Raw genomic sequence first — 72,089 nt, forward strand, 5'->3', positions numbered from 1 at the left:
TATGGGACTTAACATCTGAGGTCATCAGTCACCTAGAACCTAGAACTACTTAAACCTAACTAACCTAAGGACATCACACACGTCCATGCCCGAGGTAGGATTCGAACCTGCGACCGTAGTGGTCACGCGATTCCAGACTGAAGCGTCTAGAACCGCTCGGCCAAAATGGCCGGCACGATGTTACTTTCCCCATACATCGAATAACATCGATCTCAGGACATAAGAAATCATTATAGAACGCTGATGGTAAACAACAGCATTATCATTGCATACTCTCAACGAAATGTATACAAACGAACGTTAATTATGTCATAAAAGTAATGAAAATTGCGTCCATAGCATAAAAACAAGCTAAAATACAGTGTACAGAAATGGAGTGATATTTCATCTAGCATTCATATGCATCTAACTTGCAGTAGTGAGCAATACCCGCTAAATATCGACTACATTGAGAGGAGGACATCATATTTAAATGAAGTTTAGTTATAATTCCTAATTAGAAACCTACTATACAAGTGAATCATGGACTGTGATGGGAAGCTAAAAGCTAAAGAATTGAAATGTTTCCAGCATTCATATACATCTTACTTGCAGTAGTGAACAATTCCCGCTAAATATCTACTACATTTAGAGGAGGACATCAAATGTAAATAAAGTTTAGTTATAATTCTTAATTAGAATCCTACTATACAAGTGAATCATGGATTGTGATGGGAAGCTAAAAACTAACGAATTGAAATGTTTAAGATGTGATGCTGCACAAAGATATTGAAAACTAAATGGACTGATAAAATGAGAAACAACGAGGTTCTTGCAGAATAGGCAACGATACAAATACAAGGAAAACATTGATCAAAGAAGGAACTGGATTCCAAGACTGTTAAGATGGTAGCTGTATAGTGTGGAAACTGTGGGGAAACACTGAAATTGGAGAATATTCAAGAAATAATGGAGGATGTTGGCTGCCAATGCTATTCTGAGTCGTCGAGGTTGGCACTGGAGAGGAATTCGTGGCGGGCCGTATCAAATCAGTCAGATGACTGATGCCCCCCCCCCCAAAAAAAAAGAAGTTTCGAGTATTTAATCAGCTCAATGTAGGTGCCGTGGGTTCAGGGTATCCTGGTGTGAGGAACGTGTTCCAAAACTCAAACAGTGTTTTACATCTGTGGGTGCGTCAAGAACAGGAAGAGCCGGATTCCACAGACTAAATTTCGGGGGCCGTTCAGGAATATTTCCTGAGTATTTTGGTATCTGGGACTCGTGGTCCCTGATGACTCGTTACACAATAATTGCTTTCCGTGTTTTTTTCTAACTCGCATTTATCTTCATATCTATATCGTATTGAAAATGTCTGTACAACACTGCAAAGACCGACGGACCATGCTGTGTGCCTTGTTTGGAATCGAAGTTGTTCCGTTTACTCAGGGCGAGTGCTGTTGGCAACAATAATACCCACTTTATCCTTCGTTCTCCAGCATTCGCTACACCTCGGCTCCATTTCGGGTTTGTTTTTCCAGCAGTGATAGAGTTGGTGTCACGAACGATGGCGATCGAGTTTAGGGTCGTTCTGCGCACCTACGTCACACATTCTCCGACAGCCAATGAGCGTACAGTAGTGCTCTGAGCGCTGGGCTGTGAATGTTGTGGGCAGTGCGACCATTTAACGTGATTGCAGCGAGTTATTTAGTTGTGAGTTGTCATGGCTGATGGTGGCAGTCAGCGACAAATTCTACACAAGCAAGTGAGAGACATAATTTGCAGGATACACGCTTAAATCAAGCTCAAAGTGCGCGTTTGCGCGTATAACAACTGTTGCATGAAACCAGAAACAATGCATTTCCCATCCTTGTCTCGACCTGTGCGAACCGCCATCGTTAGTGGATCCGACTATAGTTATGCATTAGCGATGGTAAACAGCAGTATGGATAGGTTTATTGATGATGAGTTGACCGATATGCACATCGTGTAGGGATTCAATAAAGGCAATTTTAAAAGCTGCAGAATGATTATGTTGAGCATTTCCTGCAATGTCGGCAGCCATCTGTCACAAGAGGATCATCAGACCTGTTAATCACAGATTTTGGTGAGTATTAGGTATGTCCTTGAAGGACTGTCATGAGTACCCACCTAGCAGTTTCTCATGCGACAGCCTCTAGTTTCTGAGAAAGTCGATGTTCAACTTTCATGCATACCTCCTATATTCTTAACGTTAGTCACATTTCGACCGAGCGAGGGTAGAGCAGTTCACTGCTACCACTCCCGCAGTTGGGGTTGAAACTCTGCCTGTGAATCCTTTTTTCCACAGTTTTGTCGTACAAAAAATTGAACATGTCATGGAAAATTATTCAAAAATAGTCATTTTCGCCATAGTTATTAGAGGTAGGGCTGTAAATGTGGAAGCGTGTGGGTAATGTGGAAACGTCTGGTATCTGGCCTGCAGAGCGCTTCACTCTAGCAGGGCAGCCAGAAATTGTTGGAATAGTTCCTATTTGTCACAGTAGAGGGTTAGCAGTCAGTTGAGCAACAGATGCCGTGGCAGTGATGCAATTTACGTTCGCGCATTTTCTAAACCTTTTTCGAGGTAAATTGTGGTATTATATTTATTTACATACTTTGTAGTTATCTTTCTTTACGTCTGATAGCTTATAAAGGGAGGTGCATAGTAGGTTTTAGCAGTCCTTTGTCAACCTTAAATGGATAGTTGCTTAATGTAATCTACCGAAATTTAAAATGGCCATTGTGTAGGTAATGTGGAAGCATACATATGATGGCATTGTGTAAACGTTTCCACAATACCAATATCAAATGCACTACTTCTAATACGTTTTGCGTCTGTTTCTAGATGCCATGAAAACTAACTGATCGGAAACCAAGAGCTATTGTGAAGAAGTGGGATGATGAAAACATGATTAAGGCTATAACAGCTTTTAGGGAAAAGCAGATGGGGTTAATAAGAGCAGTAAAAGCTTTCAGTGTACCTCAGACGACACTTCAAAGGTTTGTGCATAGTGATGTGTCACCTGAACAATGTGTTTCTTTGAGACTTGGACGTAAGCGTGTACTGCCTGATGCTACTGAAAAACAGTTGGTACAGTATCTCACTGAAATGGATAATCACTTCTATGGCCTTACCAGATTAGATGTCAAGAGAACTATTAACCATCCTTTTACTTCAAATGCTGCAGGTAGAGCTTGGTTTGATCTTTTTCTTACACGACACAGAAATAAACTCACAACCCACAAACCTCATTCTCGAGAGCAAACGGGTTAAACAAAGAAGCTGTAGGCAAGTTTTTTAACATTTTGGAAGCTGAGTACAGTAAACACTCCTATAGTGTTGATCGTGTGTACAATGTGGATGGGACTGGGCTCTCTGTCGCCCAGAGCAGAATACCACATGTAACTGGAGTGAAAGGTAAACGTCAGGTAGGTGCCCTCACATCAGCAGAGCGAGGATCCCTGGTGACTGTCATATGCTGTATGAGTGCTGGCGGTACTTTCATACCACCAATGATGATCATCCCCAGCAAGAACTGGACTGATACTCTACTGAAAGGAGCAGCCACCTGGAACAATTGGTAAATGCCATCCTTCAGGTTGGATTCAAACTAAGCTCTTTTCCGAGTGGTTTGACAACTTCATTTCTAAGGCACATCCCTCAAAAGAATCTACTGTGTTGTCAATTCTTGATGGGCATAACAGTCATGCCAGAAACCTTCAAGTTATAGAACGTGCAAGGGAGAACCATGTTACAATCGTGACCTTTCTGCCTCACACCTCTCATAAAGCTCAGCCACTTGATAAGACCTTCATGGGTACTCTAAAAACCAATTACGCTGAGAATGTTCGCCAATGGTTGCGGCCACAGCAGCCGGCCCTTAGGACCATGTGACATATCTGAGTTGTTTGGGAAAGCCTACCTAAAGAGCGAGACTCGCTCTACTGCTACAAAAGGATTTTTGGAGACTGGAATTTTCCCGTGTCACAGGACTGTATTTGCAGAAATCGACTTTGTAGCTGCCACGTCGGCTTTAGATGAGGCCAGAAGTCTGAGAGGAACTTATGAGAATCGAGCATCTCCAGGTGGAAGTAATGACCCCAGACAAGAAGATACTCAGAACGCATTTCGACCTGTGACAACTGACATCCCAAGTGAAGATGGCCAAAGCAGAAGGTCAACATCGTTGTCAAATACCTCATCAAACACGTTTGTGTCTCCACAAGATTCCATGCCAATCCCTCCACTAAACAGAGGTCGTAAGCCAGGTTCATCAGCTGTTTTGACATCTTCGCCTTATAAAACACGCCTTGAAGACTCCTTACTGAAAGGTAAACAGAAGCTTCCTAAGGCACCTGCCAAAAGCAAGAAAGAACGTGAAGCTCCTCCTAGAAAATCATGCAAAAAACAACTTGAGTTATCTGAGGATGCAGATGAAAAGCCCAATGCACCAACTGTCTCTTCAGGCGAGTCAGATTTGGATCTCCCAGTTGGGGAAGAAAAACCTACTGAAGAAGATGCCTTTTGTATTTTTTGTGGAGGCGCATTTTTCCAAAGACGTTTTGGGAGAATTGTAGATTAAGTGTGTGCCGGAAATGAAGGAGATATTTACACATGCGATTTTTGGAAGTGAATTTCGCTTATGAAGCATTTTTGTATTACAGCTGCGTAAAAAATATTTTTGTGTAATTTAAATTTAATATAAAATAAAATAGTTTCTAACGTTGTTAATAGTTTTCGTTTGAAGTAGTCAGTTTCCCACTATTTTAAGGCGTTTCCACATTACCCACACTTCTTGAAAAATTAAAGAATAGTTGTGCAAGCAGAAAATATTTTTTTAATTTTCAACATATTTATTTTTTGTGTTTCATAATATTATATTCATTGCTAAAACATTATGAATTAGCTTTGGCTAATTTTTGAAGCTGACAGAGAGGTAAACATTTCGTTTATACAGCAAAAACAAACTGGGTTTCCATATTTACACCCCTACCTTTACATAATAAATTAATCAGCACAGCAACTTTCTTCAAATCTGTATTATAAGGAGGTTGATGATAATTACACGAAATATTTTTCAGGGTATGTAAGCAGTGGGTCCTTGAGGTACAGGAATACGGGAGCACCTGGAAGTAAGTTTAAACATTTTATTAACAAAAGGCTGATTATAAAACACGCACGCTATGTGCAACAATCATCACTTCGTCTGACATCCTAACACCGGCTAGTTACGGTCGTATCGAAAGGCTGCATGGTGAGCTAAGAAAAGAGACAAATTGGCACCCGAGGCCGCGCTAGTTATACGGCGCGCTGCGGACGGCGGCCAGTGGCTTACTCTCCTGTGGCGCACTGCCACCGGACGCATGTCTGCTGACCAAGCAAATTGTCAGCATTCCAAGAGAGGTCGGGTGTAGAGCGCGTGTTACGTACTATATGGCTACGTACAAACACGTAGACCCTTACAGTATTCTGTTTCTGGTTCGTAGATAAAATTCCAAATATTTGGAGAGCTCCCAAGAGTTCCCAACGATGGACGAAGTCTTGGCAGTTGCGGGAGCTTTCCGGATACATACGAAAGCACACATCCATAATTCTGACCTCGATTATATAATGATTATCAATCAAACCGGCTGCCAGTACCAGTCGATATACAAGGAGCAAAAACCGATATGAATAATATTACTCATTCGTTCACAGCACACTACATTTTTACTGCGTCAGGGAGGATAGTCCCTCAAGTTTCGTTACGTATGCGAGAAGCATTCGGGAAATTGGGTCGGACTGAGAGACTTCACGACTTCACTCTCAAATTAAAAAATGTAATTGTGATCTGGTCGATATCAGGGAAGTTCACGAGAGCGCTGCCAAAAAGTTTTTAAAATCTATCAGCCTTCAGTAGATCTTTGCGTATGAAAGGACAAGCATGCACCTGCACCGTAAAAATGATCTCACCCAAATGCATTCTACATTTCCATCCCCGTGACGTTTATTTTTATAGGCGGGTTAAAATTTTTACGAAGAAAATTCAAAATGCTCCCTAGTTGTCGAAGACTAGTTGAGAAATCGCTTCGATAAAAATTCGATTAAAATATATTCGTTAATTCTGCATCCATTTCGTGCAACTGCTTTCACAGGAATGATCGAATACCCGTGGCTTGCATCGGAACTGATCGAAGGAAGAACAATCTTTTTAAAAACAAGCGAACTGTGTTTTTCGGTACCGTTTCAGAAAAATCCATGCGCCTGCAATTCAGTAGCTTTCATTAAATGTGCATGATGCTCTACAAATTTGTGTTTCAGTTGCATCTGCGACAAATACTACCAGGAACTCAATTATAACGCAGCAACCGATGCAAGCGATAACGATTAAGACGGTTTTCTAATCTGTTTTCAACAAACGGAATACACATCTGAAGAAAGTTTGCCATTCTGATTGCTGTATTCTTGAAATCACTATGGCAAAAATGACTATTTTTGCATAATTTTATATGACATGTTCCACTTCATGATTTCTTGTACGATGAAATTGTGGGATAAAAAGTTCACATGCAGGCTTTGAACCCGAACCGCGTGCGCTGTAGCCGTGAACTACAATACGCTCGCTCGGTCAACCACGACTATCGTTACGAATGTAGGAGGTACGTATAAACCTTGATCATCGAGTTTCTCAGAATCTAGGGGCTGTCACAAGAAAAGATGCTAGTTAGGTGCGAGGGTCGTTCAGTAAGTAAGTAATGCCCCATATTCTTTTAAAGAGCCATTAATGTACATAGACAAACGTCCTTGCTGGTGCTTGACATTTGATGTTTGTTCTGTGCGCCGGTGACCGTTTCGAACCTCTCTGGCAGATGGCAGAGCCGTAGTACAGCGTCAAAATGACGTCTACATACGACTCACGTGACAAGCAGCGTGTTGTTATTGAATTCTTGTGTGCAGAACAAGAAACCGTAGTGAACATCCGTAAACGATTGTGTACAGTGTATCGCTATGCTGCAGTTGATAGGATTACAGTTGGGCGGTTGGGCAGCGGGCGTGAGAAAATGCAGAAACAGAGCTCCATGATCAGCCACGCTCGGGATGTCCTACCACAGCCACTGCTCCAGACATGCTGAATCGTGCGAATGCCATTATTCGTGCCGACCGGCGCCTCACAACTCGACAATTGGCTTTACAGTTGTCGGTTAGCATTGGAAGTGCGTCTGCAACGCTCGAGTCTCTCGGATATTGAAAGAATTGCCCACGAATGCTCATAAGTTACAAAGAATGGCCATTTCATCTGCATTGTTGGAGCGTTTTGAGGCCGACGGTGACGCCTTTCTGTAGCGGAAGCTGGGTGCCGGTAACAAAAAGCCAGTCCATGGAGTGGCATCATGCTCATTCACCACAAAAGAAGAAATTCAAAACAATCCCCTGTGCCGGAAAAGTCATGGTGACAGACTTCTGGGATTGTGATGGCGTCATTCTCGTGGATATGATGCGAGGAGGGTCAACCATCAATTCAGAGGCATACGTGAAGACTCTGAATAAACTCAAGAACCGTTTCCGACGTGTTCGATCGGTCAAGAATCCAGCAGAAATCTTGCTCCAACACGATAATGCATGCCCACACACAAGTCTGATAACCCGGGAACACATCGTCAAGTTGGATTGAACGTCATTGCCTCATCCACCCTACAGTCCAGACTTGGCAACCTCGGACTTCCATCTCTTTGGACCGCTTAAAGATTCTCTACGGGGAACACACTTTGAAGATGACTAGAATGTCAGTCATCCAGTGAAAACATGGGTACGCCTACAGGACAAGTTCTTTTACCAGCAGGGAGTACATGCTCTTCCACAAAAAACGTTGGCGTACGGCCATAAAACGTGATAAAGACTACGTGGAAATATAGGACAGGGACAAGACATGTTTGTTAACATATATTGTCACCAAATTTTGACTCTTAACAATAAATACGTTCTGAGAAAAAAAAAGTGGGGCATTACTTATTGAACGACCCTTGTACTTACGAGAGGCACCTCATGAACACACCTAATACTCACCAAAATCTGTGAGTAACAAGTCCGATGATTCCTTTGTCAATACTTTTACACTGCATACAGGCGCCTACGAGAAGTCGACTCCTCTTGTATGACATTAACCGTATATCACAAACGTTTCCACAGAGACAAAGATAACTGCGGTAAAAGGTCAAATACGTCATACTTACACTGTTACTAACGAGCCACTGAGGCCGATGGGTCCGTAATATCAAAATCCGCAAAAAGTTTCACTGAAAAACTATCACCAGAAATTTTGTCGGTGACGCCTGCTAGATGACGACGAAAGTCCTCAAATGCCAGGAAGAGAGAAAATATTAAGCAGATTATTGCGATGTTCTGTCATATGCATCCTCAAGTCACAGGCTGTAAAATATTTCTATGGTATGGTGAAAAGAAATGAGACGAGAATGAAAGAAGTGAGACGAGAGTCGTGTCGTAAACTAACTTGAACAGTGATGCGCATTGAAAATCAATATACGGAAACATATGTTCGGTAATGTTTGGGAAGAATGTTAAGAAATTAGTTTAACCACATCGTGGCCAGACAAAGATTTTGTAACGGAGTAAGATCTAAATTTAGAAACTATAGTCAGTATGTCTACATTCAAAATAGTCAGATCTTCGTATAATAAAATTAAATAAAAGACTACATTAAAAAGAAAGGATGCTACGTTAAAACAATGAGAGAAGTAACTCACTGGGCGGTGGGGGGTGGGGGGGTGGGGAGAACCATTTTGGAAGCATAGACTAAGTCTTGAATATACCGCTAATTTTGCCTTTGTCTTTCGTTTAAAAACTTTGTTACAAATTACGTACAATTTGTAAACTTTTCACGAAATAAGAACTCGTAGGTGTTTAATGTGACGACACGCGGATTAAATAATTGTGAAAGTAATTGGAATCAAAAATATTGTTAGAAGACGGTTTTAAAACATTTGAAACACTTTTAGCAGCGTACCGTGTAATGGGCTTGAAGCGGCTCAGCTGCACACCTAGATTCACATTGAGACGGTACCTGTTAATCTTAGTAGTACTCTCGTACGGTGCTTTAAGCAGGAGTGGTTAGACAACATATGCTAGGGGAAAGATAGCTACCACCTGCAGAAAAATTTAAGAGACCAGCTGTTTGAATATCAAGAGTCAAACAAAGAAGAGGAAGGAGTATATACGAGGCCTGTACAAGGGAAAAGAATTTGACGTCAATGTTATGGACCTTTTTTTTTTAATTTTTCATTCTCCACACTAAGAATAAGAGCGAACTTTTTTAGGTGAAGATCATTGTAGTGTCGCGGTTTTTTTAAGCTAGTTACCTGGAGCGCTGTGAGACGGAATTCAGGAATTCTAGTTGGGAATATGTGGCAGAAACTTACAAATTCCGACATTTACCTTACAAATAAGAATAACCTCTCACAAAATTTAGTCTGAACCGGATAACAGGAACTATTTTAAATTATTTCTGGTGCGATGTTCGCCATCGTCCACACAAAAATTAAAATTATGTGTGTTTGTGTTGTGTACGTATTTTGTATATGTGCATGTTTTTGATTGTAGCTATTGTTCGTGTACTGTATTATGGGAAGGGAAGATGAATTAGATTAAGATGAAACGGCAAATGTGAAACTGTGAAAACTTGACAGTGCACTGAAAGCTGTAAATCGAACCAGGTCGCTGGAGTAGATAACATTCTTTGTGAGTTACTGAGATCCTTTGGAGATCCGGCCACGACGAAACTATTCCAGCTGGTGTGCAAGATACATGATATTAGGGAATAACTGAGACTTCACTAGGAATTAATCATTCCAATTCTGAAGAGCGAAGTCGCCCCCAGTTATGAAAATTACTGATCAATCAGTTTATTAATAATGATTATACGGTAATGCCACGAATTATTTACAGAAGAAAGGAAATACTGTTGGAGGCTGATCTCGAGGAACATCAGTTTGGGTTCCGCATATAGGAACACACGAGACAAGTACTGATATGACGACTGATATTATACGATAAGTTGAAGAAAAGCCGAAACACGTTAAGAGCATTTGTCGATTTACAACAAAGCTTTTAACTATGCTGACTGAAATACACTTCTCGAAGTTCTGAAGGTAGCAGGGATAAAGTACAAGGAGCAAAAGGTTATCCATAATTTCTACAGAAAGCAGACTTTCGTTGTAAGTGTCGAAAAACATGAAAGCGAAACAGTAATTGAGAAGGGAACCCCCCCCCCTTCCGTATTGTTCAATCTGTACATTGTGCAAGCAGCAAAGGACGCCAAGGAGAAACTCGGAAGCAAAATTAAAGTTTAAGGAGAAGAAAAAAGAAACTCCGACGTTTCCTGACGACACTGCAACTCTTCCAAAGACGGCAAAGGGCTTGTAATATCAGCTGAACGGAATGGACAGTGTTTTGAAGAGGGATGAACATCAACAAAAGTAAAACAAGTGTAACGGAATGTAGAAGAAATAAATCAGGCAACGCTCTGACAAGTAGGTTAGGAAATGAAACACAAAAATAACAGATGAGTTTTACTGTTTTGGGCAGGAAAATAACTGATGATGACAGAATTAGAGAGGATATAAAACGCACCGTGGCAAAACAGTTCGCGAAAAAGAGAAATTTGTTGGCATAGAATATAAATTTAAATTATTTTGAGAAGATGATCATTCACAGGTCAAGAAATCTTTGAAAAATTATGGTTTGCACACTGCTGTATTGTCACAATAAAACAGTGTGCAAACTATGAAGATGAAATTTCATTTTTGACACTGCCAATGTCAATGTCATCATTTACTATGGTACTTTAAACGTAAGTTTAAGTATTATAGTACAGACAAATTAATCTTTACACCTGTCAGCCAACTTTAAACTATATATTCTGATGATACTATTGTTCATTTGGAGAGCGAAACTCGTCGATAAAAAATACGAAATGTGACTTGTGGCTGTTTTCTTAAACTTTCTAAACAGCAGATAATGCATGCTCCAGGTAAAATAAGGTGTGGTACAACTTGACTAGAAGAAGGGATAGGTATGTAGGTCATACACTAGACATCAACGAATCGTCAATATCGTGAATGAATAAAACGTGGTGGGTAAGAACTGTAGACGGTCTCCATTAAGCAGGTACAAATGGATGTAGGACGCCGTAGTTGCTCAGAGGTGAAAAGGCTCACACAGGGGAGGGGTGAGGGGGTGGGGGGGGGGGGGCGGTTGTTTGCAGCAGTAATGTCATTTTAGCACTCAAACCCACAAATAATAGGGTCAGCTAAAACTACTGAGATAAATTCGGATCACCGTGCGAGTTACTGTATAGTTTGTATGTGGGGTACATATTTAGTTTTAAGTTTGGTGCGTAATTTCGTAGCATTTTTGTTTTGCATGTTGGTATTCCAGTTGCTATGAGTTAATTAATCGATTGTCATTTTTTATTTATAGTTCGCTGTTGTTGTCTGAGTTTACATATTGCAATTTTGTCATTTGAAGATAGTGAGTGGAACCGTGGAGGCGAGAGAAAAGATCGCTAAGTGAAAAAATCCAAAGATTTCCGACCTATTCTTCTCTTTGAGTTCAATAGAGAGGTGACACCAACGGAGGCAGCCAGGACGTTTTGCATCATGTATGGGGATAATGCCACTTGATGGAGCACTGTGTAAAACCGGTTTTCTCGTTATAAGAAGAATTGTTTTGACATTAGCGACTCTCCACGTTCAGGGAGACCTTCGGGGTTCGACGAAGATCGTTTAAGCACTTCAGCCCACAATGATCCGCGTAGTCGAGAACTGGCAAATGTGATAAACTGTGACTATTCCATCATCGCGCCACACATGGGGAAGGTTCAAAAATCGGCTGAGGGTACCGCATGCTCTAAGAGAAACTCACAAAAGTCAAGAGGTGGCCATAGGTGCAGCTCCGCTTGCTGGTCATCAGTTGGGTCCTGAAGAAAACCGACCATGCCTAACTTGTTTCGTTACTGATGACGAGAATCGTGCCTTTTTGCTTTCATAGGAAAAGAAAGGAGTAGTTGAGCCCAAAGAAAGCAGCAACTCCCGCTACAATGATCTGCACGCACCCATAAAAGAAGAATGTTATACATCTGGTGGAACAGCGACGATATGATGTGCTGCGAATTGATTACCTGAGGTGTAATGATAACTGCCAGCATTTATTGTCAACAACTGGACGTTTTGCAGGCACAGCTCGAGAACAACGACCAGGAAGTCTGCTTGAAGTGATGCTACTCCACGATATCGGTCGCTCGCATTCAAAAACACTATACAGGTCACTGCGTCCTCAAACCTCCACCTTTTCCACTCTCCGTCGAACAACATTCAAGGAACTTCCTTTCTGTATGAAAATGCGCTCCGAACATTGCTCGACGAGTTCTTCGCCTCAGAACTACGTGATTTCTACAGTCGCGGAATCGAAAAGCTACCCCAGCGCTGGCATACCGTTATAAATTGTGAAGGAGAATATAATGTTGATGACTAAAAGTCTCTGTACCTGTTGTCTTTGTTAAAGTTATGGAGAAACGCTGCGAACTTATGTTCCAACCCAATATTACAGGGCTGGGGGCTAGGCGGCACTCAGACTGTTTGTGGAAGGTATCGCGGGTAAAACGTCTGGCGAGAGCTATTGTGGTGGCCAAAGCAGCGATACAGAAGCTCCGGACGCTATGGGAGAGAGCGTGGGCGGGCTGGACCACCCAACCTGAGGACGTCCCGCCGGCGCGAAACATCTCGCCTCAGAGCGCTTCATCAGCCCGGCGGCGAGTACAAAGGCCGCTTGCAGAGGTGGCTGCTTTGAGTCCCGCGTGCGTGCGGGTGTTGTCAGGGCAACTGGCGGCAAGACCCCCTGCTGACATGGCAACATGGCGCGGAGGCAGTACGTGCAGTCACGGCACAAAAAATAGTGATTAAGACGGCTTTACTATGAGAGCAGGACAACGTCATCACGTATCGGTCTAAATGAGGCTGAACGCCGAATCGCCGATCGAAAAATACAATAAGCATGGAATGATGGCAAAGGTTTGTTTGAAAACCCCTGTGCTTTACTGTGCTTGATCCCGTTGGAGATGATATGTCCTTGCCTTCCACGATCTTTCACCCGATTCACGCAGCCAGTTATAGAGGGACCCTATAATTGGCCAGACAATTACGCTACAAACCAACGAGACTACAGCACCGACCTACAGTGATCAGCCAAAATATTTCACAAGTCATTTCCAATCACCCAATTTGGAATGCAGTACACAAGCGGCGATTCTGTGTGACATGGATTTAATAAATCCTTGTCAAGTTTCTGAAGGTATTCTGTTCCACCGAGTTCAGATCAGAAGAATTCGAGGTCCAAAATAAATAGTTTACACTTGGGCTTTTCAAACCACTGGAGCACTATTCTGGCCTCTTGACACAGATTCTTATCACTCTAGAAGTGGCGCTCTTAGTTCTTTGAAGCATGAGTGCTACGCAGCAATGAGGTTGTCTTTGTTATTTATTTCTGCTGTAAGCTCCAAGGGCATCCACGGTGTATTGACACTCTTTTTTAGGGTGTCATTGGGTTAACTTCACTCACCATGCAGAGCTTTAGACGCGTCTGCTCTGCACTGCCATGTGTCACACGAAAAGCCAATTCAACTCGTTCTTAGAAATTGGTCCTATTGCAGTCTAATCGTCATTGAGTCGAATTTACTAAAACTTATTCGTGTATGTTGAATTCGGAATGCCCCGTGGAACGTAGTCTAAGAGAAGGAGAAATCCATACACATCAACATTTCAGGCTTTTTGAGCTCTTCTACTCAAGTCTCGTGTCGTAGTCTCGAGACTCAAAGAACGCATGGCCTACGACACAAGTTTTCGGAGTAATCATTCATCAGTTCCTCTTTTCGCAAGGTTGCTGGTTTTTCTGACCGTTTCTGATACTTGTCGTGGGCATATGGGCTTGAGTTAACCTTGGAACTAATGTAGTTAATGGATGCGTTTAATGTTTACCAATCTGTTTTGTAATCAGTGAATATGCTTCTAGAGTTCTCCAACTATTGACTATGCTGAGTGTCCCAAAAATGCGAAAAACTTCTAGAGGTGTACAGGGAGTCTTGAGGAACAAATGGAGGATGGGAATCCTTGTCTGGAAACATCATCCAACGACGCTACTGTAAAGTATGTATGTAGAACGGTAAACGGATCCTAGCCAAGGCTCGACATACGTTACGTACCAAGAATAATGGAGATGTAACCCCCGTGCGCAATTTACACCTCACAAGGACAATTATAAATTTAAAAATTACAGGGTCGCCACCAGCCCAAGCCCTTCCTAACAACTAAGAAAAGACCTAAATGGAAATTATCAGTTCAATTAAATTAAGAATTTAATTATAAGAATGCATTTTTTTAAAAAAAAGACACTATCAAGATGAACAGCATTGTATGTCGTATATCAATGAGCTTGTTTAATTAAATTGATTTTCCTCCCATTTTTGTTCATCAGAAGGAAGCAGATTAACTTTAAAAAAATCAGGGAATAGAAAATTAATTTGAAAACTGGCATCAATGAGAAATATAAAGGACGTAGAGTTTATCTTTTACGTAGCACATTTATTTCATTGCTGAATTTGATGCACATCCTGTGAATACAAATGACTAGTGCCTGAATGAAAATTTTAACTAAATGATTCGCCAAAAAATGGTAGAATAGCGTAATTAAAAAAGTAAAAACACATAAATGGGAAATGGAACGCAATAATTCAATCATTCCATCTACATACCCATGACAGAAATAGTTCAGAGCGATACCTATCACCATTATGCTCATGCACTGGCTTGGAAAGAGGTTTATCCGATTCATAAGGTTTGTATGGTACATATACGACGTGAAATCCGCGCCTGCCGCCTACGAACGGCCGAACTTCGGCACCTGGTAAACTTGATTACGAGTTAACTGCTGAGAAGTTAGACATTAAACCAGACACAAATATAAGAAATTTTAATGGTGCAAGCAGAATGATTTTGCCGTCATGAAATAAAATTAACTCGGCAAGGCAGAAACCCTACCAGAGGAGTAGGCTTCCGCCACCAACCTGACAGGCAAACCAACCTCAGAGTAAAAGGGGTAAACCTCTCTGTCCAGGTACTGGGATCCCAAGTTGGTCATCCTGTACTACCCTCCAGACGAGAAGCAAACATCACCTGCTCCTAGCAGACGACAACCAACTCAGCGTCCCCCACAAAAGAAACCCGAAACCACTCGTAAAAACACTCATTCAGTCACATTTGCACACACATAGGATAGGGTGAAGGGAAAAACGTAATAAATACAGGTCACGATTTCCTATGGAACACAAAAAAATCAGACATAATATCATTTAATAATCCTTACTTTCATAGCTCAGTCTTTCTGGGAGAGTTAATAAATCAAACCGCGATCAGGCGGTGGACAGAATAGGATGCACAGAATCCAGAGCCGGCCGAAGTGGCCGTGCGGTTAAAGGCGCTGCAGTCTGGAACCGCAAGACCGCTACGGTCGCAGGTTCGAATCCTGCCTCGGGCATGGGTGTGTGTGATGTCTTTAGGTTAGTTAGGTTTAACTAGTTCTAAGTTCTAGGGGACTAATGACCTCAGCAGTTGCGTCCCATAGTGCTCAGAGCCACTTGAACCATTTCGAACAGAATCCAGTGAGGCAAGCGTCTATGAACCGACTCCACAGAGATGTTTCACCACAGACCGCAGAACCTATTGGCACTGGCGCCTGCCTGAGGCCACCCCTTCGTCAGCAAACGTGACTCTGTACACTGACGGACGGTAAGTGGAACGTTTCGCAGTATGGTTCGTTATTCAATGATAGTCATTCAATTTCGGAAGCAAGGTTCCATCCGCAGTTTATTTGTTTCCTGGAACCCTCTAAAACCTCCACTCTTCTCGGGTGTACAGGAGAAAAATAAACTACACATGGAAACCCGTGTCCAAAACCGTCACCCACAAAAACAGCAAGGCATCGCATTCGTAGGAGCCAAGGCTTGTCTACGCAGCAGCTAGCTCCATCTTTTCCACTGGCGATCGTGGCAGTCAGTCGCGTTCACTGACTAGGAAAACCAACATTGTGAAACGTTCCACCTATGGTCCGTCATCTGTCAGCACACAAAGATACGTTTGCTGCCGAAGGAATGGCCTAGTGGCAGGCACCGGCACCTTTAATATCGACGCTCTGTAGCGTTGTTGGATGTCTTTTCTGGACACGAGTTCCCGTCCTTGCTTTGTTCCTCAAGACACGCTATACAACCACCCAAGTTTGCCGCAACATTTTTGGAACACCCAATATGTAAAGATAGCTCTCCATCTTGGCCACGTGGGATAAGGCAAGCATAGCAAAGGTAAGCAAGTGGTTGAAGCTATTATAGTGCAAAGGCGGATAATGGCGACACAAGAAAAAACAACTAACTGCAAGTGAACGTTTTTCAAATTGTGAAGTAGAGCACACATTATTATTAGTGCAAGTGAACATTTTTCAGACTTTGAAGTACAATACCTACTAAAATTATTCCAAGAGAATGTGTTAATGGCATTCGTTTCCAGCATTACTCCCAATGAAATACAAAAAATTGCACGTCGGAGCAGTCCATATCAACACTAATGGCTCCAAAACCACTGAGCCCGCTGGAAACAAGTTCTACAGTTCAAATTGGCGAAAGACTGGTTAATCGAAATTATAAAGACAAAGAGGCATGATGACTGTGGTGTCGTAACCACACTGGAACCACAGTGTTTAAGCTCGCTCATGACAACTTCTTGGTGACTGATAGTATGAAAACTTGAGTGCGCAGAATACATAGCTTGGACTGAAACCACAAGTAGGGATTGTGCACAACAGAAGACTTGCGACGAGAATGGGAACAAACAAGAAGTCAAAGCAGGAACTGTGCAGTAATTCCCCCGACATTTACTCTCTCCAGGTCGTCTCATACAGACTAAAATTTAAGCACGACTGTTTTCGCGATTATCTGTACAAGCAGTACATCACGGAGATTGACACGATCTTTTGCAGCCTTGCCATCCGTTGGCAATCTATAGTGGTAGGTCCACAGCAAACGCGAAGAACGAACCAAGGTGTGCATTATGGCACAGCTAAAAGCGACCCACTTGTACCTTGATAATGGAGTCCCAATAACGATATAAGAGGGTTGTCCCGAAAGTAAGTTCCGATCGGTCGCTAGATGGAAACCACAGTGAAATTCAGAAACATTTTATTTCCAAGAGTTAGCTACACTTTCAAGATACTTCTCTACATAGTCGCCACTCCGACTTAGACGTTTGTCAGAGCGTTATACCAAATTTACAACGCCATCGTCATAGAAGGCAGCCGCCTGTGCTTTCCGATAATTCTCTACGCTGGTCTATAGTGCACAGCCTGCACACAAGTGATATCTTCGTATCCAGCGTTTCATGTGAACAGAGATGATGCTCAGGACGTGCCAATTAGGGCTGCGTTGTGGGTGATCGAAAGCTTCCCATCGAAAGGCTGCAGCAGCGTCTTCACTGCCCCTGCAGAATACGGCTGAGAAATTTCATGAAGAACGAAGTGCGGAGCAGTTGTGTTAGGTGGGCTGCATTCATTAAGGCGAAGCCCCTCAGTGGGCCCTCCTACTTGGCGGAAGACATCGTTGTTCTAGGCACCTTCACTCGCTCACAGTGCGCTCACAACTGAAAAGAGCGTCTTGATGCGATCGACGGTCATACTAGATACACTACCCAACACATCTGTGCAAAGCTTCATCGGGTTTTCACTGTGGTGTCCATTTCGCGACGGATCAGAATTTACTTTCTGGACAACCCTCGTATAAGACCCAGTTTTCGTGGCATTATGAAGCATTCAATGGCCAGTAGAAATACAGCTAATGTGTTGGTTTGGAGGAAACTAATCTGCCGCTTGTTCTCACTAATAATCCCTTGAAGAGTGTTCATCCCACATAAGATCTGTTACATCTCACTCGTACTGTAAAATTGCGTCCTAGGCAGCAGTCAGTACTCTTTATTTTCGAAGTACGGCAAAAGTATAGATCGATAAAAATGAAATTTTGGAGTTCCCAATGCGAATGGAGCAGAGATGGCTGCGATGGACTGCATCTCGTAAGAATGAGGCTGTGAAATACCGCATGTCTGAACAAGGCAACAGCAAAAGACTGGTCTTGGTCCTGTCTCGTGATGGTAGAGAAGATTGGGAATTGGATGCAGTCAGACAGAGATGTTACAGAACAGCAATTTAAATAGAAGAGTAGGTCACAGAAGATTATGCACCGTCTGAAAATATATTGCTCTAGGTCTCTTCGTCATAACCCAAATAAGAGGATATAGTCATCTTGTTCTTCACGTCGTCCGTTCTACATGCTATGCTATTTGCGATCCATTGTCCGGCATGTTTCTTTTCATTTTCATGTCTTGGTTAGTGTCCCAACGGTTCTTCTTTGCAGTGCGAAGTTCTGCGGTTTCATCCATTCAGTACCCATTTTCTTAAATAAGTGAAACACAGTTTTGTAAAAAAAAATAAACCTCCAACAATGCGTGCAAACTGTTAGATGTCGTCTATAGCGCCTGCACACTACGGGCCAAAATAAATTCATTATTAATGGCCAAGATGAGTTGATACAGTTGGCCGGCCGCTGTGGCCGAGCGGTTCTAGGCGCTTCAGTCTGGAACCGCGCTGCTGCTACAGCCGCAGGTTCGAATTCTATCTTGGGCATGGCTGTGTCTGATGTCCTTAGGTTAGATAGGTTTACGTAGTTCTCAGTCTAGGGAACTGATGACCTCATGTGTTAAGTCCCATAGTGCTTACAGCCATTTGAACCATTTTATACACTTGAACTCACGTAATACACTTGAAATTATGTAATATAATTTTTTGTTATAAAGCTCATCATAATTTATTTTATACAGTAGATATGTAAAAATATAATGATATATTTAACCACATTATCATAAATTTTAATGTTAAAATTTAATTTTTATTTTTGAGCATTTTGCTCCGCTCTTCACAATACGGTTTTTCATTGGTGATATTTCATCCTGTTCATATACATCTGCATAGCCGAATAGTAAACTACATTTTTCGAAAAGGAGTATAAATTTATCCACCTTCAGCTAACTAATTACATAAAAAATCATGATGGAAATTTTCTTTAAGTTCGATTTTTTGCACTAAGTCTACCCGATGTCTAATTCATTCCATTTATAAATTTCTTTTCGCATTATACACATCAGTGTCCATCAAAAAAAGAGGTACAATGAAGGTACATGTTTGTTTTAGAAGCCGCAAACTTAGTGTTAAATTGTTGCAAGTCTCTGAGTTTTTACCTAATAAATTATAAGGGATACTGTTATGAACTGAGAGTACAATAAAATCCTGCACTCTGCATGCCAACAATCCAAGTTGGCTACAAAGGCCAATGACGAATCCACTAGCTTCAAATACCAGTAGTCCTTGTTCATTTTTATCAGATTCATATTATATTTATTGAACGTTTTGGTAAAAGTTTTATCGAATACTAAGTCACACGCATTGATATAAACTTTTGCATGGCTAATACGCTTTCCTCTTAGGCCTACAAAATAACCCTGTTAAAACTTCAACTCACTTCACAAAAATCAGGCTCTTCTTCCAAGGCTTCCGAAGAATTTTAAAAGTACACCAAATGCTGGTAGAACGTCTCCAAGCGGCAACCGAATCAGGTTTTATTGAGTGTTTTGAGGGAGAAATTGATATTCGAACGGTGTTGCTTTAATAGTTCTTGGCATTTTGATATTTGTCAGCCGCATAATCGTTGGAGACGTTGTACTGCACTCATCTTGTACTGCATTTACTGGAACACAATGCTCATAAAAATCATCTGAATGGGAGATGCTGAACTAGAGCCGCAGACAGGATCATACAAGGTGATCGGCCCTCTTAGTGGAATTGCTATAGTGCACCCACCTCCCTTCTTTTCCCGTAAACCAACTTTTCTGCATTTTTTTTCTGTACACATTCAGCTAATTTCATAATTTCGTCTTAAGGTGTAATAAAAATGAAAAATCATTGAAAAATACTTCTTAACAGAAATAAATTGATGAAATATATTGCAAACAACATATTAAATGCATGATTGCAGTTGGTAAATTACAAATTTTCTATACCTTCTAAAAAGATGGAAAGTAAAATGAAATCTATATCTTATTGTGTATTCAAGTTACTGTACATTGGATTTAGTACGATGTACAGTCTTAGACATAAAAACTGACCGCCGGCCGGCCGCCACAGAGACTAAGTCTGAGTCGTTCACTTACGGTGGCCAATAAAACTGACCGCCCCTGACAACTCTAAGTCCGGCCATCTGCACAATCTGGCAACACTGTAAGATGGGGAAGTGTTAGGAGGAAGTGTTGTCTACTTCCGAGTTGATATGGATGGAGAGAGCCCGCGGTCTTGCGGTAACCTTAGTGCACTCTAAACCTAGAGACGCGTGTTCGCGTCCAACTGTTTTCTTTTTTTTTTTTTTTTTTTAATACACATTTCGGTCTAAAGTGATGAGTCTGATTGAACTTCGAAGACAATTCGCTTAACATTATACCCACCCGCAATAACAAGTATTCCAGAAACAACTCCGCAGGACAGCTCGTGGCTGCGTCGCGATCATAACAGCTTACGCTCGAGCGTTTCCTCGCGCTGCAGCGGCTACCGGCCACCGGGCAGACGCCACCCACCGCCTGAAATCCGGTGCCGCCCATGTGAAGACGGCGCCACGCTGTCAGTGTATGTATCAATGCCATTTTCGAATTTGAAGTTCTAGTTATCGTCTTGCAGTTAAGCATTGGATTTTGCATACTTGAAAATCATGAACTACAGTTAAGCATTGTAAAATTGAGTCGCAAGTGGAAAAAGGAGTAACATCTGCAACACAACGTTTACTTTTGGTACAACAGAGGGGTGAATGTAGAGGAGGCAGCTAGAAAGATCTGAACTGTGCGTGGAGCGAGTGGTTTTGGGAAAAATACGCCAGAAAAAGATATTCTTGTTTCAACAAAGATCGTTCTGGCATGAATGATTTTCCACACTAAGAAAGTCTCGACTACTGATATATGCGACAGATTACCATTTTACCGTCATGCGACATTTGCATTCAACAGGCAAAGTTCAGAAGTCTGGTGTAGGAGTACTGCATGCTCTAATTCGAAACAACAAAAATCAACGGAGTGACTATTATTGAACGTCATCAGGTCGCTCATTGAGCATTCCTATGCAGTACTGTTACTGGTGACGTGTTATGATGCCTTTATCGTTAACTTCCTAACAAGGGAAACTCCCCATCGCACCCCCCTCAGATTTAGTTGTCAGTTGGCACAGGGATAGGCCTTGAAAAACTGAACACAGATCACTCGAGAAAACAGGAAGAAGTTATGTGGAACTATGAAAAAAATAACCAAAATATACAAACTGAGTAGTCCATGTGGAACATAGGCAACATCAAGGACAAGGTGAGCACAGGATCGCCGTGGTCCCGCGGTTAGATTGAGCAGCTGTGGAACGAGAGGTACTAGGTTCGACTTTTCCCTCGAGTGAAAATTTTACTTTCTTTATTTTCGCAAACTTACTATCTGTCCATTCATTCATTGATGTCTCTGTTCACTGTAATAAGTTTAGTGTCTGTGTTTTGCGACCGCACTGCAAAACCGTGCGATTAGTAGACGAAAGGACGTGCCTCTCCAATAGGAACCGAAAACATTTGATCGCAAGGTCATAGGTCAAACGATTCCTCCACAGGAAAACACGTCTGATATATTGTATACGACACTGGTGACGGCATTTGCGTCACATGACAGAAATATGTTGTCGACCCATCTAACTTGCACACTTGGCGAATGGATAAAAAGATTCTTCTACCTTGCCCGATTTAGGTTTTCTTGTGGATGTGATAATCACTCCCAAAAAAGTGATGAAAACATAAGAGTTTGTCACATAAACTGCAACAAATGAATGAAACAGTTTCACAGTCGCACAGTTTTCCCTGTGCTCTGTCAAAACATATGTTTTTTACGTTTTCAAATGTTTCAGTGTGTAGACCGTCAAATGCTGTATATGTCCAAGCAAATCTGAACATGTCCTGGAATTTTGGAGAGCGAAGTTGATTATGTGTGAGTGCCTGAACTTTGATAATTGTCTGAAAGTAAAAAATTAAAATTTTCACTCGAGAGAAGATTTGAACCTAGGACCTCTCATTCCGCAGCTGCTCTTGCTAACCACGGGACCACGGCGCTCGTAAGCTTAAACGTTCCTTGATATTGCCTACCTTGCACATGGACTACTCAGTTTGTATATTTTGTTTATTTTTTTCATAGTTCCACACAACTTCTTCTTCTTTTCTCGATTGATCTGTGTTCAGTTTTTCAAGGCCTATCCCTGTGCCAACTTATAACTAAATCTGAGGGAGGTGCGATGGGGAGGTTCCCTTGTAAGAAGAAATGAAAGGCTGAGCCCAACCAAAACACGTAAACTAGAGTAAAGTGTAGTGTGAACATAATATTTTACATTTGATAGATCCATAAGCGTGTTTTGGACTACGAATTTTGCCCCAAGGGGCGTGTGCAACACAGCTGGAATTTGTTGTCAACAACTGAGACACCTTTCGGTCGCAGTGTAAGAAAGTCGAGGAACAAAACTGCATCACCCGTGCTACTGCATGATAACTCACTCTGTTGATTTGAGAAACAAAACTATCCAGGAGATTGATAGGAAAGTCGTCTCTCAGGCACTTGTCCCTCTCGTCATATATTCGTAAAATTTTACCTTACCCGCTCTTGATCGATCAACCGTCAAGGAAATTATGTTCTAGATGGAAATACTTTTAAAACTACACTGGTTTAATGACATCGTTAGAACCAGTGGGTTTCTACAGGCGTAGAATTTCCAAACAACTACTGCATAGTCAGATTGTTGTAGATATGGTGAAAGGAAATTCAGCTGCTGATTAATTTCTCTTTGATGATTAACGATGCGATTAGTAAATTAATGTAAAATATAATCAAAATATTCACTGTACTAATACAAATTAAATTCAGGTTACTACAGAAACATCACGATCGCAATCTATCTTATTAAAGCATTATGTGTCTGTAAGACGATTGAGCCTATTTTAACACGAATTAGTAGAATATTACCGACTTTTAACTCCGAAAAGATCTGTATTTACTTCATTTCCTGTATCATTCGCAAGTATTATGAAAATGTGGCATTTCATAGATAAAATTATGTATTCACAACAACAAAAAATATGTCGGCAGTAAACAAAAGCGGTAAGTAGCAGGCCGAATTTTGCTCGAACGTTATCTTACGATTCCCATATTGTGTTGTATCTGCCTGCTTGTAGCTCAGCTACAAAAGAATTAAAAATCTGGCTTTCAGCGAGTCTCGAAAGGCGAACAAAAGCAGCTTGCACCTGCTAGCCAAGCATGTTACCTGGGAACTGGTTTTTTCTAAAGTGGAAAGATATCCTTTTGTAGTTGAATTGTTGGCAAATGTCAGTCAGACGTGTGCCGTTGACCTAAGCGTTTCGGTATGTTGAATTTGTACCAATGATTTTTCTACAGGTTTTTTCTGTTGAAAATAGAGAGTTGAAGTCTCCCATTAGTACTTTCACGTCATCTTGGTGAATTTTGGTAATAGTATTTTCGAGTGTGTTCCAGAATTTTTCGACATTTTTGGTGCGGGCATGTGCATTGATGAGTGTATATTGTTTACTGGGGCTCTGAATGAGAAGTCGATTGTTGATGGCTGTGATTTCTTTGACAGACCTGATGATAGATCTGTGTTCGAGAAATGCCATGGCCAAGATTGGTACGCCTTTCGCTACCTTTTGTCGCATTTTGCTCTTGAAGATGCAATGGTTTCCGTAATGCAAGGTTTCATTGTCAGTTAGTCGTGGTTCATGAGGAGCAATGGTGAGAATTTTTTGTCGGTCGATTTATTATGTTAGATTATTTAGTTTTCGTTATTTGGATCAATGTATTGATATTTTGTTATAAAAAAAGGTCTTATGTGTGTGAAATCTTATGGGACTTAACTGATAAGGTCATGTCCCTAAGCTTACACACTGCTTAACTTAAATTATCCTAAGGACAAATACACACGCATCCATGCCCGAGGGAGGACTCGAACCTCCGCCGGGACCAGCCGAACAGTTCATGACTGCTGCGACCTCGACCGCTCGGCTAATCCCGCGCGGCGTGTAGTTTTCAAATGCATGTTTTCTGCTTGTAGGGAAAATTTACAAGAGATCTTCAATATTCACTGCCGTGCTAACCTGGCCTCCCCAGAATCCGAAATTCTAACTGCCGCCTGTCGACAGTTTGCACAGTTCATGTTTGCTTGTGTTTCATTGGTTTGGCCTGGGTGATTCCAGGACCGGACAGGACCAGAGGGTGTTCAAGCCTTAGGAAGCAAATATTTTCAGCCGAGCTCATTGAGCTATCAGACGGTGACCAGAGTAGCGGTGGTTTTCACTCAGACGTGCGTGGATTTTGAGTTCATCGGTTTGAGTAGTCGTTGAGGATTGTGTTAGTATTTGGTTCACCCCAAGTATTTGATTTCCTCGGTACCACCCATATGGGGGAGGGTTTCCCCTATCGGCCCCACGGGATTATTATTATTGTCATTACGTCATCAGCAAATCCGATATGGTGCATCTATCCACCACTGAAATAGATGTGCATTGTTCGACTCAGTATTTCCATCACATAAATATGGGTTATAATTACGTTACATTGCTGCTAGTAGACATATTTCTCACTTTTTCTTGTGCAGTTGCTACCTGTTACTCCATCATAGGAATTTATGTGCGCAGCATTGTTGCAATACAGGCGTTCAAATTATCCAATTTCTGTACTTTCATTTTGATACCAGATCGTTCTGATCGGATTCATCCAGTCAGGCTTAATGTGGATATCCGAAAACGACTCTCATCATTTGATGGACTGGGTAAATCACATTCTTAATTGGACGGTTGAAACTAGATCACTTATTTATGACAGGGCCTGAATTCTTAAACACTGTCAAAAATAATAATACAATGTGCTTATTACTAATATTTTATTTAAATATAAATATATGAACGAACGAGATAACAGTTTATTTACAGGAGCACAGCCCCATCCATCACAGCAGAGCAGTGCGAGATTGGTTTCAGGGCCAAGAGAGGATAAAGCTGTTGCCGTTTGTTCCACGATCACCGAAGATCAACCAGATAGAGGATATGTGGGCAGAGGTAACAAGGTCATTGCCATGTGGACCTACAAATGCAAGCGACCTTTGGACGAATACAGAAAACGTATGGTGGGAAGTAAACCATCACGCTACACTGTCGACGACTTAATGAAAACAATGCCCCTACGCCTTCGAGAACTCTTACGTAATGATCGTGGGTGGGTTGGTTACTAAAACTATACTCGTCTACTGTACCCACGTAAACAATTATCTGATAGTCGGTCAAGCTTTGCTTTGTCGCAGCTCTTTAGATACAAGTCCATTTACTTTCAGTCTCCTCCTTACAATTCTTGCAATGCAAGGTAATTGAAAAATCCCATCCACTCGACGCCAACTGAGGAATTGACTGGTGCATGCGTTGTTCAACACACAGTAGTGGTCACCCTCACTGGAATCAGTGACTGTTTGTGTGTGTGCGTTTTCGTGTTCACGCACAATCTGAATCAATACTATTAACATTAGAGAGACAACCAACAATAAATATTGCATCAAATATGACTATAAAGTATTTTAATGCGATGGGAAGTTACAAACTGAATTTTTATCCAACCCACGACCTGCATATTATGTTACGTTAAGTAAGATGTATTAACTCCATAGTATCGTTAGCAGAGACAGTGCGCTCTTGTTGTCGAGGTTCGCAACAAGTGCAGCGATTAGCAGTGCCCAATGCCGCCGCGATTTGTTTATGTTGGCTGAGCGTGGACACTGCAGCAGACGCTTCGCCATAAACAGAAAGAAATCACCTTGGCTCTGACTGCAGTGAGCGGATATCACTGCCTGCGTGTTCTTATAGTAACCAACGTGAGACTCTACTCACAGGTGCCATGGAGCAATTGCAACGGGTATCATGTCATTAGTCATCAGAATATTAACCAGTGATGAAATGTCCACTCTATTTGAATCCGAAGAAAATAGGAACTTTCTCACAAAGGAATTTGAGGTGATATCAAAATTTATCCAACACACAAAAATTAACTGCAGGGCTTTCATGTATGCAGTAGTAGCACACAAGGAAATATTATGTCTTGGAAGCATATATTTCATTTCCTCTTCTCATATTAACGCCCTTGTTTTAGTATGAAGTGAGAAAAAACCATGAAAAACTAAAGTTCCTGAGAAGCATATCAGTCATTTCCTCTTCTCAGATCATAACTTTTATTTTAGTATGAAGTAAAAAAGCAAACAGTTCAAGTTTGTGAAGCATAATATGACACAAGATTCTTATCGCAGGCGCTATCGGAAACGCAAAAAGCAGAGAGCTGTCCATTCTTTTGTCCAACAGTCTGTCTCCTTTCATGCATTACTCCCGCTGGGAGATTCTTATTTAAGGACTTGTGGGCATCAAGTTCTTCATCAGAACAAGCCTTATGTTATTGTGCTAATTACGGTATGGAGAAAATGCAACAAAGAGGATTTCCCCTAATATATTTGCAAAACTCTGTATTCAGCAATGACTGCCAGCTGCCATAACACTTGACAGAATCCATGCGATAGGCAACACAACTGTGCATGCACTTCAGACGTCATTCAGTAAGACGTCAGGAGATGGATGGAAACGTCAAATTAACGTCGCTTTCCGAGTCGTATTCAATCCAGAATGAGGTGTTATTGAGGTAGTTGAGCGTTCTAGCAATTACACTTTTATAATTCCAATATGAGTATTCCGATAGCCAAAAGAACCCGTTAGTGTGAAACTATCGGGAACTGCATTAATATCAAACTGTAAGAACTTGAGACAATACGTGGACTCTTCTCTTCGCTGGGTGACCTATTACTGTTATTCAGGATTCTCTCCGTCCTAGGCGTAATGCAAATGGAACTTCAGAGGCGCTTTCCGCTATTCTTGACAAACATCAGCAACTTGTAATCACTGCGAATTACAACTGCGTGATGATATGGCTCTGGTTGTCAGTAACTGTGGTGGTGTTATGCTGTCAAACTGCTTACAGTAACGTTAATGGTGGCACACATAATTTAGCGCTGACTACCTACTTAAGTAAAGATAGTGTTGTGGCGTCGTCGCTTCTCTTTATTTGGCCTCACCTTGGGTAATCCGATTTAACGAACATAGTACTCCATTCGCGGGCTGCTAATGATACAGTATGACTACAGAAATCAATGTGCGGGTATTACATTATTCTCCAATGAATTGCTTAGCAAATATTATCCTCAGCTATGCAGCTGGAATGACTCATTACATAGGTACTCTATGTTGCACTTGGTTAAGGGATCAGTTCGCTGCAATCCTGCTTCTACTGTTCGTAAATACTCATATACTTCATAAATGGTTCAAATGGCTCTGAGCACTATGGACTTAACTTCTGAGGTCATCAGTCCACTTGAACTTAGAACTAATTAAACCTAACTAACCTAATGACATCAGACACATCCATGCCCGAGACAGGATTCGAACCTGCGACCGTAGCGGTCGCGCGGTTCCAGACTGTAGCACCTAGAACAGTTCGGCCACACCGGACGGCATACTTATTACCCACCATTCGTTATTTGACTAAATATGAACTACAATCTGATTCGCATGTACACTCCTGGAAATTGAAATAAGAACACCGTGAATTCATTGTCCCAGGAAGGGGAAACTTTATTGACACATTCCTGGGGTCAGATACATCACATGATCACACTGACAGAACCACAGGCACATAGACACAGGCAACAGAGCATGCACAATGTCGGCACTAGTACAGTGTATATCCACCTTTCGCAGCAATGCAGGCTGCTATTCTCCCATGGAGACGATCGTAGAGATGCTGGATGTAGTCCTGTGGAACGGCTTGCCATGCCATTTCCACCTGGCGCCTCAGTTGGACCAGCGTTCGTGCTGGACGTGCAGACCACGTGAGACGACGCTTCATCCAGTCCCAAACATGCTCAATGGGGGACAGATCCGGAGATCTTGCTGGCCAGGGTAGTTGACTTACACCTTCTAGAGCACGTTGGGTGGCACGGGATACATGCGGACGTGCATTGTCCTGTTGGAACAGCAAGTTCCCTTGCCGACCTAGGAATGGTAGAACGATGGGTTCGATGACGGTTTGGATGTACCGTGCACTATTCAGTGTCCCCTCGTCGATCACCAGTGGTGTACGGCCAGTGTAGGAGATCGCTCCCCACACCATGATGCCGGGTGTTGGCCCTGTGTGCCTCGGTCGTATGCAGTCCTGATTGTGGCGCTCACCTGCACGGCGCCAAACACGCATACGACCATCATTGGCACCAAGGCAGAAGCGACTCTCATCGCTGAAGACGACACGTCTCCATTCGTCCCTCCATTCACGCCTGTCGCGACACCACTGGAGGCGGGCTGCACGATGTTGGGGCGTGAGCGGAAGACGGCCTAACGGTGTGCGGGACCGTAGCCCAGCTTCATGGAGACGGTTGCGAATGGTCCTCGCCGATATCCCAGGAGCAACAGTGTCCCTAATTTGCTGGGAAGTGGCGGTGCGGTCCCCTACGGCACTGCGTAGGATCCTACGGTCTTGGCGTGCATCCGTGCGTCGCTGCGGTCCGGTCCCAGGTCGACGGGCACGTGCACCTTCCGCCGACCACTGGCGACAACATCGATGTACTGTGGACACCTCACGCCCCACGTGTTGAGCAATTCGGCGGTACGTCCACCCGGCCTCCCGCATGCCCACTATACGCCCTCGCTCAAAGTCCGTCAACTGCACATACGGTTCACGTCCACGCTGTCGCGGCATGCTACCAGTGTTAAAGACTGCGATGGAGCTCCGTATGCCACGGCAAACTGGCTGACACTGACGGCGGCGGTGCACAAATGCTGCGCAGCTAGCGCCATTCGACGGCCAACACCGCGGTTCCTGGTGTGTCCGCTGTGCCGTGCGTGTGATCATTGCTTGTACAGCCCTCTCGCAGTGTCCGGAGCAAGTATGGTGGGTCTGACACACCGGTGTCAGTGTTCTTTTTTCCATTTCCAGGAGTGTATATGACATGGGTTAGCGCCGGCACAAACCAATGACTAAGGGTTGGATGCCGTTGAAGTCCCGTTACACTGATGGCAAGACTAATGTTCGGAAATCACCTCTATTGCCTCCAGAAACAATTGCATCTTAAATGTCGAAGGACCGACGTCCACACTGTCACAGCGCGTTGAAATACAGCTAAGACGGCAGATGAATATTTGTGACCGACTGGGCATCGAACCTGCACCTCCTGCTTACTAGACAGACATGCTGATCACTGCACAATTATTATTATTATTATTTTTTTTTTGAGTTTGAGTAGACTTTCAGCACCAGGTAGGCGGAGGCAAAGAGGGAAGGGGTCGAAGATCCGAGGCCTGCTGTCCATGCCTCCCCTATACCTGTCACTGAGCAGCTGCATTATTCCCATGTATTCCATGTTTGCACCCATATACACCTTTAAATTGCGGAAAAAATTGAAGTAGTAATTAAGATAAAATAAATTACAGATTGCCGCCTCCAGTGGTGTGCGTTCCTTGTAGAACATAACTTATAACAGTGTAAATGGTGACGGGAAAATACATAACAAACATTCATGCAGAAATATATTCACAATTTAAGTTATTATGCTCTTAACCACAATCCGAGTTGGAGTCTCTCTTCAGTGACATCTAACCGGTGCGCACCTATTGCACTATCGTAAGAACTTAGATGCAGTATTTTGGATTTAAAATTTTGTAAATTCGTTGTAAGAACTTTGAGACTAAGCTGCTGAGGTCATCGGTCCCTAAGCTTACGCACTACTTAATCTAACTTAAACTTACGCTATGGACAACACACACACCCATGTCGGAGGGAGGACTCGAACCTCCGACGGTAGGCACTGTCTGGACGCAGCAGCCAACCTCTTTTCAGCACCTATCTACACACGCTCCTCGTCAGACGCGAATTCCCATCTTTGCCGCATACAACATGCGCGGCTCTTTCAGGAATGTCCGAAAGGAAAGACACTACGAATCCGGGTTCGTACCTGATCAGGCACATATTTTCATCTGACGCCGTTGTTCTGTTTTAATCCTGGACATCTATCCTTCAATCTTTAACTGATTAACAAGGCTGTCTATTTCGATTCGTAGTGTCTGTTCTTTCGGACCACACACACACACACACACACACACACACACACATACACATTTTTATCTTAAGTGCTATTCGGAAAATGTTTGGCAACTCAGTGATAGTGCCGGACTGGAGCTGCATCAACCTACTCATTTCACAAAATATAGTTGTAATTTTCTGAACAATTCCTGTTTAATAAGTGACAGCGACAGTGTCTCTCGTCGTTTACTTTGTTGGAAACCTGCTTCTCTCTGCCCTAGCGTATACTATAGCAATGAGTGATCGCTCACATTCTTGATACCTCACTGGACGTGCTACTGTAACTGTAGCCAAAGATTCAAATCCTGCTGGAAAAGTATGTTTCAAGTCAGATGGTAGTGCTTCTCCCGTACTGTCATTGAAAACGATCACAACGAAATTAAGTATAGGTATCCTATGAAACCCTTGAGTTCAATTCATACTGTGGTGTTGTGAAGATGAAAAAAGTAGTTTTTCACAATTATCAGATGACAGATGGAATTTGTCAGATTCCACTAATTATGATTGCGTTATTAACTGTTGATTCACAGGCGCTTTACTGCCGCTTATTGTAACTGTTATTTGAATGTTAGAGCTGGAAGAATAGAAACATCAAATTTTCGCCATATGGAATGTTCGAATTCACCCTAAGTCTTCACGTTTCGAACAAAGGCGGAATATCCGTCAGGAAAGCTGACAACAATAAGCCAGGCCATGCCTGTCTTCATGTGGATGTGCCAATGATAAGTGATCTCAATAACAATATTCTACAGCAAATATACATTGCCAACTCAACCACTGGAGAAGTTCCAAAACTGTGAATCGCGTCTGATGAATACGCTTTCAAGGTTTCTGTCCGATTAAGTCAGTAAAACACAAATCATTGCCGCAGTTATTAATTTATGACATTTAGTTTGCATTCAGTGCATCGATGTATTACAAGTAATTGCACTCTAGTCCATAAACCTAGTTACAGAAATACAAGTAAGACTGATTGACATATAATGAGGATCTTACGGCCCTTGCAACCCGCAACTTTGAAACGAAGCTATAGTCACTTCCGAGGTCACTCACAGAACACATCAGCTGGTATCCTTCCTGGCGGTATAACTGAAACTTGACAACAACGCAGAATATGTTTGGCAACTCTGTGACCGACGAGTTACTTCCTTGATGGCACAGAACTATCCTGCTAAATTCACTTGATATTATCGTGTCATTTCAATTTAATACTGAGTGATTTTCGCTTGAGACGTGACATAAGGATATCAGTTAATCCTTCTGAGTCCACGAAAGTCGTTCCACATGGTGAATACAACTACTGTCGCCTCTTATGTTGCGGTTTATCTGCCACAGCGCTTACTGGGTCAATAAGTAAGTAGAAGACACCGCGCCTATTCGCTAGCTCGTAGGTAACGTGCTTGCCTGTCAGGTGCGTGCTGCCTCTGTTCGCCTTTCGAGCCTCGCCGAAAGCTAGGTTTTTAATTGTTTTGTAGCAGAGCTACAAGCACGCAGATACAAAATCAATGAAGGAATCGTAAGACAACGCTCTAGCAAAATTCGTCTTGTTTCTTTTAGTATCCCTTAGTGTCAAAGCGAAAACCTTGAGGTACTGCTAAATTCATAATGCCACGTTTTTGTTTCTGCCGACATATTTTTTGTTGTTGTGAACACATTATTTTATCTACGAACTGCCACATTTTCATAATACTTGCGAAGCAAATCATGTGAAGTAACACTTCACCAACTTGTTGGGAAGGTGGAAAAAGCACTACCCTTTCTGGGTGCTCTCTGTCTCTTCCTGGATGTCGAGCAATATGACCTTCGTGTAAATGGTTAGAGATGAAGAACCTAGTGGGGAATGAACACAGAGATGGGCTGAATGCCAGGGACTACTCTTGAAAAGAATAAGTAGACGATCTATTCACAGTAAGACTTAGGAAATTTGTTAGTACTGTTAAACCTATGTGCACTGGACATTGTGAAAAAATATTTAACGACGAGCCCCACGAAAACTGGTGTAGTATTATTTATGGGGAAGCAAGTCCAGCACACATACTGAAAAATTATGTTTCTCGATGAAACTTTAGAGAGGGTTGTAGTGTATCTAGAGCTAGCCCTGGATGGAAAACTATTATGAACACCTCACATAAAGAATATTTTCCACTGCGAAAGATAATCTTACAAGCACTAGAAGCTGCTGTAGGGTAAACTGGGGTCTCAACCCAGTACGTACTGGATATACATCCCTGCAAAAAGACTAATCATAATTTATTGGCCTATAATATGAACAAAGTCGAACAGAAGGTGGCTGCTAGGGAGTCTGGCAAAGTGCAGAGACTGGCCTGCTTTCACAAACAGATGGAATTAGCAGGATATCCACTCTTGCAATGGATATTATGCTAGATATGCCCGCCTTACACCTGTGGCTTAAAATGGAGGCAGCGGCAGGGACATAAAGGCTAAAAACTGGAAATAACTAGATATAGTTAGAATATACGGAATCCAAAATCAGTAAGGCGATGGCTGGGGAAATGCCGACTAACTACACAAAACTTCTAGCTGTTTCAATAAACTTTCCCATGTAACAGTTGGAAGCAGGGAGCAGTGGAAAAACGAACCAGAACACCGTGCAGGAGACATAATATAGTGGTTTACTGACGGGTCGAAAACAGATGAAAGTACCAGGTCTGGTGTACTGCCTAGAATCTCTTTAAGGAAGACGGCCACAGTATTACACGTTTTTTCTTCTGTCAGCATGTGCACGGAGGAAAATTAGAGTAGACCCTACAAAAATCGTAGCATCTACTTTTATTCAGACAGCCAAGCATCTCTGAAATCTGTATCAGCCCCTGCAACTAGATCGAAGGTCGTTACAGAATGCCATGAAGCATTTTCTTTCGGACATGTCCGAAAGAACAGACACCACACATATATCCATATACAGGGTGTTTCAGGAGGAATAGTACATATTTAAGCAGGTGGTAGTACAGACGAAAAAAATTCCATATAAATGCGTCCACTTTTTATTGAGTACAGAGATACAGCTGTTAGTACGTAACGCTAACAAACTCAAAGCAAAGGCAAATGAGGACATTCAAAGTTGATTCTCAAAAATTCACCAACCAACTTCAATGCACATTTGACTTCTCTTGATAACACCACATGTAGCCTTACTGAGGTCGTCTTTGCGTTCTTTTATGAGGGCTGCACTATTCATAAACCGAACGATCAAAACGGCTCTTGGGTTTACCTTTTATTTGTAGACTTCGCCTTTAACCATCCACGCAGACAAAAATCCAAAGAGATAAGGTCCGAGGAACTTGAAGGCCAAGAAAAGTGTCATATCTAATGATGCACCCTCCGGGAAATGTTAGGTTTGGATAATGTGTCACCTGACGACTAGAATGTGCAGGAGCCCCGTCGTGCTGGAGGAACATACCCATTCTTGTAGCCAAATGAACCTGCATCTCGGTTCAAATGGTTCAAATGGCTCTGGGCACTATGGGACTCAACTTCTGAGGTCATCAGTCCCCTAGAACTTAGAACTACTTAAACCTAACTAACCTAAGGACATCACACACATCCATGCCCGAGGCAGGATTCGAACCTGCGACCGTAGCGGTCTCGCGGCTCCAGACTGGAGCGCCTAGAACCGCACGACCACTTCGGCCGCCTGCATCTCGGTTCTTACAATAGTGCAACAGGTGCGCACTGGTTAGATGTAACTGAAGAGAGACTCCAACTCGGCTTGAGGTTAAGGGCGAATCCCAAGCGCATGGCCACGAACAATTGGGAGCGGAAACTTAATGTCATCGGAACTTTGTTGAAGGACCATGAAATGCGATTGTTAGACCGACTGCAGAAAGTTCACTTTATAAATACATACATACTTAGCAAAATATATCATGTCGCAGCAGTCTTACCGATACTGCAGGTCACTGCGCATAAAATATTAGCTGTAGCCTCTTGGTATGTGTGGAAACAAAATATCTTCAAAGTATCCCTCCACACGGCGACTTTGCAGAGGCAAAATGGAAGACTTGTAATTAAAGACGTGCTTTTAAACTAATACATGCCACTAAGACAAGCATCACGAAACTTCTGTTCCTCTTGTTAGATCCTGGAGATAGGAACGCTCCTGTTAATGTAGCATGCCAGCCTAGATTACGTCCCAAAGCAATATGGCGATTAGAGCTGTGTAAGACTTCCACCAGCACAAACCAACTCTAGAACCGTCTATGACTATATTACCACACATTGTCTTCACAAACCAATTCCGGTAAATTCACCTACAAAACTGGAGGAACGTCTGGAAAAATATCAACAATAAAATTCTACCAACTAGAGTCAGTGCCGTATGGTGCTACGTTGTAAACGAAACCATACACTCAGCGGAACGATTATGGAAAATCAAATTGAGACCATCTCCATACTGCGACAAATGTCGGCTTGTAGAAAGTGTAGAGCACATCTTCTTATGTGAAAATAGAATCAGAATTTGGAACCGGACTAGGAAGAAATTAGCACTATCAACAGAACAGCCGAAAGTCATATACCGATAACTGAAGCTTTACAACCCGACTGGAAATGTTACCCGTCCGCAAAGAATAACAGTTATTCGTGGCTTCTGTTCAAATGGTTCAATTGGCTCTGAGCACTATGGGAGTTAACTGCTGTGGTCATCAGTCCCCTAGAACTTAGAACTACTTAAACCTAACTAACGTAAGGACATCACACACATCCATGCCCGAGGCAGGATTCGAACCTGCGACCGTAGCGGTCGCGCGATTCCAGACTGTAGCGCCTAGAACCGCTCGGCCACTCCGGCCGACCGTGGCTTCTGTGACAGTTTGTGATTTACGTCGTAACAAACAGAACTTAGAAGAGTACATGTTTTATATTGCAGAAGAACATTTTACGCCGAAGAAGAATAACAAATATAAGGAATGGTTTCAAATTTTTTTATCTATTGCTTTATGTGGGCTACGAAGAGGTGGACAGTTTCTTTTATTAGAAGCAGAATACTATTCTTTCACTTTTTTTAATTCCTGGAATATTCTTTTACGTTGGTTCTAAAATCAGAACTGTTCTAATTTGGCAAAAACCCTCCGGCTCCGAAATTTTTATCATTTTTGGAAAAAATAAGGCTTCCTCACAGACCTCATATGCATCCAGTGCAATATAACTTAAATTGTGATTATATTTCTGAATGAATGTTTGTTATGTATTTTTCCGTCACCCTTTCATTGTTATAAGTTATGTTCTACAAGGAACGCACGCCATTGGAGGCGGCAATCTGTAATTTATTTTACTTAATTACTACTTCAATTTTTTCCGCAATTTAAAGGTGTATATGGGTGCAAACATGGAATACATGGGAATAATGCAGCTGCTCAGTGACAGGTATGGGGGAGGCATTGACAGCAGGCCTCGGATCTTCGACCCCTGCCCTCTTTGCCTCCGCCTACCTGGTGCTGAAAGTCTTCTCAAACTTAAAAAAAAAAAAATTGTGGAGTGATCAGCATGTCTGTCTAGTAAGCAGGGGGTGCAGGTTCGATGCCCAGTCGGTCACAAATATTCATCTGCCGTCTTAGCTGTATTTCAACGCGCTGTGACAGTGTGGATGTCGGTCCTTCGACATTTAAGATGCAATTGTTTCTTGAGGCAATAGAGGTGATTTCCGAACATTAGTCTTGCCATTAGTGTAACGGGACTTCAACGGCATCCAACCCTTAGTCATTGCTTTGTGCCGGCGCTAACCCATGTCATATATATGCGAATCAGATTGTAGTTCATATTTAGTCAAATAACGAATGGTGAGTAATAAGTATGCCGTCCGGTGTGGCCGAACTGTTCTAGGTGCTACAGTCTGGAACCGCGCGACTGCTGCGGTCGCAGGTTCGAATCCTGCCTCGGGCATGGATGTGACTGATGTCATTAGGTTAGTTAGGTTTAATTAGTTCTAAGTTCTAGTGGACTGATGACCTCAGAAGTTAAGTCCCATAGTGCTCAGAGCCATTTGAACCATTTATGAAGTATATGAGTATTTACGAACAGTAGAAGCAGAATTGCAGCGAACTGATCCCTTAACCAAGTGCAACATAGAGTACCTATGTAATGAGTCATTCCAGCTGCATAGCTGAGGATAATATTTGCTAAGCAATTCATTGGAGAATTAATGTAATACCCGCACAATGATTTCTGTAGTCATACTGTATCATTAGCAGACCGCGAATGGAGTACTATGTTCGTTAAACCGGATTACTCAAGGTGAGGCCAAATAAAGAGAAGCGACGACGCCACAACACTATCTTTACTTAAGTAGGTAGTCAGCGCTAAATTATGTGTGCCACCATTAACGTTACTGTAAGCAGTTTGACAGCATAACACCACCACAGTTACTGACAACCAGAGCCATATCATCACGCAGTTGTAATTCGCAGTGATTACAAGTTGCTGATGTTTGTCAAGAATAGCGGAAAGCGCCTCTGAAGTTCCATTTGCATTACGCCTAGGACGGAGAGAATCCTGAATAACAGTAATAGGTCACCCAGCGAAGAGAAGAGTCCACGTATTGTCTCAAGTTCTTACAGTTTGATATTAATGCAGTTCCCGATAGTTTCACACTAACGGGTTCTTTTGGCTATCGGAATACTCATATTGGAATTATAAAAGTGTAATTGCTAGAACGCTCAACTACCTTAATAACACCTCATTCTGGATTGAATACGACTCGGAAAGCGACGTTAATTTGACGTTTCCATCCATCTCCTGACGTCTTACTGAAAGACGTCTGAAGTGCACGCACAGTTGTGTTGCCTATCGCATGGATTCTGTCAAGTGTTATGGCATCTGGCAGTCATTGCTGAATACAGAGTTTTGCAAATATATTAGGGGAAATCCTCTTTGTTGCATTTTCTCCATACCGTAATTAGCACAATAACATAAGGCTTGTTCTGATGAAGAACTTGATGCCCACAAGTCCTTAAATAAGAATCTCCCAGCGGGAGTAATGCATGAAAGGAGACAGACTGTTGGACAAAAGAATGGACAGCTCTCTGCTTTTTGCGTTTCCGATAGCGCCTACGATAAGAATCTTGTGTCATATTATGCTTCACAAACTTGAACTGTTTGCTTTTTTACTTCATACTAAAATAAAAGCTATGATCTGAGAAGAGGAAATGACTGATATGCTTCTCAGGAACTTTAGTTTTTCATGGTTTTTTCTCACTTCATACTAAAACAAGGGCGTTAATATGAGAAGAGGAAATGAAATATATGCTTCCAAGACATAATATTTCCTTGTGTGCTACTACTGCATACATGAAAGCCCTGCAGTTAATTTTTGTGTGTTGGATAAATTTTGATATCACCTCAAATTCCTTTGTGAGAAAGTTCCTATTTTCTTCGGATTCAAATAGAGTGGACATTTCATCACTGGTTAATATTCTGATGACTAATGACATGATACCCGTTGCAATTGCTCCATGGCACCTGTGAGTAGAGTCTCACGTTTGTTACTATAAGAACACGCAGGCAGTGATATCCGCTCACTGCAGTCAGAGCCAAGGTGATTTCTTTCTGTTTATGGCGAAGCGTCTGCTGCAGTGTCCACGCTCAGCCAACATAAACAAATCGCGGCGGCATTGGGCACTGCTAATCGCTGCACTTGTTGCGAGCCTCGACAACAAGAGCGCACTGTCTCTGCTAACGATACTATGGAGTTAATACATCTTACTTAACGTAACATAATATGCAGGTCGTGGGTTGGATAAAAATTCAGTTTGTAACTTCCCATCGCATTAAAATACTTTAAAGTCATATTTGATGCAATATTTATTGTTGGTTGTCTCTCTAATGTTAATAGTATTGATTCAGATTGTGCATGAACACGAAAACGCACACACACAAACAGTCACTGATTCCAGTGAGAGTGACCACTACTGTGTGTTGAACAACGCATGCACCAGTCAATTCCTCAGTTGGCGTCGAGTGGATGAGATTTTTCAATTACCTTGCATTGCAAGAATTGTAAGGAGGAGACTGAAAGTAAATGGACTTGTATCTAAAGAGCTGCGACAAAGCAAAGCTTGACCGACTATCAGATAATTGTTTACGTGGGTACAGTGGACGAGTATAGTTTTAGTAACCAACCCACCCACGATCATTACGTAAGATTTCTCGAAGGCGTAGGGGCATTGTTTTCATTAAGTCGTCGACAGTGTAGCGTGATGGTTTACTTCCCACCATACGTTTTCTGTATTCGTCCAAAGGTCGCTTGCATTTGTAGGTCCACATGGCAATGACCTTGTTACCTCTGCCCAAATATCCTCTATCTGGTTGATCTTCGGTGATCGTGGAACAAACGGCAACAGCTTTATCCTCTCTTGGCCCTGAAACCAATCTCGCACTGCTCTGCTGTGATGGATGGGGCTGTGCTCCTGTAAATAAACTGTTATCTCGTTCGTTCATATATTTATATTTAAATAAAATATTAGTAATAAGCACATTGTATTATTATTTTTGACAGTGTTTAAGAATTCAGGCCCTGTCATAAATAAGTGATCTAGTTTCAACCGTCCAATTAATAATGTGGTTTACCAGGTCTATCAAATGATGAGAGTCGTATTCGGATATCCACTTTAAGCCTGCCTGGCTGAATCCGATTAGAACGATCTGGTATCGAAATGAAATTACAGAAATTGGATAATTTGAACGCCTGTATTGCAACAATGCTGCGCACATAAATTCCTATGATGGAGTAACAGGTAGCAACTGCACAAGAAAAAGTGAGAAATATGTCTACTAGCAGCAATGTAACGTAATTATAACCCATATTTATGTGATGGAAATACTGAGTCGAACAATGCACATCTATTTCAGTGGTGGATAGATGCACCATATCGGATTTGCTGATGACGTAATGATAATAATAATAATCCCGTGGGGCCGATAGGGGAAACCCTCCCCCATATGGGTGGTACCGAGGAAATCAAATACTTGGGATGAACCAAATACTAACACAATCCTCAACGACTACTCAAACCGATGAACTCAAAATCCACGCACGTCTGAGTGAAAACCACCGCTACTCTGGTCACCGTCTGATAGCTCAATGAGCTCGGCTGAAAATATTTGCTTCCTAAGGCTTGAACACCCTCTGGTCCTGTCCGGTCCTGGAATCACCCAGGCCAAACCAATGAAACACAAGCAAACATGAACTGTGCAAACTGTCGACAGGCGGCAGTTGGAATTTCGGATTCTGGGGAGGCCAGGTTAGCACGGCAGTGAATATTGAAGATCTCTTGTAAATTTTCCCTACAAGCAGAAAACATGCATTTGAAAACTACACGCCGCGCGGGATTAGCCGAGCGGTCGAGGTCGCAGCAGTCATGAACTGTTCGGCTGGTCCCGGCGGAGGTTCGAGTCCTCCCTCGGGCATGGATGCGTGTGTGTTTGTCCTTAGGATAATTTAAGTTAAGCAGTGTGTAAGCTTAGGGACATGACCTTATCAGTTAAGTCCCATAAGATTTCACACACATAAGACCTTTTTTTATAACAAAATATCAATACATTGATCCAAATAACGAAAACTAAATAATCTAACATAATAAATCGACCGACAAAAAATTCTCACCATTGCTCCTCATGAACCACGACTAACTGACAATGAAACCTTGCATTACGGAAACCATTGCATCTTCAAGAGCAAAATGCAACAAAAGGTAGCGAAAGGCGTACCAATCTTGGCCATGGCATTTCTCGAACACAGATCTATCATCAGGTCTGTCAAAGAAATCACAGCCATCAACAATCGACTTCTCATTCAGAGCCCCAGTAAAAAATATACACTCATCAATGCACATGCCCGCACCAAAAATGTCGAAAAATTCTGGAACACACTCGAAAATACTATTACCAAAATTCACCAAGATGACGTGAAAATACTAATGGGAGACTTCAACTCTCTATTTTCAACAGAAAAAACCTGTAGAAAAATCATTGGTACAAATTCAACATACCGAAACGCTTAGGTCAACGGCACACGTCTGACTGACATTTGCCAACAATTCAACTACAAAAGGATATCTTTCCACTTTAGAAAAAAACCAGTTCCCAGGTAACATGCTTGGCTAGCAGGTGCAAGCTGCTTTCGTTCGCCTTTCGAGACTCGCTGAAAGCCAGATTTTTAATTTTTTTGTAGCTGAGCTACAAGCAGGCAGATACAAACACAATATGGAAATCGTAAGATAACGCTCGAGCAAAATTCGGCCTGCTACTTACCGCTTTTGTTTTCTGCCGACATATTTTTTGTTGTTGTGAATACATAATTTTATCTATGAAATGCCACATTTTCATAATACTTGCGAATGATACAGGAAATGAAGTAAATACAGATCTTTTCGGAGTTAAAAGTCGGTATTATTCTACTAATTCGTGTTAAAATAGACTCAATCGTCTTACAGACACATAATGCTTTAATAAGATAGATTCCGATCGTGATGTTTCTGTAGTAAGCTGAATTTAATTTGTATTAGTACAGTGAATATTTTAATTGCATTTTACATTAATTTACTAATCGCAACATTAATCATCAAAGAGAAATTAATCAGCAGCTGAATTTCCTTTCACCATATCTACAACAATCTGACTATGCAGTAGTTGTTTGCAAATTCTACGCCTGTAGAAACCCACTGGTTCTAACGATGTCATTAAACCAGTGTAGTTTTAAAAGTATTTTCATCTAGAACATAATTTCCTTGACGGTTGATCGATCAAGAGCGGGTAAGGTAAAATTTTACGAATATATGACGAGAGGGACAAGGGCCTGAGAGACGACTTTCCTATCAATCTCCTGGATAGTTTTGTTTCTCAAATCAACAGAGTGAGTTATCATGCAGTAGCACAGGTGATGCAGTTTTGTTGCTCGACTGTCTTACACTGCGACCGAAAGGTGTCTCAGTTGATGACAACAAATTCCAGGTGTGTTGCACACGCCCCTTGGGGCAGAATTCGTAGTCCAAAACACATTTATGGAGCTATCAAATGTAAAATATTATGTTCGCACTACACTTTAGTTTACGTCTTTTGGTTGGGCTCAGCCTCTCATTTCTTCTTAGGAAGTTAACGATAAAGGCATCATAACAATTCACCAGTAGCAGTACTGCATAGGAATGCTCAATGAGCGACCTGATGACGTTCAGTAATAGTCACTCCGTTGATTTTTGTTGTTTTCAATTAGAGCACGCAGTACTCCTAAACCAGACTTCTGAACTTTGCCTGTTGAATGCAAATGTCGCATGACGGTAAAATGGTAATCTGTCAGATATATCAGTAGTCGAGACCTCCTTAATGTGGAAAATCATTCATGCCAGAACGATCTTCGTTGAAACAAGAATATCTTTTTCTGGCGTATTTTTCCCAAAAGCACTCACTCCACACACAGCTCCAATCTTTCTAGCTGCCTCCTCTACATTCACCCCTCTGTTATACCAAAGTAAATGTTGTGTTGCAGATGTTACACCTTTTTCCACTTGCGACTCAATTTTACAATCCTTAATTGTAGTTCACGATTTTCAAGTATGCAAAATCTAACGCTTAACTGCAAGATGATAAATAGAACTTCAGATACGAAAATGGTATTGATACATGCACTGACAGCGTGGCGCCGCCTTCACATGGGCGGCGCCGGATTTCAGGCGGCGGGTGGCGTCTGGCCGGTGGCCGGTAGCCGCTGCAGCGCGAGGAAACGCTCGAGCGTAAGCTGTTACGATCGCGACGCAGCCACGAGCTGTTCTGCGGAATTGTTTCTGGAATACTTGTTATTGCGGGTGGGTAGAATGTTAAGCGAATTGTCTTCGAAGTTCAATCAGATTCATAACTTTAGACCGAAATGTGGTAAAAAAAAAAAAAAAAAAAAAGAAACAGTTGGGCGCGAACACGCGAGTCTAATTTTAGAATGCACGACGGTTACCACAAGACCACAGGCTCACTCCATCTAGATCTGCTCGGAAGTAGACAACACTTCCTCCTAACACTTCCCCATCTTACAGTGTTGCCAGATTGTGCAGATGGCCGGACTTAGAGTTGTCAGGGGCGGTCAGTTTTATTGGCCACCTTGAGTGAACGACTCGGACTTAGTCTCTGTGGCGGCCGGCCGGCGGTCAGGTTTTATGTCTAAGAATGTACATTAAAGAACTGATTGTATTTGCTTCATCTAAATTAATATTGATTCTCTGTCAGCAGAAATTAGGAAACTTAGAAGCTCCCTGTCAAATAGCATATTTTCTTCAGTACTCGTTCGCCGAACTTGGAGATCCTACAATACCGTTGGAAAGTACTAGTAAGAACTCCAGAGTTGAAAATGACACAGTGGCTGTGTGAACCAAGCGCAGCATGCTCGTGATAAATTTCTGCTCTGTAGTGTGATACCATTCGACGAGCACTATGGAAACGACACTGTGACGTCAGCATGGGTTTACATCCGTCCGCCGACGGAAATGTCGCTTCTTGTGAACAGTAAAAGAGGAAGACGTGGTGTAGGAGAACTCAGTTACCTCTCTCTGTCAGTTTCTCCGCTCCGTTATGGGGAACCTGGTTACAAGGGACATCACAGCTTCGTAATGCTTCTGTCTGCCGGCGACGTCAGGGTCTTCAGAATAATATCCAAGTTCCTTATTGGAAAAGGTGTGGAGATATGAGAAGCAAGGATTAATAGCAATATATTCTAAGGCAAAGAAGTGACACGCCACGAAGGAATTATCCGAATGGGTCGGAAATTGGTAGATGTGATGTAAATGTACAGACAAGCAAACGACTACAATTTCAGAAAAAGTGGATGATTTATTCAAGAGACAGAGCTTCAAAGACGGTGCAAAGCTATAAAACGTTGGTCCATCTCTGACCCTTTGTAAGTTGTTATCCGGTCTGGCACTGATTCGCTGAGTCGTTGGACCTTCTCCTGAGCCATACCGTACCAAATTCTCTCCAACTGATGCGTTATATCTTTTTTTTTTTTTTTTTTTTTTTTTTTTTGCAACCTAGCTCCTCAATTATTTGTTGTATGTATTCCAGTCTCTGTCTTCCTCTACAGTTTTTGCCCTTACATTGGAAGTCATTCCCTGATGTCATAACAGATGTCGTATCATCCTGTCTCTTCTCCTTTTTAGTGTTTTCCCCGTATTCCCTTCCTCTCTGATTCTGCAAAGAACCTCCTCATTCTTTACCTTATGAGACCACCTAATTTTCAACATTCACCTGTAGCACCACATCTCAAATGCTTCGATTCTCTTCTGTTCCGATTTTCCCACAGTCTATGTTTCACTACCATACAATGCTGTGCTCCAGTCGTACATTCTCAGAAATTTCTTCCACAAATTAAGGACTGTGTTTGATACTTGTAGATTTCTCTTTGCCATGAATGCCCTTTTGCCAGTGCTAGTCCGTTTTTGATGTCCTCCTTGCTTCGTCCATCATTGGTTATTTTGCTGCCTAGGTAACAGAATTCCTTAACTTCATCAGCTTTGTGACTATGAGTCCTGATGTTAAGTTTCTCGCTGTTCTCATTCCTGCTACTTCTCATTACTTTCATCTTTCTTCGATATACTGTCAGTCCATATTCTGTACTCATTAGATTCCTCATTCCATTCAGTAGATCATGTAAGTCGGCATGGTTGCCGGATCCCTCGCCAGTTTAGAGCGTTTGGAACATATTTGGTAGGGTCCGCCAACCAGCTCGGCAGTTTGACAATATAGCGCGCCAGTTTTGCAAAACAGTGTTCGTTACATGTTCTTATATTATACCCTCCTGGAAATTGAAATAAGAACACCGTGAATTCATTGTCCCAGGAAGGGGAAACTTTATTGACACATTCCTGGGGTCAGATACATCACATGATCACACTGACAGAACCACAGGCACATAGACACAGGCAACAGACCATGCACAATGTCGGCACTAGTACAGTGTATATCCACCTTTCGCAGCAATGCAGGCTGCTATTCTCCCATGGAGACGATCGTAGAGATGCTGGATGTAGTCCTGTGGAACGGCTTGCCATGCCATTTCCACCTGGCGCCTCAGTTGGACCAGCGTTCGTGCTGGACGTGCAGACCGCGTGAGACGACGCTTCATCCAGTCCCAAACATGCTCAATGGGGGACAGATCCGGAGATCTTGCTGGCCAGGGTAGTTGACTTACACCTTCTAGAGCACGTTGGGTGGCACGGGATACATGCGGACGTGCATTGTCCTGTTGGAACAGCAAGTTCCCTTGCCGGTCTAGGAATGGTAAAACGATGGGTTCGATGACGGTTTGGATGTACCGTGCGCTATTCAGTGTCCCCTCGACGATCACCAGTGGTGTACGGCCAGTGTAGGAGATCGCTCCCCACACCATGAAGCCGGGTGTTGGCCCTGTGTGCCTCGTCCGTATGCAGTCCTGATTGTGGCGCTCACCTGCACGGCGCCAAACACGCATACGACCATCATTGGCACCAAGGCAGAAGCGACTCTCATCGCTGAAGACGACACGTCTCCATTCGTCCCTCCATTCACGCCTGTCGCGACACCACTGGAGGCGGGCTGCACGATGTTGGGGCGTGAGCGGAAGACGGCCTAACGGTGTGCGGGACCGTAGCCCAGCTTCATGGAGACGGTTGCGAATGGTCCTCGCCGATACCCCAGGAGCAACAGTGTCCCTAATTTGCTGGGAAGTGGCGGTGCGGTCCCCTACGGCACTGCGTAGGATCCTACGGTCTTGGCGTGCATCCGTGCGTCGCTGCGGTCCGGTCCCAGGTCGACGGGCACGTGCACCTTCCGCCGACCACTGGCGACAACATCGATGTACTGTGGAGACCTCACGCCCCACGTGTTGAGCAATTCGGCGGTACGTCCACCCGGCCTCCCGCATGCCCACTATACGCCCTCGCTCAAAGTCCGTCAACTGCACATACGGTTCACGTCCACGCTGTCGCGGCATGCTACCAGTGTTAAAGACTGCGATGGAGCTCCTTATGCCACGGCAAACTGGCTGACACTGACGGCGGCGGTGCACAAATGCTGCGCAGCTAGCGCCATTCGACGGCCAACACCGCGGTTCCTGGTGTGTCCGCTGTGCCGTGCGTGTGATCATTGCTTGTACAGCCCTCTCGCAGTGTCCGGAGCAAGTATGGTGGGTCGGACACACCGGTGTCAATGTGTTCTTTTTTCCATTTCCAGGAGTGTAATATATGTGGTTACGCATATATGAAGGTTACTGAATCTAGGATTTTTGCTTCCACATTCTAAGCTGTTTCATATTGTGTGGAAAGTTTTCAAGCAATTCTCTTTTGAAGTGAAACACAGGAACACATAACAAGTCTGACATCTTACGAACTTATGACTGGAGCAACCTTGCATTCTTCATCGAGGTCTATAGTTTTGTCTCCTAGCGCAAATTTCTGGCAAGTACAGTGCATTGCTACGTGATAGCATGGCTTGTATTGGTTTTCGCTTCTTTTCTTCGTATCTCTCCCTTTTGGACCGAAGTAGGTGGGTCGATGAGCTGTTGTAGCACCTCCGGAATATCTGAATCCGTCAACCCTTAGACCCACATACGCTTACGATACAAACACTGTTCAGTTCTTAAACATTCGATCTGTAGCCTACGAAACTATTCATTTCCTCATTTACAGTAAGTAAGATGTAGCAAACAAATTACATCGTTCACACATATGTAAACGTAACTAGCCTGACAATGTACAAAATGTAGTCACGCAGTCCAATCGCATTAAATTTGATGTGATACATTTACACGTGCCTGAGACTTCAAAACACGTGCACAAAACTAAGAGCATGACACAAGTCAAATATTTGGACTTACTGGCTCGGAGGTATCATGACTGTTCATAATACGTAACTCGCCGGCCGTGGTGGTCTAGCGGTTCTAGGCGCTCAGTCCGGAGCCGCGCGACTACAGGTTCGAATCCTGCCTCGGGCATGGATATGTGTGATGTCCTTCGGTTAGTTAGGTTTAAGTTGTTCTAAGTTCTAGGGGACTGATGACCACAGATGTTAAGTCCTATAGTGCTCAGAGCTATTTGAACGTAACTCGGTCTCTTACCTATTGACTTTCACGGCGAGCAGACACTGTGGTTTTCATTTGTTGCCACCTTCTTTTGGCTGCGAGAAATTTGAAAAAAATACGAGCATGAAGCGTAGACTGTATAGCACGTGATACATATGGCTGCCAACTCAGAACATTATTTTCGACTATGAGAAAAAATATCGTCCAATTGTATCATATTTGACACATGGGGGCGCTAGAGAAACAGCGATGATATGTGAGATGGCTGTCTGATTGTGAAATGAGTACCAATTATTAAAAAAAATAATGAGTGGATAATCAAAAGGCGAGCTACTAGATCACAGTCAGTATTTCCCAATTTCCCCCTTGGTTGATACCAAATCCGAAGGACCAGATCCCAATCGGCTCGATAGTCGCATTCTTTAGCCTTTCCATCGCGTGTGCGCTCTTGTATGTGCATTTGTCACACAACGCCTTATTGCATCTGCAGAGGGCTTTTTTGCCCGGCGGAACGTTGTCGGCTGGTTTGGGACGTGCGATAACTGGCCGTGGCAGTCACTCCAAGCCCGTTTGACACGGCGCGGCGCGGCGCAGCAAGGGGTGCGGCCGGCGGCGCGCGCTGCATCGCGGCCACTAAGCGGCCGGCAAACAGTGTGTGATTGGAGGGGCGGCCCATTGTGTCCTCGAGGAGGCCTCGCAGCGAGAGCGGCTGCGGCAGCGGCGCCGCCATTGTGGTAATGGGATTGCTCGCGCGGTGGCGCGTGACGTATTGTGGGCCGCGGCTTAGCGGCCTACCCAGGAGGCCACACTCTCAAAAGCGGCGCAGCTGCCGCCTCCACAGGTGGAAGGAAGACCGCCTGGAGCGAACCGCTGACAGGTGTCGAATCCTGTACCGACGGTCCGGGAAATGACAATCTACAGCCTACTAAACTGATCAAGAACTGTATTGTAACACTCTTATTACACGTATAGTAAGTGGCGTAGCATTTCGGTGAGAGTAGAATTTTACTGGTTAGAGCTCCTATATGATAGACTGAATCATCCGCTATGTTTTCCCCGACTCCGAGGTTTCAGCAATGTTTACCTTGTCGGTAGTTCACCTATTAACGCAACTTTTTACAGTATTTCTTGTACACTGAAGCGCCAACGAAAGTGGTGTAGGCATGCGTATTCAAATGCAGAAATGTGTAAACAGGCAGAATACCGTGCTGCGGTTGGCAACGCCTATATGAGACAAGTATCTGGCGCAGATCGGTTACTTCTGCTACAATGGCAGGCTATCAATATTTAAGTGAGCCTGAACGTGATGAGTTACACAGGGTGTCCGAAAAGACTTTCCCTGATTACATAAATTGATAAGTCAGGCTAGAAGTTGTAAGAGGTATGTGCTGCCTGCGATATGTAAGCTATAAGAGAATCTGAGACCAAAGAGCAGTGTTGACTGCAGTACGAACTGTGGAGCAGTAGCAGTAAGTTGTTGCTAGCGAGCAGTCGCCTGTCTGCGCTTGTCAGTCGAGTCTGGTGTATCATGTTGGCTGGGCCGGTCGCGGTGCAGCGATGCCGGAGCCTGAGTATTATTGCATAAGGTAAAAAAGCAGCCTCGCGCATATCTAGTAATATTATGTAAACTCACATGTAAATCTTTTAAAAATGTCCTAATAATAATCTTTGTCTAATTTCTAACAAGCATTCATTTCAATTTAAAGAATTTAATATTTTTTTAATGCATGATCATTCCGATTGTTGCAAAAGAAAGATCATTTGCTTCCTTTCATAAATAACAAACGTATAGGCCAGCATTGCACAGAGCTGTGCCGGAAAAGAGCTATTGTAAGAGCAGATAGTTGCCGACTTTATCGAGGTGAGAATTTTTGCTTTTTATTCAGAATGATCTTACAGGGCCATGACGCAGCACTGCTGTCGTCCAAATTTTATCAGGTTACTGAATTTATTTTTTTATTACGAGGTTTAGGAATTTTTCTGTTTCGAGCTTTCATTAAATGGGAAACAAATTTTTGTGGGTACATTAAATGTGAATGCATTTCTGTACGGAGGTTACAAATGTGAAAGAAATGAATTTTGTGGGGACATTACACTTAAATTAGAATCATTAACACAATAATATTCATTTATTTTATTATTTTTTGTGGGGAGGTTACACTTGGCGACATCCGGCCAAGATCGTATTTCTTTGTGAATCTCTGAGAAGTAGTCATATATCTGCTCTTATCTACTTAAATGTAGTTTGCATCTGGCGCAACGCATTTACTAACTTGTCACTTTTTCTTTCACAGATCATCGGCAATTTATTGCTGTTTGTTGTACTTGTTTGTTCCATTTTTGCTTTGTCTTTGTTTCATTTTGTGCTTAATTTTGATTTGTGAAAAATGCCGCGAAAAATTGTTAACAGTACATCGCGATGTGCAAAGAGTGAACTAGCCGATTCGAATAGTTTGACCGATAATATTTGCGACACTCAGTGTAATTGTGATAATCCCCTAATTACAGATAATCAGTACATGCCGATCACTAGTAATGATTTTAATGCTAATGATGAGCAAACAAATTCAACTATGTCCACCGTAAATGTAACAATTGGTGACGCAGCATGTTCCGATACAATGAACGCTGCGCAGTTTGACACACCCGGTTTGCAAAATTTGAATTGTGAACAGTAAATTTTTCTCACGAAGATGAACAATGTAGTCAAAATACGTCAGAATTATTTGATTCCGAGGTAGTGTCCTACAGTGCACATCCGATAGGCAAACCTTTTCAAGAACCACAGAATGACCAAATGGTTACCAGTACACAAAATGTGACAAATGCATATATACCATCACACAGCATGGAGAATACAGCAGCTAATTTTGGCTTGGATCAAATTATGGCAGTATTGCTTCAACTTAATGAAAAACATGACAACCTTAATGAGAAACTTGACAACAATTCCAAACAGTTGAATGAAAAACTAGACAGTAGTTCCAAACAACTTAATGATAAACAAGACAACAATTTCAAACAACTTAATGAACAGAACAAACAACTTAGTGAACAGATTACAGCCGTTGCCGCGCAATGTCATGATACTAAAGAACACTTACGTGAGGAGATAAAGGCTTGTGCTAGGAACAGTAGTGAAGAAATTAGATCTGTGGCTCAAGAATTAAGGAATACGCAAGCAGCTACAACTAAATTACTTAAAGATGAAATTAGTGCAGTCGCTAAACAATGCTCTGAAAACGCAACACAGTTACACGACGAGTTTAAATTAATGTCACACTGGATGCAAAAGTAGACGCGAAATTTGACCAACAGAACAGCCAAATTGACGAACGTTTTAATCACCACCAACAAAACAGTGAAACGCGTTACCGTAAATTTATACAGAAACAGAATAAAGTAAAGCGACAAGTCATGGAAACAATTACTGCACAGAGACAGGAAGATAAGTGTAAATTATTTACGAAAGCAAAAACATACGTAGACAACAATATTGCTACAGTATCAGACGAAATTAATACTATCAAACAGTTGAACACCGAATTGCGTGATGAAATTTCCGATCTTAAATCAAAAACAGACACACACACATTAGACTTTCAGACAATGACCAACAGACTTGAACAGTTGGAACTAATACAGGATCCCGATGCCATCAAAGCAGACGTTAAAAAATTGAACGAAACCACACGTAAAATACAAAAACAAATTAATGCTTGTGATAATAAAAACGATGATCAGGTAAAAGCACTGACTGAAAAATATGATGAATTGGCCAGTCGCGTTGATGTTATCGAAAGTAATAATGACACCAAATCAGACGATACGTCACCTGTTTCGTTTAATCAAGCACCCGAATTTCAAAATTTGCAGCAGACGGTCAGTGAGATAGGTTCGTCCAATAATACATTACGTAGAAAATTGTCAACTTTACAGCAAGAAGTGACAGAAATAAAAAATGTTTCAGTCTCTAACACGACACAGCATACGCCACATTCCGAACATTTGTCACACTCACACAGTCAGTGTAACTTAGGTAATTTACAGAGACTACGCGACTTAGAATCCGAACAGACACACACAAATAGAGTCTCATGCAATCTTGAACCTGTTCAGACATTCAAAGACGATAATTTTGATTACAAGCACTTTCTATCCGTGAGAAAATTTAAAGTATTCAAAAATGACAGAACACAGATTCACGCTTTGGACTGGATACGACAATTTGCTTTTGTATTTTCATCAGCTTGGCCTGTAATACAGAAACTAGAATTGGATTGGATACCACAACTTGCTTTTGAATTTTCACCGCCATTGCCTGTAACGCAGAAACTAAAATTTATTTGTAGCGCGTAATTGACCTCAGGGGATTCATTACACTTCGATGAATATGTGCCGTAGCGTGCACAGGGCTCCGAGCCGTAGTAGTGCTATTTCATCTTTAGTTTTCTGCACTGCTGCCTTCTCTTCTACTATCCTTTATATCTATCAAAACAGCTCTTCAACTATCGATCTATCTAGGATTAAGAAGGAGTAAAGAAAACCTGATACGACAAATTTTACCGAAAGTGACAGTTTTCTTTAGGCACTCCCGAAACGACAACTACCAGCGTAATTTTAATAACAGACAAAATTGTAATCATCAGTAAGTACAAAATTTTCAGCAGTCGCAAACACATTTTGGTAACAATAGACGCTTTTCACCGCAACAGCATCAAAGCCAGCCGGTTAGCATACCTAACCAACAATGTAATGTACAAGGTCAACCAAGCTTTAATGTTTCGCCTCCTACACACATGGCGTCGGCTCCACCAAATAGTAACGCACCGCAACCAGGAAACCAGTACGTGCAGAAAACACATCATTTCAACTCATATCGCAGTGCACCGTATAGAAATGACTATCACGACAGATGGAAAAGTAATGAGCACAATTTTCAGCGTACGTTTAATAACAGTCGGTCTTACCAGCAGCAAAATGATCAGCAACAACATATTCTCATGAATGAACCAGACAGTAGATATCATCCCGAACGTAATACGTCAGGAAGAAATAACAGAACAGTACAAATAGTGGAAATGCCACAGCATCCTCCCGCAAATGATAGCACGTCAGATAGAATTTGACTAGATATAGTACAGGTTGCATCTTCCAGCAATGCAAGCAATACTTTTGACACGCAGAATCTCGTTCACGAAAATGTTATTACTTTTGACGACATCCGAGACACTCTCTTGCAGGAAAGACCAGTTATTCAAAAAAACATTTCCCACCTGTATCATCCAAATTTTCAGCAGTAATCGATTCTGGATCACCTATGCCAGTTATAAATGAGGAAACTTTCAACGAATGTAACAAAGAGAATACCTATCCTACGTTACCATTAGGCAAAACAAAAGTAAAAGGAGCAGTATCTGGTAAAGGAGTAGATTTAAAATTACAGACACATTTATCATTTTGTATTGCAGGTCATACATTTAACTCAAATTTTTGGATTGTTCCCTTATTGACAACAGACGTTATTTTAGGTACGAATTTTCTGGTACAACACGACGCAATTATTGACTTTCAAAACTCCTATTTAATGTTAAAGGATGAAAATGTACAACTGGCTTTAGAATTTCAGCACTCTTTATCTGTAGAAGAACAAACAATTAATCGTACAGAGGTCATTTCCACATCACGTAACATAGACTGTCATTCCACATTGTTCACAGATACGTACGTACACAACTATAATACTCCAGACGAAGCCGACTATGACGTTATGCAAATGATTTCTGATAAAGTTAAACAGAGCAGTGCAAATACAGACGACCAACGCACGCAACTACGCAAAATTCTTTTACAGCAAGCTCCAGTTTTTGACAGCGTCCCTGGTACTATGTCCGGTTTTATGTATGAATTTCAAGTTAAACAGCACGACACATTTAAAGCCAAACATTATCCCATTCCGTATATTCACAGAGAACAAGTTAAGAAAGAATTGCAAGCTATGCTTGACCAAGGAATTATTGAACCGGCAGTTAGTCCGTACATAAACCCACTCCATATTGTTAAGAAAAAGGATGGTTCACTTCGTCTCGTACTTGATTCGCGTCACATCAACGACATTATTATTAATGAAACAGATCGCCCACATATACTAGAAGAACTTCTACAGAAATTTCACGGTACTGCTATTTGTTCCACGTTAGATTTGAAATCGGGATTTTGGCAAATTCAGCTCCATCCGAACTGCAGAAAGTACACAGCTTTTCTCTGTTTTGGTGACTGTTATCAGTTTTGTAAATTACCGTTCGGTTTAACTATTTCTTCAGCAGCATTTATTCGCGGTTTGAATAATATACTTCCGACAGAACTTAAAGACAGAATCACAACGTATGTAGACGACATTCTTATTGCAGAAGCTAACTGGTCTGAACACAATCTGATTCTTGAACAACTGTTACGAACTTTACGTGCACAAGGACTCAGAGTAAATCTTAGCAAATCGCACTTTGGCAAAACTTCTATAAAATTTCTTGGACATGTAATTTCAGCAGAAGGCATTGCGCCTGACCCGGAAAAGCTTCAAGCTTTACGTGATATTACTGTTCCTACGACGAAGAAACAACTACGCAGCTTTTTGGGTTTAATTAACTTTTTTCGTTAATTTATTCATCACTCTGCTTTAGACACCCATAGATTATGTCAATTGACGGGTAAAAACACTATTTGGTCCTGGGATAGCCAAGCACATTCTGAATTTGTGAATCTGAAATAAGCTTTGTTGAATGCACCACTTTTATCACATCCAGATCTTACTAGAAATTTTTCCATTGCTACCGACAGTTGTAACACCGCTTTAGGCGTACACATTTTTCAGGAAATTGAAGAAGATTGTACTACAGTAATTAAAAACATCGCCTTTGCGAGTCGCATTCTGTCACCTGCTGAACGCAATTATTCTGTTACAGAACTTGAAACATTATGTGTTGTATGGGCATTTACGAGATTTAGGCATTTTCTTTATGGAAGACACACTACCGTTTACACAGATCATAGAGCTATACAGTTTTTACTTTCCGCTAAATTTACACACGACAGATTAAGCAGATGGAAACTTTATTTACAAGAATTTAATTTTACAATTGTTCACATTCCCGGTACACAAAATATTGTAGCAGACGCACTATCCCGTTCTCTCAGCAATAATCAGCAAGACATCGCAACCAACTTCTGCAAAGCAAATTTCAGCGTCATGTATATTCAACAAGTTGCATTTGAAAATTTCATTTCGTCGTCATTACGAGACATAGCACAAGAGCAGAGTAAAGGCAACGTATGGAAAGAAATAAAACGCCTTTGGCAAGATAGGAATAATGTTACCATTAGAAACCATTACACTGTACGCAATAATATTCTGTTTCGCCGCTCTCACCCTGACAGCAACAACTGGTTACTATGCATTCCTGACGAGCTTGTTAACAAATTAATCTGGTATACTCATTTAAGTTACGCACATTATGGAGCCAGAAAATGTTTTCTAATACTGAGACAAAACTGTTATTTTACCAACATGGAGAAACGTATTCGACGAGTTTTAGCGTCATGTAAAATCTGCCAGAAAGCTAAGTCAGACACGACTTCACATATTCCTCCGTTACATCCCGTTGTACCTGTTAAATTGAGACACATGGCCGTTGTAGATATTTTTGGTCCGATTCCCAGAACTAATAGAGGTTTTTGTTACATTTTTGTCGCTGTTGAACTCACTTCAAAATTTGTTACCTTCACTCCGTTACGCAAAGCTACTGCTAAATCTGTTTCGAAAGCATTTGCAAAACATTTTTTATTTCATGTAGGGCATGTATTGAAAGTAATTTCCGACAATGGACCACAATTTCGATCTGCTATATGGACACATATGTTACGAACACGAAACATTTCTCCGATCTATAAATCCAAGTATCATGCTTCTTCGAACCCTTGTGAACGATTAATGAAAGAAATTGGTAAACTGTGTAGAATATACTGCCATAAAAGACATATTGATTGGGGCACACAAATACTCTCATTCCAAGATGTAATTAATTCCATACCAAATGAATCTACTATGCTATCTCCGACTGTTATACCGAAAAATGTTGAACCATAAAGAATTAGTATCCTTTCCTACATCTCGTCGACTACGACACCATGAAATAACTGACATTTGGCTGAACAACATCAAACGTGCCGAAGAGCGCCGGAGAAGACAGCAAAAACAGGTTTGTACACGTCGTGACTTTGGCATTGGACAGAAGATATTAGTGCGTACACACTATTTATCTAACAGAGGAAAGAGTAGATGTAGTAAATTTGAGCTTCTATACGCAGGTCCATATAGAATTCGCAGCATTCCTCACCCCAATGTAGTACACATCGAAACTCTGACAACCAGAAAAAGTAAAGGCAATCACCATGTCTCCAATATTACACTCTTTATTGTATGAACATACTTTATGATTTATCACACTGTAATGCCATTTTCTGATTTTTATATGACCACTTACACAATTATATTTGTATGAACACTTACTGATGATTATCATATTTTTTCTTGGCAAGTGCCCGGCAAGGTAAGGTTAGCAGGTCGCTTTTCTTGTCGTTACACATCAGACGTGCACATTTTTCCAGATAAACTTACACATTTTATGACCACTTATGCAATTATATTAATGTGACTACTTACTGTTGATTATTATATTTTTTTCTTGGCAAGTGCCCGGCAAGGTAAGGTTAGCAGGTCGCTTTTCTTGTCGTTACACATAAGACCGTGCACATTTTTCTAGATAAACTTACATATTTTACGAACAATTATGCAATTCTATCTAGTGACATATTCATTTTATCAAATTCTCTCGCCATTAAAGTCTTCAACTCTCGCCTCTATCAACTACACAACACACAAGCTGAACACAAAGAAAGTAATTTCTTGTCGTTATATATCAGACCGTGCACATTTTCCATTTTGTATGTATGTATGATTGTTTTCCTGTTTCTTTGTATGCACTATGAAATCTGTCACTGTCTGTGTTTTTGAGATATTACGTTTTCCGACATTCTATGCTGTATGCTTAATTATATCACTAGAAACCAGTTTTTATTTAATGCGTATATGATTTAAATGCAAGACATTAATCATTGTTCATCATTTTCAGAAAGCAATAACGTGTAAATGAAATAAATGAAACAAACCACAGTGGATTACTATGAAATGGGAATTTCACCTTCGAAATGAACGAAAGAAGATGCAGTACCTCGTCACGAAGAGTAAATGGATCAGAATTAACAAACATTAAGATGAATATACTATAAACATCATATGATAGCAGTCTTAACTAATTTTTTTTTCACAATACGAGGCGATTGATGCAGGCTGTCAGACAGAACTACACATCTTGGTTTTAGTGATGAAATATGCTAGAAATAAGAAACTCTATACTATGAATAGTTGTATGAAGTAAATGGTAATACGAATAATGAATAATGAAGTGTCTTTTTGCAGATGATAATGAATGAAGTTGAATAGTGATGAAGAATATGGTAATATGAATAATGAAGTTTTTCTTTGCAGGTGATGATAATAATGAAGTTATGGTGATATGAATAATGAAGTTTTTGTTTACAGGTGATGATAGTGATAAATTTTATATGGTCACTAAACGCACCACATTTACGTTTTTCTTTGCAGATGAGAATAATGATGAAGTTTATATATTTACTGTTAAGTAAGATATGCTATGTAGTTATTTAAGTATTTGTTCCAGTTCGTCTTGACAGTATGTCTTAAGTCGCATGGTATAATGACTGAAGGTTTTGGAAAAGACAGCTAGAATAAAAATATATTGAGTACACATTTCATTACCTGTTAATTCGAAGTTAACTACTTTGCAGCATAACATGCGTTTCTTGACGAAATTAATATGCTATAAGCAGTTAATCATTAAACCTGTTCTAGTACTTGCATTTTTTCTTACCCATTTGTGTGTGTCATTCATGAATGTGATCACATATACTGTACTTGTTTCATAACCTTGCTACAGCTGACTCATGACGAATGACATTACCTATCCTCATTTGCAGCAATAAGTCAAAAGCAAATATTTTCATGCCCCAGCAATTAATTATCGATCCCAACGCAATGGATTGCTAGCAAAAAAAAAAAAAAAAAATAAATAAATAAATAAAAAAAAAATGTATTACCAGTCCCAAATAATGCTACCAGTTTAAGAGAATTCTGAGTAATACTGAATGATGTTTTCTAATCACAGACCTTGTGTAATAGACAGTGTGTTACATTTTCAATATGTCCTATGTCACTTGAATGATGAGTTCTGAGTAATATCGAATGATGTTTTCTAATCACAGACCTTGAGTAATAGTTACAGTGTGTTACATTTTCAATATGTCCTATGTCACTTGAATGATGAGTTCTAAGTAATACTGAATGATGCTTTGTAATAATGCATAAATACTATGCCAATAATTTCTGTAAATAATATTTTTGTTATACTCTATAAATGCTATGGCAATGATTAACTCTCATTTTTGAATGATAACTTCTGAATAATACTGAATGAGGTTTTATAAAAATATAAGAATACTTTGTAACTGGCCAATGAGTGCCAATAATTATTTTAAATATGTCGTATGTCACTTGAATGATGAAAAATGTTTTGTGCTATTCAATACTTGCTATATGTTTAGTAACTGGCCAATGAATGCCCTGTTTCTTATTTTAATTTTATATTATGTCACCTACATGCTATTATATATGAATACCAGTAGCTTGATGCTACACTCATTAGCTCCTGTTTTGAATGATGACTTCTGTTGGTTTGTAACTGGCCAATGAGTGCCAATGATTACTATAACTAGGTGAATTATGTTAATAATTATGTTAATACTATGCCATTCATTAGCTCCTGTTTTGCTGATGGTTTGTAACTGGCCGATGAGTGCCAATGATTACTATAACTAGGTGAATTATGTTAATACTATGCCATTCATTAGCTCCTGTTTTGAATGATGACTTCTGATGGTTTGTAACTGGCCAATGAGTGCCAATGATTACTATAACTAGGTGAATTATGTTAATACTATGCCATAATTAGCTCCTGTTTTGAATGATGACTTCTGATCGTTTGTAACTGGTCAATGAGTGCCAATAATTACTATAACTAGATGAATTATGAAAATGGTATGAAATTAATTAACTCTTGCTTTGAATGATCACTTTTAAGTAATGTATAAAAATGGTTTGTAACTGGCCAATGAGTGCCAATGTTCACTGTAATCAGATGATTTATGAACATTATTCTGTAATACTTCATACATAGGACAGAAGTGTTCAGTAACTAGGCGATGAGTGCCAACAATTAGTCAAATAGGTTGATAGACTAGTGTAATTCTCGATGATGACTAGCATGAGACTTAATGTCCTTCACCTTCTGACCTAATTACCAGAAATTACTGCAATATACATTTGTCCTGTCTATCCTTATGATCATGGAGCACTATATCTGGTTTCTGCACTAATTCTACGTTGGTGAATGAGTGTGGTGTTGACACATCATGGTGTCCTCCACCTTGAACAATGGAGATGTTACTATGGTTCCACTGTTTGGTGTACCTAATATACTACCAAAATGATAACATGGAATATTAATACGACATTTCAGTGTCTTGGCTACACTAATTAATACTCCAGGGAGGAGAACTTCAGATTGTCTCACTTGGTGTTGTGCTTGTGTAGAAAGATATGGACTTTCAGTGCAGCTACGTGTAACCTAATGTGCTACAACCATGATGCAATCCTTCCCTTTCCTATCCTAGTTCTAGTAAAATGGTAACAAAAAAATACTACAGTGCGTACACACTTTACGTCATTTGTTAATATGTTTTGTACTCATTGCATATACATTTTGTCATTGCTTGATATGTTCTGTACTACAGTGTGTATGCACTTTATGTCATTTGTTAATATGATTTGTACTCATTGCGTATACATTTTGTCATTGCTTGATATGTTCTGTACTCAGTGCATGTGCACTATATTTCATTTCATGTTATGCACTTATATATATGTATATACTCTGTGACTGTAAACTTAGTTAATTAAGAAAAATTGCGTACTCAGTGCATGTGCACTCTATTTCATTTTATGTTCTGTACTTATATATATGTATATACTCTGTGCCTGTCAAATTAGTTAATTAAGTAGATTTTAGAAAAATTTGTTGCTCATGCAAGTCCAATTGACTCACCATCGCTGCCAAGTTTTTGCCTCCTCAGTGGAGGATTATGTAAGAGGTATGTGCTGCCTGCGATATGTAAGCTATAAGAGAATCTGAGACCAAAGAGCAGTGTTGAGTGCAGTACGAACTGTGTAGTAGTAGCAGTAAGTTGTTGGCAGCGAGCAGTCGCCTGTCTGCGCTTGTCAGTCGAGTCTGGTGCATCATGTTGGCTGGGCCGGTCGCGGTGCAGCGATGCCGGAGCCTGAGTATTATTGTATAAGGTAAAAAAGCAGCCTCGCGCATATCTAGTAATATTATGTAAACTCACATGTAAATCTTTTAAAAATGTCCTAATAATAATCTTTGTCTAATTTCTAACAAGCATTCATTTCAATTTAAAGAATTTAATATTTTTTTAATGCATGATCATTCCGATTGTTGCAAAAGAAAAGTCATTCGCTTCCTTTTATAAATAACAAATGTATAGGCCAGCATTGCACAGAGCTGTGCCGGAAAAGAGCTATTGTAAGAGCAGATAGTTGCCGTCTTTATCGAGGTGAGAATTTTTGCTTTTTATTCACAATGATCTTACAGGGCCATGACGCAGCACTGCTGTCGTCCAAATTTTACCAGGTCACTAAATTTTTTTTTTTACGAGGTTTAGGAATTTTTCTGTTTCGAGCTTTCATTAAATGGGAAACAAATTTTTGTGGATACATTAAATGTGAATGCATTTCTGTACGGAGGTTACAAATGTGAAAGGAATGAATTTTGTGGGGACGTTACACTTAAAGTAGAATCATTAACACAATAATATTCATTTATTTTATTATTTTTTGTGGGGAGGTTACAAAGTATGATACAAATATGAAACTTGTGTCGAATTGTTTACAACTATCAAAGTTTTTTTCTGTTTTAGGTTCGCAATACGTAAGTAATGGATTAGGTGCAGTGCCCAAGAAGTCATGTTAACCAATCAGGAGAAGGCACAGTGTATCCTGTGGTACCATGAGACACGATCACCAACCACAGTGCGGAGACACTTCTAGATAACATTTGGAAGGAATCCACGTGATGTCAAGAGCATTAAAGCCTGTTATGAGAAGTTCAAGAGTACAGGATCGGTTGCTGACCTTCCGAGGTCTGGTCGACCAAGAACCTCAGCAGGCAGGGTGGAAGCTGTAAGGCAGTCTTTTCTGCGAAGTCCGAAGAAATCGGTGCGCAGGGTCTCACGTGAATTACAGATGCCAAAAAGCTCTCTCCATGACATTTTACACAAACGTTTATTGTTTCGTGCATACAAAGTGCAAATCGTTCAGGTCTTGTTGCCCAATGACAGTACACGTCGAATGACTTTGCGGTCGAAATGCTATCATGTAGTGAGGACGGTGATGGTTATCTCAGACGAATTGCCTTTTCCGATGAAGCGACCTTTATTGTCAGTGGAGGAGTGAATCGCCATAATGTGCTCATTTGGGGTTCACAACCCCCTGGTGAGATCATGGAGTGCACCAGAGGCAGTCCAAAGGTGAATGTTTGGTGCGCGCTGTTGCGCTATCGAATTATCGGGACATTCTTCTTCACTGAGACTACCATCACATCTGCAGTGTATCTGGAAATGTTGCAACTGTATGCTGTTCCTCAGCTGCTTCAGTATCACCCCGATGTCTTCTTTCAGAAAGACGATGCATCACCTCATTGGGGTTTGGACGTCTGTGCCTATATCGATATGACCTTTCCTGGGCGATGGATTGGTCGTGATGGGCCAACGGTTTGGCCTCCATGTTCTCCTGACATAACCCCATTAGACTTCTTTTTATGGGGTTATGTCAAGGACGAGGTCTACCGAACACGTGTACCAGATCTTGAAACCCTGCGGCAACGGATAACCACAGTCGTTGAATCGATCCCTCCAGTGATGTTGGCTAATGTGTGGACGGAAATTGAATATCGCCTAGATGTGCTACGTGCTACCAAGGGTGCTCATGTGGAAGTTTACTGATGTGCGAAAAAAACTTTGATAGTTTGTAAACAATTAGACACCAGTTTCATATTTGTATCTTACTTCTAGCCTGAGTTATCAATTTATGTAATCAGGGAAAGAATTTTCGGACACCCTGTAGTCTCCCAATCGGATCTCCGTGGGAGACGTTTTCTGAAGAATCCAACAAAAGAAGAGGATGCGAAAGAAGGAATGAAGTGCAAAATCAGAGTCGAAACTTTAATCATTGGGGCATTGAAGGGAAGGAGTCGAGAGATTGTAGACATGGTGCAAAGAAGGAAGGTAAATATCCTGTGCTTACATGAGACCAGGTGGAAGGGTGACAAAACCAAACTATTGGCAGAAGAATACAAGTTGTTCTACAGCAGTGCTGACAAAGAGTCCAGAAATGGAGTAGGGATTATTGTGGATAAAGATCTAAAAGAGGAAGGATGTAGAGTGGACAGAATCAATGACAGGATCATGAGCATAAAACTTGCTATCGGAGGAGACGTCATCACAGTTCTAAGTGTGTATGCACTCCAGACAGGATGTTCAGAGGAAGAGAAGGACGTATTTCGGAAAATCGTCGATGAAGTAACAATAGAAATACCAGACAATGAAAGGCTGATAACTGCGGGAGATTTAAATGGACATTTTGGTGAGAGGAGGTGTGGGGAAGACAGAATTCAAGGTGGAAGGAGCTATGGAGAAAGAAATGCAGCAGGGCACAAGATGGTAGAAGACGCTGGATCTTTTGACCTAATGATCGCCAACACCTACTTCAGTCGTAGAAGAGAAAAACATGTAACGTACAGAAGGAAACACACAAAGGAAATAAAGAATACCAAGGTTATATACAGTGAAAGTGTGGCTGAGCAGCACAAACTCGTAGTGGCTGATTATGAAATGGTAGTGGGGAAAGGACGTAAATGTATCAAGCGAGGAGAACAAAGAATATAGTGGTGAAAACTGAAAGAAGAGGTGTTGCGAGAAAAATTCAAGGAAACAGTATTAAGAGAAGTGAAATTACCAGAGGATGTGCAGGAGTGGTGGAGTTATAATAGCAATGTAATTTTAAAAAAACTGGAAAAAACGTGTTGGGTGTAACAGCAGGGAAGGGACTGCCAGAAGATAGGGAGGCATGGTGGGGGAATGAGAAGGTTCAGAAAGCGATAAAAGTGAAGAAAGAGGAAAAAATGGGACTTAACAGGAAGACAGGAGGATAGGGAAGCCTACTAGACTGCAAAAAGATGGCAAAAAGAGCGATGACAAAAGCAAAGGTTGAGGCAATGGAAGAGGCGTATGAAGAGCTGGAAAGAAGACAGTACGGCAGGCAACTCCTACGGATTGCTAAAGCAAGAGATAAGGCGACCAATGAGGCAGATAAAGTATGAATCAGGTGTAGTATTAGACGACCTTGAGAAAATCCTGAATAGGTGGTGGGAGTACGTTGAAAGGCTATTGAATGAGGAAAATGTACGAGAGAAGTATGAGGATGGAGATAATAATGAAGGAATGACCCAAAGTATAAATAGGGAATAAGTAGAACACGCAATGAAGAAAATGAAAAATGGTAAGGCCCTAGGGGCAGACCAAATCCCAATAGAAGCATGGAAAAGTCTGGGAGAACAGGGAACTGATGTTCTCTGAGATCTAATGGAGCAGATCTGGAAAGGAGAAAGAATACCACATGCGTGGAGGAGCAGTATAATTGTTCCCATAGATAAGGGGAAAGGGGATGTCCAAAAATGTGACAATTATAGAGGGATAAATTGATGTCCCACACAATTAAGATCTGGGAAAGGATTACTAAGAAGAGGTTGCTTCTATAAACTGAAGCATGTGAAGAACGGTTTGGGTTAATGCCAGGAAGAGGAACAACTGACGCAATATTCCCACTAAGGCAACTGATGGCGAGGCACAGAGAAGTACAAGCCGAACTGCATATGGCCTTTATCGATCTTGAGAAGGCATATGACAGAGTGTCAAGGAAGAGATATGGAGATGTCTGAGAAGTAAATGCCTGCCAGAAAAATATATCAGGGCGGTAGAAGATATGTATGAAAGTGCAATGACACAAGTCAGGAGCAGTGCAGGTGCAACAAAGGCATTTCCAGTGAGAGTAGGACTACATCAGGGTTCTGCTCTCAGCCCATGTCTCTTTGACCTTGTGGATGTACTAGTCAAAGATGTGTAAAAAGAGGCACCTTGGAGCATGAAGTTTGCTGATGATGTAATCTGTGAACCCACCCAGGAGGCACTTCAAGACAAGCTTGAACAGTGGAGAAAAGCTCTAGAGGAAAGGGGAATGAGAATTAGCAGGATGAAAACAGTATATGTATACAAAGGATGCCAAAGACCTATATATTAACCTGCAAAGAGAAAAACTGACGCTGGTCAAGAAATTTAAATACCTAGGCTCTTACATGGAAAGTGATGGAGAACTGGAGGCCGAAATACAACACAGGATAAATAGTGAGTGAATGGATGAGCTGGAGAAAAATGAGTGGAGTACTGTGTGATAAGATGGGTAGCTGCAGAATGAAAGGAAAGCTTTACAACTTTGTGGTGAGGCCTGCGATGTTGTATGGAGCAGAAACTTGGCCAATTACAAAAGCCCAAGAGAAAAAGATGGAAGTGGCAGAAATGAGAATGTTAAGGTGGATGAGTGGGGTGACACGAAGGGATAGAGTAAGGAATGAGTACATCAGGAGAACAGTGAAAGTGGGGCCCACAGGGAAGAACATCCTAGAAAGTGGGTCAAGATGGTATGAACATGTGCAGAGAAGAGGGGAGTGCTACGTGGGAGAAGAATTGAAGACCTACAAATCGAAGGACCCAGGAGAAGAGGGAGACCGAGACTGAGATGGAAGGACAAGGTAGCAGGGAACCTACGGGAGAAAGGATGGCTCAGAGAAGAAGCAATGGATAGGCATTTATGGAAGAGAACGATCCAGCAAAATAACGCCGACCCCATACGATGCGGGAAAAGGCTGAGATGATGACGATGATGATGATGATGTCTTCATAAGTCACTACTGCTGAAGAATTGGTGGGCGGTTAAATTTTTTTTATTGGTAACAGAGATGTAAAAGTGGGCAGTAAATAAAAGAAGTTGACCACCCTGATCTTCATGGATATACAGCTTACTATAGAAACTAAAACAGAAATGCATAGACAAGGAAAAGGTGTAACAACATATCACTAAAACACAATGATCTCACAATAGCCTCGCAGTATTTTCAAATTCAAAAAAATAGTGGCACACCGAGATAGCACCACGGCCGCACCAGGCAAGTTCACTTAAATACTTGTTTTGTAAATAAAACTACCTTTTCCTGCTGCTACTTAATTTATTTATCCCATACGCGTTTCGCCTTATCTTGGTCTAAGGCATCATCAGTGGGATCTATAAAGATACAGTTTTGTTAGTTTTACATTATTAAACAGTTCGCGTCGCGATTTTTTTGTAAGAAAGTAATTACTTACGATTTGCTGATCTGCGTTTCCTCACATCTGGTCTGGAGGTCGCACTACCACTTTTATTACTGTCATATAAGCGCAACTTTGCGTTCTGACCTTCTTCACACTGTTCATCATGTTTCTCAATCTAATTTGTGGTGTTCCATTGTATCTTTTGCCACTCGATATAATTATTTCACCGCACACTGCTTGTCACTTAGAAACAGTTGCGGCACAATGAATTTTCTTGCGGCCTCGCCACGCCTTTTCACAACAAGTAACACTAGGCGACTTTACCGCATCTGTAGCAGACCACCGCCATGCCATTTGGTCGGTCAAATGGCAACTACCAATGCCCGCCGATTAAAAATACGACGTACAAAAAAGCACTGCACTGTATTTCCGTAACAGACACTCTCACCTTTCTTTCTCCTTTTCAACGAGCTGCCGTCTTCTTGTGGACACCAGAAAGCAGACAACATCTGCTGTCGCAGCACAGCACAGCTAGTCATGCCCCCAACACAACTGCTGCAGTCGACTGTTGCTGCTTCCACTCTGCTTTAGGCTCCATGGCACTCTGCTTCCCCAGGTTTGGTTCCTTTGGTGGTTGTGGATAAGCTCTAGCTCGCTGTAACAGACCACTACAGTGTGGTGCAACCTGTGACAACTCCTTGAACCAGCCACGCCGAAGATGAACAAGTATGTCTGGGGCATCATCAAAGGACCAGGGCCAACCCAGCGCTGGTCCACCACTGCCTACAGCAGTCATCGGCGTTGGCTCAGATCGATGCGTCCATCTCAGCTCTGCAGTTCTGGCTGCCAACCGCTATGTCACATCACCATAGGATGGCTCGGTGTGGCACTGCTTCTACCAGCTCGCTGCCACATGCAACCTCTCTTGAGACTACAGTACGCGATCCGAGCTGGCATGAGTGACTGGGCGGGAAGACACACACACGGCACATGCTTTGTAACACGTCATTTCCTGGCCGCGCCTGTGGAAGCTTCCTGTGGCTGTTGTCCATGACAATGACTTCTTGGGGAAGAGGCTTTCTTCCGCCTAGCGCTGTTGGGACAGCATTTCCCTAATTCTCCTAAATGATTAGTGGTCAGGGCATAAGCACCCAGCACATGGAGGACTCCCCTATAGGGGTTTGCGTTTACCAACACCCACTACAGAGAAAATTCTGAGGTCTTGGCAGGAGACAGCACCTTAAAGAGGCACTATAAGATGGGTAGGAAATGGCCAACGAGAATGCCTACACGTTGCTTCTAACTTACTGGAAACAAAATGGTAAAACATTTCGTTGAGCAGTTTGAAGCTCATAAAATCGAGGAGTCGGCCGTTAGCCCTCATGAGGTTTATAAGTCGTGTCCTCTTTAGGATAGAAGTGATGTTTCGTACTGTATTTCAGAAGTTAGGAGAAGATGTTCCTCGAGATCAATTGCAGGACTGCTTGCAGTGCAGAAAACTGAGATTCCGTAAGTGATTTCCCGTGAACGGGCATGAATTTCAGGCTGACGGTTTTCTAGGCGATTGTTGTCATTTGGCAAGTGTGCAGGCGCCCAGTAGACAAATACATCAAATCAGGTGGTAAAGCGAAGTACGTTGAAACCTATAAATTATATTCGATTCGGTGAGAATTTCAGTGTGGATTGTTGTGTGCCTCTTTCGTTGTAGAATATGACCTGTATTCCTGTTCTGTTGTTGTGAAAATTGCTGGCAAAAGTTGTTGAGAGCCAGTTGGACGATTGGTATGAAGTGCTATCGTTGCAGTCCGGTGGTTGGATCCCGTAAGCTTTCTGAGCGTGCTTAGACAATTTCGAGGCTCTTAACAATTTACTTCGGCTTAGTAAGAAGTTTAACCTCGGTCTGCGGGTCAAAGCGAGTTGACGACCGTTATTAGATTGATTTCACTGGTGTAGCAGTGCAAATAATTAATCCGTATCCACCAATGAACGTAGTATGATTCGCGTGTCCCATATTTCCAAGAGTCAACGCCTCCTAGGGATGCCATTGCAAGAGTGCGTTGATACTTGCCACGGCCACGTGTGTGATTTCGCGCGTCGACACGACATCTCCGAGGCACGGATAGTGGGAACCCTTCAGTTCGTGTTCTTTTGGCCGCATTACCGTTTTGACGACAGTACTACAAATCTGCATAGTGGGCGTGCCTTGCGTTTCCAGTTGAACGGAAAAATGCGGTTTATGTACCTTGTTCAGTCTGTCACCACGCCTTGAAGGGTCATTTCTAGCTCGGACGGTACTCAGGACTTTTAACAAGCAGAGATCATCCAACCAGCATTCGTCGATCCACTCTTCTCCATCCTAAGAGCATCCAAAGAGAAACGGATTATAACTAATGTATAATGGCTGCAATTCAATATGTGGTCTCCGATACATCAGAATATTCATAGGCCATGATGAGAATCAATGCATTCCAGCAATATGACGACCATGCAACATGACACTGTAGTACGCATGACCAACAAAGAAACGATTTGGTTTGAATGGAAATAATTCAGGAAGAAGATCATTAAAGGATATATATACCAAGCAGCTGATATAAAATTCAGTTTCACAAAGAACGATCGGCATATCATGTTCTTAATACACGACTTTAAACAAAGCAACAAATCTTTCATAATTTAGGAGAGGATGATAACTTTGAATTTACAGTATTCCTGAGTAAAAGAAATAACGTTTTTCATTGTAATTAGCTTTTGTTTAATCAGAATGGAGCACCTTACCGGCTTCTGTTTGGCCATGCCGGATGCCTAAACGCGTCGTCATTGCGAGGAAGCTGTGCAGATATTTAGCAAGCAGTCCCGAAATAACCAACCACTTCGCCTAACTTCACCACTACAAGTAACTGAAATGATCTCGCCCAATTCTTTCATCATTGTAGACTCTGCACACCAGCACACGTCGCCACCAGACAAAGCCAGTTCTCCTCCAAAGACAGTGCACAGAAGTGAAACCCGGATACGGGGCCCGGAACTAGAATGGCTAATGCTATTTCAAACAAAGACAACGTCGTGGTTTCTAACCTGTGAAGTCTTCCCAGTGACTAACAGAAAAACTGACTCCCAAAGATGCGAAAAAGGCCGAGTGACCGTGCAAAAAGGTTGCTCAATGAGATTAAAGCAGTAGTTGAAGCCGAGTATAGCAGAAACACGCAAAGTATTGCAATGACAACTGTTGCAGTCTACTAAAAACAAAATATAGTGGGTAAAAATTTTCGAATGGATAGGCAACTTTCGTAGTCCCACGGGCTCAGCAGGGAGCCTGGGTTAAATTGTTTGGGACCAGTAACACGTACAGATATAGGAAGCGTCTCATGACTGTCAAGTTATTTTGCGAACTGTGCAGTGTCTGGCAACGATCCTCGAAATTATACTTCAGCCTACATTAGACATTTCAGCGATGAGTTCATCTTTTAAGACCATTACTCACGAGCTACAGCATTCAGTTATTGCTCAGCTTCCTCTAGGGTGCAGAAATCATCCGAATGAGTGGCCTTAGGTATCTGGTGACATCAATATGATTAAGCATGAATGAGACTGGTAAACGAGTCCTCCTCAATCACTGGATGACCTCAGAAAGCCTGCCTGTAATGGTGGGACAGGATTAAGTAGCAACAGCAGGACCACATTGTGGATAGCAGAGGATCTAAGGACGTTATAAGGCAAGGCACGAAACAACAAGGTACCAGCAGCAGATACTGATTTCACAGATATGCAAAAACGTACACTTTCAAACAGACAGTCTTAGAGTTGGTTAAAGTTTTACATTCATTTCCTAGTAAAATTTTCTTCTTTTTCAGTTTCTTAAGGCGAATCCAAAACATTTGAAAGTTTTTTCAACTTTTGTTCATAGTGGCCCACTCCAGAACATATCTGCGCCTAAGTATGATGATATTTTGCAATACTTTTGTCATAGTTTTCAGGAAATATATTTTCACTTTATAATTACTGTTAATTGTTGAACATAAAGGCATCAATGCTAATGGATGTAATGACTGAAATGCAGATATTTAAAAAAAATACTTTAAACATTTGGCAAAGACAATAAAACGGTGTAGTAAGGGCACGACACAATCAATTATTCCTGTTACTTATTCGAACTAAGATATGGATTGTAACAACGCAGTACCCTCACCACCACATCTTGACCACGAAGTGATTACAGGTTTTAGTAAATGACGACAGAGTGGATGTGATGATGCAGTGACAGAAGGTGCACCAGACGGTGACAGGCGTACAAAAAAAAGCAATAATTGTTTTTGTACTCTGAAGTACTTAATTTTAGTTATCAATAAAAGGTTGACGAGCATTCTCGAAGACAAACCAGCACGCCATATGTTCGTTGTTGTTGTTGCAGTATTACGTCCAAAGGCTGGTTTGATGCAGCTCTTCAAGCTACTCAAGTTTGTGCCTCTTCATCTCCAGATAACTACAGCAGCCTATATTCTTCTGAATCTGCTTACTGTATTCATCTCTTTTTCTCCTCGACAGTTTTTACCTGTCCACACTTCCTTCCAGTACTGAAATGGTGATTCTTTAATGTCTCAAAGTGTGTCCTATCAAACGATCCATTTTTTTAGTCAAATTGTACCACAAATTTCTTGTCTTCCCAATTATATTCAGTACCTCCTCATTAGTTGAGTTATCTACCCATCTAATCTTCAGCACTTTTCTGCAGCAGCACATTTCAAAATTGTCTAGACTGTTATCGTCAGTGTTTCACTTCCAAACATGGCTACACATCAGACAAATACCTCCGGAAAAGACTTTTTAACACTTAAGTATATATCCGAGGTTAATTAATTTCTCTTCTTCATAAACGCTTTTCTTAGCAATGCCAGTCATTATTTTATATCCTCTCCACTTCGGCCTTTATTAGTTATTCTGCTGGCCAAAATGCAAAACTGATGTACTACTTTAAGTGTCTCGTATCCTAATCTAATTCCCTCAGCATCACCTGATTTAATGAGACTACGTGTCTTACTTTTGTTGATGTTCATCTTACGTCCTCCTTTCAAGTTGATGTCCATTTAGTTCAACTGTTCTTCCAAGTTTTCTGCTGTTTCTGACAGAATTGCAAATCATCAGCAAACCTCACGGTTTTTAGTTCTTTTCACTGAACTTTAATTCCTAGTCCAGATTTTTCTTTTGTTTCCTTTACTGCTTGCTCAATGTAAAGATTCAATAACATCGTGGATACAACTTGCACAGAAACAGACGGCAGTTGTAAGAGTCGAGTGGGATGAAAGGGAAGTAGTGCTGGAGAAGGGAGTGAGACAGGATTGTAACATAAGACAGCGCTGTAGCACACAACACTCTTACAACTGCCGTCTGTTTCTGTGCAAGTTGTATCCACGATGTTATTGAATCTTTACATTGAGCAAGCAGTAAAGGAAACAAAAGAAAAATCTGGAGTAGGAATTAAAGTTCAGGGAGAAGAACTAAAAACCTAGAGGTTTGCTGATGACATTGTAATTCTATCAAAGACAGCAAAAGACTTGGAAGGGCAGTTGAACTGAATGGACAGTGTCGTGAAAGAAGGGTGTAAGATGAGCATCAACAATAGTTGTAAATGGCGTTTCGCTCCCTGTATTTTACATCTTCTACGTTCGGAATTTCAAAGAGAGTATTCCAGTCAATATTGCCAAAAGCTTTCTCTAAGTCTACATGTGCTGCAAACGGAGGCGTGCCTTTCCTCAACCTATTTTCTCACGTAAGTTGCAGTGTCAGTATTGCCTCACGTGTTCCTGCGTTTCTCCAAAATCCAAACTGATCTCACCCGAAGTCGGCTTCTACCAGTTTTTCCATTTTTCTGTAAAGAATTCGTGTTAGTGTTTTGCAACCACCGTAATGTTTCTGCCTTTACAGCCATCATATTCAGCTACAAGTACCTCTTCTTAGAGCATTTGATACGCCAGCAGTGGGACGATGTATGTAGTGTGAGGTACCAGCGACAGATGGTTTATTCGGTACGTGTATCGTGAGAAAGCCAGCCTAAATTGTGCTCCTTCTCCGTGATGAGCTGCTGTATGCGGAAGTAGCGCGCCAAAATTATTGACTACTGTTACTAATACAGAAAAACGAAATTTACTTGCCGTTCATATAAAGCATCTCTCAATAGCAGGCTGTCATTCCATTATTTCGAAAGTTTTAGTCACAAGCAGAATAATACATAATTGCTAAACGTAAAAGTAGACGAAACACTTCGGAGATCTTCGGGTCGGGCCTAAATTGGACGGCGGGCGAGGTGGTTTGTCTGTCGCGTTATAATACGATTGACAGTCTCCGAGGACAGACATGTTGTCTGCCGCGGTCGGTATTGATTAGGAACTTAGTTAACGACCTCTGGTTTTTGGACACATACCCGAGGTCTAGTTTGATAGTAATTACGCGAACACGCAGTTCATTATTTTGTTTGTTCTCTGTAAAGTGTGAAGAACGTAAATTGTTTGTGATTGATAAAATGAACCATAACTGTGCAGTTTCTTGTATTCTGCTAACAAAAAGCGGGTAGCGCCACGTTTAATTATTTATACACTACCAGTTTCACGCGAACGGTTCATTACAGCCTCAAGATGAAGGATTCACGACCTACGCGCTGTTTTCTGAGCAGGGGAGAAAAAGTATAGAAGAATGCAGGTCAGTGAACTTAAGCATTCCATTGACAGCAGTGGAAGCAAGTAGGCACCTCGTGTGTGCAGTAATCTTAGTACAAATGAGATCAGTGACACGACATGTGTGATAACACAGAGGAGGTTTAAAGGAAGAAAATGTTCGAGGAAAGGGATTTATCACACACACGTAAATCCCTTTCGCTATATCTCTTTCTTTTTCACTTTGCTGTAACATAGCTTTTTAGACTGACGGTTCGGTAATTTTCACGGCTGTCAGTAACTGCTGAAAGGTCTCTGTTGGATTCCTTTCATGTTAATTTCTTAAATATGTTGTCATTTACGGCATAAATTCCTCTTCTAAATTTACTGTGGCGTTTCTGACTATCTGGGAGGAGACTGAGTAGTGGAACGTGTTACTTTTACACATAAACAAGAACGATCTGTCACACTACTACATTTTAAAACACAGTTTATATGTACTTCATGTCACACAGTCTCATACGGAACCTACATCCGCTTTCTTTTATGTACTGTATATGATAAGATACTGTCATGCCCCTTCCCTTCTGTGTGAGAGGATGAATGAGCAAATGTATTTCTAGTTGCATGCTTGAGGGTAACAGACAAGGACCAACGTCGGAACAGGTAGTTACGCTCTCTAAAAGCAGAGAGGTTTCTATTCTTAGTATGATCCTGTCCGTCCCTTGTCATGTTGGTATAGGAAGCTGCCTCTCTGGTCACTTCCGTTTTGTATACGGAAGCACCCTTGGTAGGAGGCCAGGGCAGTCTGTCCGCGGCGAGCGTCTGAAGTGGTAAGATCTCCGGCTAAGCGCGTCTCTGCTAAGTCCGTAGGACAATGGATTTCTTAAGTTCAGCCTAACTGAAAATTTAATCACCCTTATTTCAGGTTAAGCTCTAAAATATCTAATGTTGTCTTAAATTGCAACGCTGTGTGATTCGAGTGTACAGTTCAGAATATCTTCCAGTAGTTGCTTTGTCACTACTTTGTGAGTAAAGTGGAACCACGTGTTGATCAGTAACTCTAACTAAGATCATCAATCTTAAATGCGAACGTGGGTGAGATTATTACGTCTCGTCTTGACAATATTTTTCAATATAGCAATTTTTCTTTATGTTCAGCTGACGTGGGGTGTACTTTGTGAGACCAGTACCACGTGCTTATACAATTGTTTGACCCATCAGGTTAATCGTAAGACGTTAGTAACCAGTTCGATGTTTTTCTTTTGTAAATTGCTTTTCGATCTAATTTATTTTAA

The sequence above is a fragment of the Schistocerca americana genome, chromosome 4 (genome assembly GCF_021461395.2).
Source record: "Schistocerca americana isolate TAMUIC-IGC-003095 chromosome 4, iqSchAmer2.1, whole genome shotgun sequence".
NCBI lineage: Eukaryota > Metazoa > Arthropoda > Insecta > Orthoptera > Acrididae > Schistocerca > Schistocerca americana.